At 41.3% G+C, this 68,431-nt stretch overlaps 2 protein-coding genes across 3 annotated transcripts; both read right to left on the reverse strand.

Annotated features, from left to right (window-relative positions):
* Positions 1 to 3,291: 3,291 nt before the first annotated feature.
* LOC309444508 (uncharacterized protein) lies at positions 3,292 to 8,331 on the reverse strand. Its single transcript, XM_082062378.1, has 2 exons — positions 7,981 to 8,331; positions 3,292 to 5,806 (listed from the first exon to the last, which is right to left on the reverse strand). Exons 1-2 carry the CDS (start codon positions 8,290 to 8,292, stop codon positions 4,307 to 4,309), a joined length of 1,812 nt encoding a protein of 603 aa, XP_081918504.1. The 5' UTR covers positions 8,293 to 8,331; the 3' UTR covers positions 3,292 to 4,306.
* Positions 8,332 to 10,403: 2,072 nt separating this feature from the next.
* BEAN1 (brain expressed associated with NEDD4 1) lies at positions 10,404 to 51,176 on the reverse strand. Of its 2 annotated transcripts, none has more exons than XM_082062531.1 (6): positions 50,722 to 51,176; positions 49,649 to 49,723; positions 44,353 to 44,487; positions 23,456 to 23,665; positions 20,722 to 20,863; positions 10,404 to 14,019 (listed from the first exon to the last, which is right to left on the reverse strand). In XM_082062531.1, exons 1-6 carry the CDS (start codon positions 50,750 to 50,752, stop codon positions 13,671 to 13,673), a joined length of 942 nt encoding a protein of 313 aa, XP_081918657.1. In that variant the 5' UTR covers positions 50,753 to 51,176; the 3' UTR covers positions 10,404 to 13,670. The 2 variants fall into 2 exon arrangements, with proteins under 2 accessions (XP_081918657.1, XP_081918658.1); XM_082062532.1 differs by lacking the exon at positions 50,722 to 51,176 and adding an exon at positions 48,619 to 48,744 and having other exon boundaries at positions 49,649 to 49,713.
* Between the last annotated feature and the right edge of the window lie 17,255 nt (positions 51,177 to 68,431).

The following is a 68,431-nucleotide window of genomic DNA, read 5'->3' on the forward strand; positions in this document are numbered from 1 at the left end:
GTAGCCTGTAGAGTGAACCATACATAACTGGTTTTGCATACATTTTGGCTGTTCTAGAATAAATTGCAGGAATACATGAGTAAAAATCACGTTTTTTAATTACTTGTGTCACAATGAGTTCCATATCTACACAGCAGTACATGTGAGAAGTGATTACTTCATTCTGTTTTGCCTTTACTGCACACTTAGTTTGAACATACGATGTCTTCTCCAGACTTTGTATTTGCTTTGTCCTGGTGAAGGTGTTTAGTAAATCAGGAACATCTGGGAGCAGCATATAAATTGAAGTAAGATGGATCTGCAAAAACTAAAATGTTAAACAGTTGCATTATCTTAGCCTGGCCTTTAATGTGTTTCTTGCGGCATGGGAAGTGTGTTTAGGAGATCTTCCTTGTTTGATTAAACATTTCAGAGGTGACTGTCCAAAACGGTAGATCTTAAGAAACATTTAAAATTGTTTTCACCACAGCAATGAGTACACAAAACCACTGCCAACACCAGGATGTCATCCAGCATCTCTCTTGAGTTCCTTTCCTCTGCAGACTGTGGGAAGTGCTGGGTATTGTGCCATCAGTTGCTATTAAGTTGTTCAGACCTGAAGGTCTGTCCTGGTCCTGAATAATGGCCCTGCTAGCAAGTGCCTGTCCTGTGTCAGGACTTGGAGAATCCAGCCCTTCCTGTAGCATGTGGAGAGGTTTAAGGAAACATGGTGCATTTCTAAAGCAGGATAAAGTCAGGTGAGAATTACAGGGGTGTTCCCCCCACCAGGCATTTGTAGGGGGCTGACAAAAAACTCGTCAGCTTTTTTTGAATGAAAAGTTTAGCTTCAGAACAAAAACTACAGGTTAATAGATTAATTTCCATGTAAGAGAAATTTAGTCTTCTGTCTAGTCCAGACTGATTTTTTACATTGATCATTTATCACTTTTTGAAGAGGCTGGAATGGGATATTTGTTTGTGCTGTATTGACACTGGGGCACCATTGTGCTAAGTGTTGTGTAAACACACACCTGCAAGAGGGATCTCTGAACACAGACTGAGGTGCAGTCAGGACGGTGACAGAGGAGCTGTGTTTGTTACCTGTGTATTGAATTCATAGCACTTGATTTTACTTATTTTTATGCCAGAAGCCTTTGAGTTGAATCCTCTGCTCTACCCTAGAGCCCTCCGCCTGGTAACAGTGACACATTCTTCCCATCTATCCCCCAGAAAAAGCTGTGAGGACGTTCCCTGTGAGTGTGCTGCTCTGCAGATGTCACTATATTCCATCCCATTCCTAATTCCAGTTTTTTACTATTTAATGCTGTGAAATGACCCCATGAGATTAATTAACCTTTAGCTGTGGTTTGGCTTACTGGTCATTGTTTTCCTAGTATTTAGGTACAAGTAAGGTAAAAAATGATAAAGCAGTGTTTCAGAAATGGTCTTTTTGTGGTGAGATGGCTCTGAACAGTAGACATGTCTATTCATCAGTGCTCTGCAAGCCCTTGCCAGTCCCTCTCAGGTATGCTTTGTTTGTCTCAGGGAATTTCTGTTATTTAATTCTGAAGAAAATTGTAGTTTTTAAAAATTTGGTGTATAATGCTTTTTTTTTTTTTTTTTTGTACTAACACTGAAATTTGATATTAATTCTTAGCTTTAAAAACAACAAAGTTTGTTGTAAAATCAAGCTATGCTTCATGAGCAGCTTAGCTCCAGACAGGGCAGGGGTGTACGCGTGACACGAATGTTAAGAGGCCCAGTGGGGAGAGGTTGTGCAAGTGAATGTCACCCAGCTACCAGGTGTGCTGCCTGAGCTTGGTGTCTGCACTGATCAAAAGAAAATTTCTCTAATCCAAGGCTTGGGAGAGCTGAGCCATTCAAAGTGGTTGTGTGTAGCATATAAATTTGGGAACAGAATTGGCCTTAGGTTTGTATGATGGAAAAACATCCAATCAGTCAGTAAATCCCCATTCAATTCCTAGGCAATCAGGACCAGCTGTAGCACAATTGAAGCTGACAGCCCACCGAAGGGTAGGCATATATTTTACAAACAGATCACCTTCCTTTAGAAAGGTGCCCAGGCAGCCCTCTAGCTGGCTAGCAGTGCTGCTTGACTGGCTGCTCTTATTTAAGTTGATTAGTCAAGGAGTGGTGCAGTGGCTACTACCAACAGTGGCAGGAAGGTACTGGCAGATGGGGTGAGAAATCTTATGGTCCCTTTTATCTGTCCCTCTTCTCAAGTCTTGACTGTATTTACAACTAAGATTTTAAATCCAGTTCTATCTTACTCATGTGGAAGCAGTTGCACAAAGGACTACAGCCTAAGGCCTCTTAAATACGACTTACATTTTATTTCAGCAGGTTTTCAAATCCCATCTTTTCACAAGCATCTAACTGTAAAGCACTTGTCTCTTGAGACGCTGGAAATTTGAAAATATAAGAGTAGTTTCTAGTACAACACCTCAAACCCCTGCCATTTTTACAGGAAGGGAAGTTAAAGGTGTTCCCACGGCAATAAGAAGCTCAGGTGAAAATATCTCTAAGACTTTAAGTGCACAGTAGCTCTCCCTACAAAGGCAGACAGAACACTTACCAGTCCTGGCCAGTCTGCCATAAAGAAGAGACTCTTCTTCAATCCAGGTACTCAAACATTAAAAAAAGTAGTCTCAAAACATGGCTATTTTATATTTAATAAATTTTGTGCAGTTTAACTGTTTGGTGGGCACTGTTCAAAACCAAAAAACATTCATTATAATATTGTTGCTATCTCCACCAGTGTTCCAGTGACTTGGCAGAGCTGCGGGCTATGGTGCACTGTTAGCAAGTTTGTGCTATGCTTCCTCACTTCTCAAAGAACCTCTGAGTTATTATGTGAGATTGTTCATAAGGTCCTGAGCATGCTGGTCCAAAACTCTGCTCAGACAGGGGAAAAGTTAAGAAATTTGTCTCCTCTATGCCAGGTAACTTGAAGACTGAAGCAATTGTGTACAGCCCCATCAGAGGAAGTTTAGAAATGACTTAAAAGTGTTTCTCACAGTAGATGTTAATGAGTTTAATGAAGGCCAGGAGTATGGCATTAATGGAGTTAGATGTCTGAGTTGGTGTCTTTCAAGTGGTAGTCTTAGTTTTCTTTCGTATTGGTTTTCATGTGTAAGTTGCTGTTAAGTACAGCTACAGTAAAGATAAAAATAGGATGTTACATTTATGAATCATGTAGTACTGGTGGTCATCTGAATGCTTTGGAGACATCTTGTGATGAAAATGGGTTTTGAAGTTTTAAATTAGAGTTCCTGAATAACAGACACAATATGAGTTTTAAAACACATAATTTTAATAACCCCCACAGGGGGAAAAATACAGCTTATAAAAACCAAAATGGTTAGGAAGAACAGATGGGTACTTGAAGAGCAAGGAGGCTGTGGTAGGTTGGCCCAGGCAGCAGCTACGCACCTACAGAGCTGCTTGCTGCCCCCTTCCCCACCAGGGCAGGGGAGAATGGGAAGAGCAAAATGCAGAGAGCTTTTGGGTCAATATAGGGGTTTAATAAGTGAAGAGCAAGGGGGAAAAAGTGATGCAATGACAGTAACTGGCCACCTCCCACAAGCAGATGGATGACCAGACAGTCTCTGAGCAATTGACAGCTTGGTAAATAAAACCCCACCTTCTGCTGCTGCTGGTAGCAGTAGCAAAAATAAAAATAAAAGTGTTCACAGGGCCATTTCCTTCTTTAAACCTAAAGGAATGTTATAAAACTTTCTAAACTTATTTTCAACTGAAATCAGGAGAGAGATTAGCTCAGAGCACAGCTTCATAGGAATGTGAGGAGTTAACAGAAGTACACTCCAGTATAGCACTTAAGCTATAAAATTGGGTCTTCCAGTTTAGAAATATTTACAGAATGACAGAAACGCCATTGTGTAGCATGCTATACTTGAAGAATACTCCAGGAATAGGTCCGTAAAGCAAAAAAAAAAAGGGGGGGAGGGAAGTAGAAGCATGCTTAACTGAAGAAACCTGGCTCACATTAAGTACTGCCAGAAGGACTCTTGCTAATGAATTAAATGGACTTAAATTTATGGAAGTTGCCTATGCTTTAGAAAGATGACCATTCAGTTTTCAGTGCCAAAGGTTCCAGGTGAGAAGGGGCCATTAAGAATTTGCTCAACTACTTCCCCTTTTTACTGTGCAAAACTGGTGGTGTTTTTTTGGTTTTGTTTTGTTTTTTTAAACTGCTTACAAAGCCAACCATCTGTTTGAAAAGATGATCAAGGCCACAAGCAAGAGGAAAAAACCCAGGCAAATTACAAATAAAACACTGGTGCAATCAAGTGTAATGGCATAACATTCCTTGGTCAGTTTTGTCAATAATAACATAAGGCTCCTGGATTTCATTTGCTTTTGAATCATAGTTCTCCAGCTTTACTTGGCTGGATTCAGGAGAGTCACGTTCAGGCTGCAAGAGGTTCCTTCTGCCCTGTGCACCGATCCTTCTGATGCATGAAGCCCGAACATCAATACTTTGTGGTGGAATGTAGGTGAGGTTAGGGGGCTCTCGAATGTGTCTGAAGCACTCAGCAGCTGTATGTGCATTAGCAGTATCCATCAGCAGCCTCTTGCTATCAGAACCTGTAGTGGGATCCTCTCTGTTCTCAGGTGTGCAGCATAGATGTGAAGATGGCTCAATATGTGCCGCTGCTCTGTTGTGCATCTGAGCGTTAGTCAGATGTGTACGTTTTGTTTTGAAATTATTAAATTCTGGTACATTCCTGTCACTTGCACATGATACTGACTCAGGCTGACCAGTTTCCTCTACTGGATACCTAAGGTCTTCTTCAGTGTCCTTGATTTGTAGTTTTGTGAAGGTTAAAGACAGCTCACAAACTTCATCTTCCCTGGGGACACTGCAGTTTTGGACAGGTGCAATGTCCTCGTATGGCAGAGACTTCAGCTCATTGGGTTCATCTGCAGGATCCAGGTCTATGCAATTTATGGCATCATTAATTTCTGCTTCAATTGATTCTTCAGGGACTTCTTGAGCTTTGTACTCCGAAGTGTTTTTGATGTCACAAGAGCTGTCAGCAAATATTGCAAATGCTGGCGGACCGCTTGCTCCTGGTGAGAGTGGCACAGGCCTCATCTCATTTGCAGTTGACTCTGCAGTGACTGCCAAAACACAGTCTTCACTCAGACTGGCTCTTGGCTTTTTTTCAAAAGCTTTTGGAGAAAGATTCTCATTGAAAATCGGGGTTTGTCTTATGACAATGTCACTATATTTGATCAAGAAGTCCTCACTGTCTGAGCATTTGCCTGGAAAATGTGCAGTGTTAATGACTTGCCTTTGGTGTTCCTGAAGCCTGTTAGCAGATTGAGCAACTGCTAACTGAGGCACGTCATCTTTGATCTTCAGATTCCCAGCAGCTTCAAAGGATATATTGCTCTTAGTTGAGGATTTCTGTTGAGTAGTAAGGCACAAAGATGTCTCACTGTTTTCTTTATTTTCTATATTTTCAGCATCTTCTCTCTGGGTTGTCTGATCCTCTTTGTCCTTATCTCCATGATGCTGGTGCGTTTGTGTTCTCTTCTGTAGAGTCTTCTCCAAATTGCCATGTTTTTCTTCATTTGTCATTTCAAGGATGGTTTCACACTCGTTTCTTGCCAGGAATATTTCAAATGCAGTCTGCTTTGTTTCCTCATTGTTTCTCTGTTTGACAAGTGAAAACTCTGTTGCTGTTGTTGCAATGTAACCTATTTTCTCCAGTACTGTTTTTACAATGTCATCTGGGAGCACAGATTGAATATAGTAGACAAAATTACCGGTGAATGTCTGAAACAGAATGCAACATTGAAAAACAGATGAACACTGAGGGGATGGGGTGGAGGGAAGTGTGAAAGACTTCCGAAAAAAATCAAAAGTACTTCAAAAATTATTTAAATCTTTTAAAAAACTATTTGCCTAAAAGTCTGAATTTTGAATCATAGTGAGGCTTTTCTAACAGCATTATTTTGTCAGCCCCTCAAGCATTATAACTTTGCTACAGCACATTCGTTTCAGTGAAGTTATGCCAATTTAAACCTGCTGAGATACTGGCGAAGACCATCAATATTGAAAAAGGAAGAGAGTAAAAAAATCATTTTAGTCAAACTAGAGAAACTCAGCAATAAAACTTATGTGCTTTCCTGAAGAACAGAAGTTATTTAAACAAAGATTCATAGAATAAATCACTGAGGTCTAATATTTTCCTAAAGAAACAGACATGATGCACTCACTGTTAATCATATTTCTTAATTGTTTACAAGACTGAAACATTTTATTTTTCCATGGTTCAGACTTCTGCTGTAACTTTACTACCCCCAAATTAAGTTGTTATTGCTCTGAAAGCACTTTTTTTGAAGGGAAACTATTCTAGCAGAAATATCGCCAGAACATACTCTTTGCACAAGCTGTCTGCAAAACATGACTTGAATAAAATGCTGCTGCTTGTAACAACTTAAATTGTTCAGCATTTGCTCAGTTTTGGAGTTACCCCCGGCATGAAGCCTAGTTTGTAAACTGGAAGTGGTTTTTGGTTTTGTCTGAAATGCTATGATAGGAGAGTCTATACTGACCTAAGCATGACCAACTCCACGCGGGTCAGAACAGAATGGAGGTAGGAATGCCAAGTCAGCACTTCCACAATCAGCATACCTTATTTTCAGGCTGCTTTGCTTGAGACTGACTTAACTGCTTCTCATTCTGAGTCCTAAGCACTGGTCTCACAAGCACAAGCTTGGAGGAGAACAAAACTGACTCCCAAAAAAGCCATTAACCTAAAAGGCTACACTATAATGTAGGGCTGAGCCTCAGTCCATTCTCAATAGTTGTCAACTGTGCCTTTTACTCCCCAGCTTCTCTTCTTTCTAGAGGGGAAGTGGGGAGCAGGCACTGCAGGGGGTGACATCAACGCGGGTGAGAGGCAGGAAATACATGAAGTAGTATTCTGCATACAGCCAGTAACTTCTTATCAAACCTGTACATACACAAGGTGGTTCTCCAGCTTCTGCCTTCCAGTATAATTATTTCAGGCCTTGAGCAGGCTGTTTTGCACTTTGGATTACCTGCAGTGGTCTTCAAAAATTCTTTATTAATGAAGCCTAAGATTCTTGTGTTACGAAAAGCTAAACTTGCTAATTGTAGACTTTATTATCTTATACTTTGCCCTGTTTTAAGTAGACAAATGGGCAGAATAAGAATCTACAGCTGTTTGAGAATACGCAGATGAGACTTAATGGCAGGAAGAAGGAAAGAAATGGCTTTACGTCAGCAGCACCTGTTTCTGTAGGAAGGGAAATAAGTTTGCATTTTGGGTGTTCAGGGATTTTGATTTAACACAAGAAGATTTTGCCTGTGTTGAAGATGGCTGTCTCTTCTGGGCAATGAGATGCATTCAGCATGCTAGGGAAAAGGGGTAACCTTGACCTCCTTGCTGTAAAAAGCAGCAGTATTTCCTCTTTTGAAGGGTTTTTTCCTACCCAGATCACCAGCTGCAGTCACCAGCACCAGGACATGTGGGTAATATCACTGGATGGGGGAGACACTGTCCCACCTGCCTTTGGCATCAAACCATTAGCGAAAGGGATAACTAATGCTAGAAAGCATCCTCTCCTTACAGGCAAATCAAGGTGAACACTCTGAATAATGACAGTCTAAGCATTTCATTGCACCTTTTAACTTCTTTGCCGTCTCACAATAACCGAAGGTCTCTGTGTCCAAACCCCTGAACTCGCACCCCTGGGAAGGCCCCTGGAGGCCTCAGCCTGCAAAGGCCAAGGGGCACCTCGCGGCTCCCCCTCACCGTGCACAACGGGCCCGCAGGGGCTGCTTCCCAGCTCCCCGGGCCAGCTGCCCGCCCTCCTGCGCCACAGCCCGGGGACGCGGCCTCCAAACCCCGCGGCCGCCGGGCCGGACGAGCCCTCCCGGGCTGGCTGAGCCCCCGCCCGAGCTCCGCGGCGCCTCCCTACCTTCAGCGACCTGATCTCTTTCCGCCACGGGGAGAGGAGCAGGTTGACGCAGAGCAGCTCCAGCACCTCCAGCGCCTTCAGCAGGGCCCGGAGGACGCTGCCGCCCCGCTCGCCGCGGTGCCGCCGGCACTGCTCCGCCAGGCCGCACACGTCCAGGGCGCCGCGCCGCCGCGGGCCCAGCAGCCGGCGCGCCCTCGCCTTCAGGGAGGCCTCATCGCACACCGCCAGCGTCCCCCCCGCCCCCTGGGCCGCATAGTAGGCCAGGTAGTCCCGCAGCAGCTCCTCCTCGGCCGCCGCCGCCGGCTCCTTCATGGCGGCGCCAGACCGGCCGGGCCGCCCGGCCCCGTAGCCGCTCGGCCCCCCATTGGTCACTCCGCCGGCGCGCCGGGCGGTCAGTGGTGGCCCGCGGTGTCAGTCAGGGCCGGGGGCGGGTGCTCCGGCGAACTGAAAGTGAAAGGCGGGAGGGCGAAGGGGGCGGTGCACGCGCGGGGTGGCGCGTGGCGTTGCTCTGCGCGTGGGCTGGCGTCGTTTGGGTACAGGCGCGTGGCGGTGCCGCGCGAGGCGTCGTGTGACGGCGGCAGCGCTGAGGTGAGAGCGGCCCGGCCCGGCCCGCCGCCCCGAGCCCGCCCCTGCGTGTTTCCTCCGCCGTGGCCCCGACTGCTCTCCCGGCCGAACACGAGTCCCGCAGAGGGGGTGCCCAGGCAGGTGAGACGCGGTGCTCAGGGGCTGGTGTGAGGGTGAAAGCTGCCCTGGTGGTAATTGTGCTGTGGAGTGAAATGAGAGCACCTGTAACAGTGCGTTCCTTCTGTCTGCTTTGTTATTGTTTTTATTGTATGTTGCCTCTGAATTCCTGGACTAGGTTTGGGCAACAATCAGCTGAAAGAGACTCGTGTCTTCTGCTGTGGGGTGTGAGGAGTCTCCCTGAGTGGGTTTGAAATGGAAATGGGGTCCAGCAGCTGGACAGCCAGCCTGACCTTGATCCAGGTGATTCTTCTGATCTTGATTTCTGGAATCTGAATTTTAGACTTGTTTCCTATGGCTGCCATGATGTTGTGGGCTTGTGTGATTTCTTAAATTAATGCTGGCATCGGCCTCCCATAACGTTAATTTTTGCTGCAGACCAGCTGGGCTGGTGTCTTCAGCGCTGTCTCCACTGACTCGACTTGCTGGGAGTGTGACTTTGACTTGATGTTTTTTTAATGGCTCATCTTATTAAAGGTTGTTTTCATTACATTATAGATTTTAAAATTAATATCTGTCTCACAGTTAACCACTGGGAATGTATGAGTTGTCCTGATTAAGGGAAATCTCAGGCTTACTTGACAGCAGTCCTGGATTGGTTTGTTTGTTTTTTTCCTTGTTTTGTTTGGGTTTTTTTGGTGGAAAGTGGCTGTGTGGTTTTGCAAACAAACTGGCTTTCTCTCTGACTTTGCAGGCAAGGGGGCTTTCCAAAAACATATGCTTTTATTTGTCATTCCAAGTAAAATGTCGTTAGGAAATACTTTTGTAGAATTCGTGTATGGATAATTGCTATATAAAAATGGCTGATCTAGCCAAGAGGGAAGGGGAGACAAATCCCCGTCCTAGCACCACATGTTAAAACGAGGCCATCTGGCCATCTGCTGCAATGTCTGAGTTTCCTCCCCTACCATATGTGCCCGCACACCCTGCGGGCTGGGCTGTGCTCTCGGTCGGGTGCCTGCAGGGGCTCAGCTCTCCTCTCACCATATGCAAAACTTTATTGACCCAAATGAAAGGGGTGGATTTCATGTTTCTGCACATCTGCTCCCACGGGGGCAAGACTGGATTCTTTAAACTTTTTAGTTCTTGTGAATATATTGAATAGCTGCCTTTTGTTAAAGCCTGATGTGTTTTAGTAGAGTGATACAGAGAATCTTGCTTTGTTGCTGGTTCTTTTCAGTGTTTCACTTTTCAATAAAGCATATTTGTGTAATACAGTAAACACCGAGTTGTCCCATCAGTCTAGCTATCATTGCGTTGTTATTCTCTGAATTAGTTTTCTAGTACAGCCTCCAAGGATGGGGCTTATGTTGTGTGTTTGGAAGGTCCTAATACTTTAAAACCCTGTTCTCTAAAAGAGAAGCTTAATTGTTTCTGTGGGGTGTGTGTGGTACCAATCCCATCACTGCCAACAGTGACCCAGACACTTCCCTTCCTGTTCTTGCTGAGCTGGGCTGATCCTGGCTGGGCACACGCTGACTTGTCCTGAGCAGGAGAGACCAGACTGCTCCAATGCCTGCTTATTCCTGTCATCTCTGACAAATGTAAAATCCAAATGCAAGTGGCGGAACCACAATGTTGCTCAGTCATCAGTTGCACAGTTCCCTGATTAACAGGCAGCTAAAGGCTGTGGATAGTCCCAAAGTGATACGGATGAAATAAAAAGCACAGAAGATTTATTGAATACATATATGTTCTTTACTAAAAGTTTTGTGTAAAGATCAGTATACTAAAAATTGAAGCAAAAGAGATGACTACAGAAATACAGTATTGTTACCACATAGCAAGAAACACCATGTCTAAACAACTTCCTTTCAGATATTGTGTAATAAACGGAAGGCCTGTGTTAAGCCTGTTCTAGGATTGGTGTTAAAATTATGTGAGAGTTTAGAATAAAATCTGATAGGAGGATGTGAATTTCTTAATAGGAGCATCAGGAGACACTGTCAGTTTTTCCGAGCTTTATCTGGGATCTTAAATATTCTCCAAGAAGTGGAAACATATTCTTATTGCATCATTACAAGGATTATCAACACTGTTCCAGTAGTAGCAGCAGAAGCTGTTAGAGCAGCTTTAGAGCTATAAATTTCTGTGTTTAGTATTGTCTGTTTGCAGCAGTATATGGTTGGATTTACATGCTTTTCTCCCACAACTTTGTTTGGTATCACCTAGCTAAAAAGATTAACAAGAGTAGAAAATATTAAGCCACTCTTGCAAGTGATTGTGGTATCACTGAAGGTAGCGTACTTTTAATTCACAGTTTGTTTTGTAAAGGTACTTATTCATGATGAATGACAGAACTATGCATTCAGTGGTAACTTAGAAAAATGCTGCAGTTTTGAAGTGTATGTTTTGGTGGGCTTCCATATCTGTGTGACAAAGCAGCTGGGATTATTTTGATGGACAATTCCCTCATTATGAACCCCGTGTAGTGTAACCATATGACTTGACTTTATAGAGTGGTATGCCACAAGAGGGAGTAGACAGCTATTTGGAAGCAATGCTGCTACATACAATCCAGATCATAATGCTAAGGATGTGTAACTGTTATCAACAAAGAAAGACTGTGATTAGTGTTTTATAATCTTAGTAATGCATTTCTATCATGAGGTAAAATACGAATTTCCCATTTTCATCAGAGGCCTACTAACAATTAGTTTGTTACTCATAGACAGAAAGTTAGTAGAAGGTCATGAAAACCCTGTCATGTTAAAAGCCAAGCAGATTGAAAGGATTTCCCCAAATGCTCAGAAACTGTAAGCATCTGTAACAGAGTAGAGGTTTGACTGCCAGATGTGAAAAGCTCTCTGTGCTTGTCTTCAGAACAACCTTCAGGTTTGCCATGTTACAAGTAAAAGAGGGACTCACTCTGGAGGGAGTGGAGGTGGGGAGGGGGGACGGGAAGCACATTTGTCTTCTAATACTTGTTTCTTAGATTTCCCCCTCCATCTCCTCCAGTAGCAGGCTGAAGTAAGAAGGGTCTGATCCCAGTGCCTTACCCTGTTCTAGGCAGGTCTCCAGGAGCTGCACGAAGCCATTGCTATGAAAGCATGTCCTACTCTGCATAAATAAACCTCTGTGCTTTCCTTCAGTTTTTATTTCCCTGCCAATAAAACTGACAGATATGTTTCTTTCTACCTTGGTTTTAATTTCTGGCCCCCAATACATGGTGTAGAGTTTTGTCTCTCTTATTGCAGGATACTTTGCATATGGTAAAACTGTTTACACTAGTACTTTATATAGAGGGATAGGTCCATCTGTTAAACACACAAATGTGAAATATAGCCTACATTCTGGCAATGCCTGCCAGCAGTTTTGCAATGCAAAATTGCAAAACTTTGTTGTTTTGGGTATCATATACTGAGAATATTGAAAATCTTGCTGAACTGCAAAATAATTCTGTTATTTTAGCAAAATACATATTTACTCTCATCTAATTAGCAAAAAATGCATATTTACCTTATCTCATCATGTGCATATGACTCAGTGATGATATAATTTATACAGCAGTAAGAACCATATCATTACTTCCCATCTAAGTATTAATTATAATTGTGTCAATCTTTGTAGTGTTGAATGATGATTACAGTTGAAAATCATTTAGTATTTACAGAAAATATAAGTGCAGTTTTAATAATTTGGATGATGCTTTCTTTTAAATACAATTATATATTTACTATACTCATTTTTACATATCCTTCAGTGAGGGTAGCAAACTGAAGTCCATTTTATCAGTCTAAAATTTTTTTTTCAGTGAAAGTACCTCTAAGAGACTTAGTGGAGATAAGCCTCTGATAACTCGGCTAACTAGTACTGGTTGAATGTGTAACTTAGTCCTTAAGTGGAGATAGGATGCGTGTGTACCATGCAAGATTAAACTCTCGCATCTGCAGTTTAGTGCCGCTATTCCTGTTAGTGCGCATCTCCAGCTTGTCTGCTGTTATCCAATGATTGTGTGAGAAGTCCAGCTCTATGAACAAACACTAGATTTGTGGGTAGCAAAATTTCAGTGAAAAGGATCGTGCCTAATAGAAGAGATTTCTGCACAAAGTGAGGTTCTCTGTTACTGTGCATACCAAGTCCAGCATCTATTATTCATATCACACTAGAGGTTAAGGTCCTTTCTAACACTACGGGCTCTTTACTGACAAAGGAGACCAGTTAGTGCCTGAAAATGCAGTCATACGTGGGAATCAGCGTGAAGCATCTTCTGGGATTCCGGAAATGGCCCTTCCCTTGGCTACATCAAGTCCCTGTGAAGGGCTCGTAGCTGCCAGGCCTGCACAGCTGCAGTACAGCTGCCATAGGTAAAGCCAATTGGGCTTTGAGGATCCATTGCCACCTCTCCATCCCTTGCTGTTGGTTTCTTTTGAGGAAGCCTTAGCAGCAGGCTTTGCAGTGGTCTGGAAAACCTGGTACTGGCCAGGCAAAATATTGTACTGATAGTCATGTTTTGCACACAGTGTTCTATCTCCATCTACTGAAATACGTATTTAGACAAAGAATTATTTTAAAATGCTTTGTTATCAAGATACTGAATGAAATGTACTACTGATACCTACAAAGACAACAAAATGCTCTTCTTTTTCCTTCTGCTCTAAAACATGCAAAGTTTCATAAATCAACATGTAGGCTTGGCTGGATAACATGTATCTACATTAAGAGTGGCTGATTTCAATGTGTTTTGAAATGCTTCAAAAAGGTCAGATGCACTTCCTGTCACTGCTGCTCTTTTATACTGTGTGATGTCATGGAACGCTTTGAAACACAAAGAGGGAAGTTTAGGTAAACTTTCAAAAATCAGTGTAAAAAAAAAAAATATCCCATTAATCCCATTGCATCCCTGCTTAAAGATATAAAATATGTAAAACATTCAGAGGTTTTATTCTTCCAAAAGTTTTTGTCAGTCTGAGTTCTTCAGAAGAATTGAAGGAAAGAGCCGCTTTTATTCACATGATTTGGTTCAAAAGGGTCTGGTAGTCAGTGGAAGAATTTTTCAGTACTTCCATTGGAACAAGTGGGATGGGGATATTCTGTTCACACACCACTGTCTCGTACAGGGGAGCAGCCTCCAGAGTGAGCGATGACAAAGAGATGGATGAAATGGGCTGCTGCAAGTCCTGCAGCGTGACTGCATAATTTGCACCCTGTCCTGTAGTCCCAGATGCTGCTGCTTCTTCCAGGCTAATGTTTATAGATATTTCATTTCTTTGACAAGGGTCCGTAAGAGAATATGGGGGGGGATCATCTGTGGGAATGTATATTTGTGTTGCTCCTGGCCCAACACATTCATCGTAGCTGAAAGAAAAAAAAAATCTCATTAGATTCCTGTGAAAAATGCCACAGTACATTATTTTCAGCATAACAAGAGCAGGTAAAGTGAGAAGAAAAGGATCTTGTGGTGTTTTGTCACTCAGCCCACATCTTTGCTTATCCTGCTATGTGAGACCTTGAGAGCATAGTACTTAAAAGCACATCTCCAAATACCTCAAGATAACCCCAGAGGTCTCGGTGAAAGTTCAGACTCCATCCTCCTGCATGAAAGTAATATCTGCGGCAGCACCGTTAAGCCAAGGTGCCTGGGGATAAGCCCAGCTCCCTACAGTGGGTCACACAGGAGCAGGAGCACTAATGCTGCTGGTTTACACAAAGCTGTGCACGCTGCACCAGTTGCTGTAGGTGTGACACAGCAGGGGCTCATTCCTGCTCTCAGTAGCTTGTGAGCAGCTACATTAAAAAATGGCTGGGGAATAAGGAAGTGATGTTGCCATTTGACAGTTATGAAATAAGGTAGAGAGCATTAGATGGAGGCTAGACTGATGCATCAGATGCTGTCCTCCTGGCTCAAAGGCCTCTGGTGGTCAGCCAGCAATTACACGCGGTGGGTCATCTGGGTTGCAGATCTGTGCTGGCAGAGGCAGCAGGATTTCTTGCTGAAGTGTAGAGCTGCAATGAATAATATTGACAGACTCATGCTGGTAATTCTGAGGCTTATCAGACTCCCTGTCAAGTTCCTCCTGAAAAGGAGGAATGCAAGATGGATTGATTTGTGGGATTTCCATGAGGAGCCAGCTCGGATCTATCCAGGCTTCATAGTTCTGCCTGTGCCACCAAGCTAGATCCAGGGGAAACCATTACCTCCACGCTGCATTGCTGTACTCAGTGTTTGCTGTCCTGGTGTAAGGGCAGACTGGCACTTTAGATTGCAGCTTGGACTGCACAGCCTAGAGAGGCCCCAGAGGAGTAAATAATGAGCCTGGATAGACCAGCATGTCTTTGTGTGTGTTTTCCCATGTTCTGTGTTGCACAAATGGGATGGAATGGACATGAGCAGGCTCCACGTTTTTGTACTGTACTGTGCTGGTGCTGTCCAGCGCATTGTACCTAAGGGCTTGCACAGATTGTGCTGTGGCCCCAAGGACCAGGAGGTGATCTGGCAGGCTTGGTGCTGAACCAGAAGTGGCGAATCTGGTCTGTTATCTGGGTGGCCCATTGTCTGGCCATCCCAGCGTCACCTGTTAGCCCATGAACTAAAGCTGACTCCACTTTTGCTATCAAACCAGGCCAGGTCTAGTGGTCTGAAGGAAAGTCCTGTTTTCCTGGCTTATTGGCTACAAGCAAAAGTGAGAAAGAGTCATAACATCATGATCTTAAATGTTGGACTTACTTTGTTTGTGGCTATGTTTTTTAACTGTATCAGGATCATTTTAAATCCAATTCTGAAGGAGGGAATGTCTCCTATAAAAATCTTTGCCTGAAAAACAATTCAGCTGGAGCCAGACAAATTAAGAACCCATTTTCGCAGCCACTGTAACTGCAGAGCTATTAAGATCTAGGATATTTCCTGAAACTTAGGATATTTAGCGTATGTCTTCCCGTAGATGGCAGGCAGTCTTTCTGACCCCTGTAATTGCATTACTGCCAGGCTAAACCCAAGCTAATAAACCCTACTTATAGATTGCAAGTGGCTTGCAGCAGAGCAGCTTCCACTGGCTAGAGTGAGCTCAAATCTACTGCAATCACCCATGGAGGCCCTGCCTTAGAAAAATACTTGATTCTGCTGCACTCGTTCATACCTTTCCCTGAGAGCTCCTGTTGATTTTGATGGTATTGTTCCTAGTCTGGATGATGGAAGTGGATTTTGGGGAAGGGATAAGAAAGTAAAATCTTAGTATTAGATTATTAAGTAACTCAAATATCCACGGGTGTTTTTATTTTTATCTCCTTTTTATCTTTTATGTTCGTGAGGACAATGGTTTTAAATTCAGAGTAGAAAATGTTGATTTCCCCATGAGGAAGAATGGTATTTAAAGACGTAACTGTTCTGAAGATCCTGAATATGGCTTCTAGATACTTCAGAAACAAGTCCCAGCACACAGAAGGTTGAATTGGTTTTGTATAGCATGTGGAAAAGATTTCAGTCCAGCCCCTACTAAACCCACTGAAGCTTTCAAGCATGCCTGATACTCTTTTAAAAGATCTCAGACCTCAGTCAGAGATCAATGACGTGATGTCCCCAACTCTGTGAACTCAGTGAGAGTAAAGGAAGAGCTGCTCTTTGCAGGAATACTTACGATGAGCTGCATCTTTACTTAATTTACGTTTTGCTAAACCAAAGCCTAATGAATTTATTTAAAATCTTTCCACAGATTTTGACTGACTTAATCAGGCTAATGAAGAGCACCTACTGGGTCCTGTTACCATAGTAAAAGAGTTTCAGTTTTGAAAAGCCCACAGTAATGTGAGTTTCGAGGTGGAAAATTTTAAATCCTTTTGAGGAGATACAAAAGGGAAAAAGCTTTTCAGTCTCCTGATGCTGAGTCTGGGCCCAGCACAAGGGAAGTCTGCCACTGATCTAAAGGAGAAATGGGCACAGCATGGACCTTCTACTTACTGTTATCTGATCATCTGCATTTCTTTCCCTTGGATTTAATTTAATATCTTTCATGGACTGTAGCTAAATGCTTGTTGGGCTAAATAGCAATATGATGTTTTGTGAAGGAGACTTTTAAGCACCAAGGCAAATGGGTAGCAACTATGGTATTTAAGACCTGGCATTTTAGTGTTTAGTTCCAAATATCAATATATTAGTGTTGGGGCACTCTTTTCATATGTATGACGGGTAAAAAATAATTATTTTTCTCCAAATTCCAATGTAAGTAATGTTCCCCCTCTCATTTTTGGCAGTTGAGTTCACATTTTAAAAATTGAATAGGGCAGTAAAGAACACATGCCAGATTTTCAATTAAGTAACTTTTTGGCACCTTCAAAGCTGTAGTAGTTTGCTATGGCCAAGGAAGCAACTACAAATTGTTCAAAGATTATAGCTTCTTTTTTTTTATGATCTTGATACTCAGTTTCCCATACTTTCTTCTAAGCATGGTATCTTTGTAATGCTGATATTGTAAAGAGCTATTGCTGTGATACTAATAGCAGAAGCTACAGATAAGGTTCCTGATGTTTTCTGTTGAGGATAGAAAGCAGATTAATTAAGGTCATACAAGCCACTTTGACTTTGTATTTTTCCCTAGCCTCTGATTGTTTTTTGTTATGGTTTTGTTTGTTTGTTTTTCCTCCTCTGTTTAACAGCCTCAGTAACTTGGTTGTGCTTTCAGCGTGCTGTTATAGAGGTGTTCCTGTAGTATAACTAATGAATTATCAACACTACAAGCATGAATTTTATTCTGCAGACAGGAAAGCAGTCTCTTCTTCAAAGAGACCTGAATACGTTACCTTATGCATCTAGTCTTTACCAGATCTTTTTTAATTAGAGGATTCTAAGGAAGTACAATAAGAAGTAATACACAGTTTGACAGGCACCCACTGTACCTGTATGTTGGTGGTTGGAAAATCGTTCCTCAAAAGTTTTAAAGGATTACTTATAAAATATTGTAATACCAATCGTTTCTTGCAGTTGATTACCGTTTGTATTGGACTTTATACTGGAGAGTCAAGAGTGGGCAGTCCTGAACAGTTAGCTCTCCCTCAGCCAAAGAAATGGGAGCTCTTTGACTCTTTGTTTCATCAGCCTTCCCCTAAAACTCTTTTTCCACTCATTTAATGGTTTAAAGTCCAGCTGTAAAATCTCATATAAGCATTCTAGACTGATTATAATCACTAGAGGTGTTGTTCTTTCTACAGATATCTTTCCAGAAAGTGTAATTTAGCAAAAATGGTATGTTTTCGAAGACTTGACTCCACAGCACCTGTCTGCAGTGGACTGCTGTTGCCTCTTGCGAGCTGTTTTGGAACAATGCGGTTACATGAAGCTGATGCCTCGCTGTCTGCCTGTAGCAGCAAGACACGAATTTTCGCTCTCTGAACTCTTTCACTTCAAATATGTGTTGAGAGTTATTTGCCAATGCAGCTGCCTTCCTTGCTGCTCTTCATTTCTGTTCTGTTTATGCTACAGTTGCGTTATTAGCTTTTGGGCATGCTAGTTTAGCTTTAAATTACATCTTGCATTGCATTAATTAGAGGGAGGAATTGCATTAATTTAGCCAGTGCTACATTTCAGTAAACCTACTCCTCAAAACCTTATCATATGTAACAAGATTGATCCTAGTGAGTTAATATTTTAAATGCACAAGGTCAAGCATGTCTTGTTTATGCTTCAAGGCCACGTCTGACAGTCAGTTTTCCTGCTGTTAGCACCCATCAGTCCAAATAAACTCCACGCTCAACTAATTAGATAAAAATGCACTTTAGTGTTATGCCGGAGAGGAAAGTGTAAAGGTAGCTATACAGAAATTTTTTTGACTTTTACATAACGCAATGTATGCATACAATACTTCCCATCCAATGCTGTCCTGAACAGACAGTTACAATGGACTATATAATGTATTAATAGTAAGTTTAATGTCTCTGTATGTAGCATTGCTTTCAGCCATCTGCTAAGCTCTACTTTCCCTGAAGTTTTCTCCAAGTTGTGTTGCTAAGATGTAAAATTTAAGGTTTTGATGATTTGCCAAAGCTACCTTTTCTAAAATATTTAACTATGGTAGCAGTGAGAAAACAGCAAAACCATTAACAATAATCTTTACTTTTGACCTGTGATGGAGAACCTTGTGCATATTGAGTTGGGTCTTGGGCCCCTCAGGGATCAGTCCACTCAGCCCAGAAGGGAATCTTGAGGAGGCAGTGGTTGGACACCTTTGTCTCTCTGATCCTCCTACTGATGGCCCAGAATAGTTTCTTAGGGCAAGGTAAGACACAAGACAGTTAACTTGTGCCGGGCTTATTACAGAAGTAGCTGGAGAATTTACAGGAAAGCACAGATCATCTAGTGCTCGTGTACCTCCTTCCAGAGAACTCCATAGAGGTGGAAAATCTTTCTTTGGAGCTGTTTCAGACTCAAAATGGAAGCAACCTTTGGGTAGAATCTTAGGAGATCTGTCTACTAAAGAAATATATTCTCAGAGCTTGATCACAGGAGTCTGAGCTTGTTCTTGGAAATGTGGCCAACTGTCCACTCAAGCTATTGCTTGGGTGTCATCTGGATGGCTTCTGTTAGTAAAGACTTGTGGGTGTGGGTCCAAAAACCAGTCTAAATTTTCAAGTGGATTTACATTAAGTTCTTCAAATTTAGATGCTAGGCTCAGAATAATTTTTCACATGTGAGCTTTCTGCTAAAATATTTACACCATCTCTAAAAGCCCATTTATCATGTAGTAGTATGCCTTCGTAATATGTAAAGGATTGCTTGTAGAACATGCATAGAACAGAAAAAGCAAAGATCTATATATTTTATGTTCTTACTGCTGACTTGCTGTATATTGCATATGTATATAAGCAGTCAGAAAAGGGCTGGTTGGTTTAACTCAAACCAGAGTCTGCTTAAAAGGAAGAAAAAAAAAAAAAACACAACAGGAGAAGGGGGCACGTCTGTTCAGCTGTTACTTGCTGTTTATAAGATACAGCGCTACAGAAAGCCTGAAGTGATGTTCTGTTTAAAATGATTTCTGTTGGTTCATTGGAGGGAGTAACTGAATTCCTTCTTTTATTAACCTCAAGGTGCAGGAGGCACACAGAGGAGAAACAGATGGTCTAAAATATGACTCCTACCACTCATGTTCTTGCATTCTGTGAATGCAGGCACATGAATGTGGAAGGAGCTGCTGTATTATTTCTGGAATAACTGTCTTTGGAAAGAGACTCTTCTGGCAATGTGACCTGCCCAGGTGGTAAGAACTGCCTGACGTTTGAAGGACATTCTTCTCCAAAGATACTACTACAATCCAGGCAGCTATGGCTCTCCAGAGTAGATTTGGGTTAAACAGCTAAAATGGTAGTTGTTCTCCTCCTCCACAGACTACTGATATAAGCTGAACAATCCCAAACAGTTTTCTCCCTATCCTAAATTAGGAGGTTAAATACAATTACTAGGTATGTCAGAATGGTATGTTTTCTTCAGTTCTGCTTTCTGATAGAATACCAGGGTTAAAAAAGCTGAGAAGTGAGATTAGCTGAAAAATATGGAAATAGTTAAAGGTTGCTTGGACTTCTTTCCCCCAGGCTCCCTTTTTTCTTTTTTATTTCTTCTGATCTAGAAAGTCTCAAGGTCGGTAATAAATGTAATCTGAAAGTTCTTGAAAAAAAGTATGTATTTTTCATCTGGAAGTGAAACTTTGACTTGTGAAATTATTACTTTCAAAGAAAGATGTTGATGACTAATTTTGCTTCTGTGTTTCATTAGTATGCCATGAATATGATAAATCTTAATATGAATGCTAATAAATAAGAATGACTGTACACATGCCCTTATTTAGTAAAGATATATCTGCTACGGAAAACTGTAACTAAACAGTCTGTCTGTCTTGAGTTTGAAACAGCTCCAAAGAAAGATTTTTCCACCTCTATGGAGTTCTCTGGAAGGAGGTACACGAGTTTGTGTGACGTGCACTTTTGTAGTGAGTATAGGTCTAGCAGTTTTATTTTCTTTTTTTAACAGGCTTTGCAAGTGCAGGACTGTAACAGCCAGAATCTTAGAACAGGGCTTACCGTGGAGGTGAATCAGGATACATGAAGTTGACCTGAGAAAGTGTATCCGGATAGGACCCAAAATCAAAAGCTGGGGGAAACTCTTCCATGCAGGTAGATCTCAGCTCTCCAAAAGAGTCACCATAAGAGAAGCCATCTGGAGCTGGAAAACAAGCAATTAATACTTGCTGCTCTTTTCCTCCATGGTGGATTCTCTGAGACAATATCACTGTTTATATACACTGCCATAAATCAGAAAACCAAACCTATCCGAGGCAGAGGGATTACTGTTATTCTGCAACAGTCGGGTTTCACAGGACATTTCTATTCCTTTAAAAGCACGTTAGCATCATCTGTAGATGAACTGTGGTGTTTCAGGCTATGGCACAGGGACTGTATATTTAGTGCTGCCCTGCAAGATACGAGTGTCTAAAACTTTTCTTGTGCCTCAAAGGTTGAAAAGGAGCGTCAGTTCTGCATGCAGCTTCAAACATCAGCAGGATTGCTGAAGTTCCCTGGAGCCGCATACACTGAAACCTTGTCAGTTCTGTGAAGGGTTTTAAAAGGAGGCTTAGGTGTTTGATTGTAGGTATGTGTCTTGAGAAAATGCTATTCTCAATAAAAACACTCAGGAAACCAGAAAAACTGAAAAATAGTAGAGAAAAATCATCCTGCTGCCTGCTTCATGGCTTTCTTAATGCTTTCATAGCTCCAGAAACACCAAGAAGTTAGTGCTGTTTTCTGTCTTTGAGCTTAGTTAGATAAAGTTCAGTATTCCAGGGTAAATTTCCGTAAGAATGTCCCAAGTTGTGGAAATTGCAGCAATCTCTGCTCCCCCTCTCCCCCGGTTGTCTTCCAAATAAAGTGATCCCTCCTTTTCACTCCATGCATTCAAATTGTACCTGGAGAGAAGGGCCACCTTTTAAAGGGACATCAAAGTAGTGGCTCTCTCAAGTGAGGATTGAGGGCAGGACTCACTTGAGCTGCCTGTTCTTCCTTCTGGCAGTTTTCATCTCTGCCAGTTTATTCTCGAGGAATTCACCAGGACTAATCCAGTCTATCATGCACTGAGCTCTCCTTTGGCTTGGCCAGGGACAGCAGCCAACTTCCCAGTGACTCCTGCTGCTCCCATGCTGGCCAGTGGAAGCATGCTGAGCTATTCTATTAGGATGGCATGTGCTAAAGTAAAATTTCCACTTATGTAGATTCGCACAATTTAGTTTAAGATTATTCTTTTTAATTTCTCTGACAATATCACCGTGCTTTTTCCATTTCTCTGGCATTGTTAGTTCTAACGAGCAGTTTGAAATTTGTCATTTATGTTTTTGCCTGGCTTTAGGATTTGGAAAGGAGCTGAAATTAACATGGAATTAGATTTGAACACAGTGATTGAAGCTTAATGGTCAGTATTTTATCATGCCAAAATATTGCTGTTCATGGGTAAAACAGTAGCTCCAATTTGGGTTTAACTATTTAATCCAAATTTTAGCTTCTGGAAAGTAGGAAAAATAGATGTTAGAATAATAATATAAATTAGTTGTTTGCATTTTTTTTTCCTTTTTCCCCTCTGTATGTTACCATGGGAGTTTGCATTTCACCTATTCTGAAGTCTAAAATTTATTCCCCAAACATAGATGTTATTCACTTATCTGGATAAATGCTTCTAGAAAAGCCAAAACTAACTATTCCTGGATCCAGGTGGACAAAATGATCCTAGGAAATGTGCTTCTTTTAGACATGAACATTTCTGGTCCAAATAATTAAATGAAGGAAAATTGACTTCAGTGGATACTTGTTTTACCTCAGTTAAATCAATATTTGAGACAATGCACTGTTATGTGGCTCGCTATTAATATCTTTTCTATATAAAGAAAAAAACCTCAACAATATGCAAAGAACTGTACTGTCATAACAAACTGCAGATACAGAAGCCTAACCACAGATGGCAGAAATTGTTGATGTTCCACTCAATTCATTAATCCATTTATAATTTGCAGTTTTACTAGCCAAAGACTTAAAAAGTAACTTTTGGTAACTGTTTTTTCTATAAATATAGAAATAGTCGGATACTGTAGTTTCCTTTACCAAGTGGCTTTTAACTCCTGGTCAGCAAGCCCCAAATTGCCTGAAAATATAATTCTACAATTCACTTCTTCATATTCCCAAATATTTTTAAAGCATGAGGGATTTTTTGTTAGGTAGAATAGGAATTGGTATTTTTTTGATAGCAAACAAGTCTCTTCAGTGATGTCAGGTGTAATTACATTGTCATTAATGACAATGACAGTTGTAATGACATTTTGCTGCCCTGTTCTGTTTATATCCAGTTATTAACTTTTGTGGTCAGAAAAGAAGTAATTGCCTAGTCATTGTTGGAGGTTGGTGCACACTGCAGAAGTTCCTGGCTTTCCAACAGATCACAATTCCGTTTTATGTTATACCAAGGCTATAATGGGATAGGAAAATAAACTATCAGGAGTCTAGTGATGGAGAAGAAATCTTATACCATATGAAGGGAAAATAAGCTGTTCAAGAAATGCTGTCGTCATTAACCTTGTTTATGTTAAGCATTAACTATAGAGCTTGCCCCATGTGAATTCAGTGCCAGCACAAAGATGCTATTAAACTACAAAGCTGCTGTAAACTGGTCACCCAATTTTTAAAATTATTTTAACCTTGAACTCTTGCACAGCAGTCAGATAGCACCACATATTAATAAAGTTAAGCATTGTCTTGGTATAACTAGCTATCTTACCATAAACAGCATCTCTCCTCAGATGTGGGTGTCTTAACCGTCCATCCTTTCGCAGACTGCCAATGATGATTGTAACGCAGGATAGAAATAGTACAAGTCCGATCACTACGCCAGCCACCAGAAGTGGTGAAACGAGTAGACTGGTGTCATTTCCGTTTTCACCATAGCTGGGGAATTCACTGGTTGGGCTGCTCTGGTTCAAGTGAACTTCTGTATGGCAGAGAGAGAAAGATCATGTCAGTTGTGAAGAGACATTTACACTCACACAAATTAAAAAGAAATCACGATTAGCTGCTAAGGATCAGACTATGTACAGAGTAAACAAGAATTTTATTGATGCAAGAGATTACTGGAGATGTGTATATATATTTATGTATATATATGCACACCAAGACTAACTTTCAAATATGGCATGGAAGATATATTTTTGTATCTGGCTTCATGCCAGTTGAACAGATAAATAATTTGTTTCCTACAGAAACTAAGGCTAACAAAATTTTGCTCTTTTGAATGTTCTGTGAAGTGAGTATGAGCTTTTGGAAGTGCAAGGGCTTTTTACATGCATAGTTGCTAGCAGATATTTTTCAGCAATGTTTTCCTCACTCTCTTCCCTTGGGATATACCACTTAGTGTCTTGCAGTCACAATAAGCTTAAAAAGAAGATGATGGCTTCAAGCCAATGTACATTATCATTGGCTAACACTTGACATTGAGAGAAACTACTAGAAATATTAAAAAACGGGGAATTAGCAAGTAGTCGATTTTTATTATTATTATTATTATTATTATTATTATTATTATTATTATTATTATTATTATTTTAGAAGCACTTGACTGTTGGCTGAGAATCTGTATGAGCAATTGACAGCCAAGAAATGTGCTGAGTTTTTACGAAGCATTTTATGCCAAAAGAGAACTGAATTTTCTGAAAATTAAACTGATTCTGTAGTGTTAAATCAGAGGGGTATGGAAAACTGTCCTATTTAATACTCAGCGCAAAGAGTTTTTGGGTATGGGATATGCTTGAGGGGTAGATCTTGCTGATCTTATGGCCCTTGCACTTGTATAGTTTTCTTTACTATCTCTGTTGGTAATGTGTCCAACACGTGTGTACTCCTGCTGGCTTTTCATAGCTTTGTTTATTCAGGTTTTTGCAAATTCTGTGTTTGAAAGATACAAATATCCCAGCAGTGCCAATTGGTTTAAATCACAATCGCAAGGAATTGACACCAGAACTGAAAGTACTAGTGGAGAAATTATTGGTAATTTTGGCTGACATACAATGATAAAAGGGAAGAATTATCTTTGCGATCACGATGAGAACATGAGCCTGGGGTGTGAGGCTGCTCCACGCACTATCAGACTTGTGCTCTTCAAACTGCAGTCAAATAGTTCTGAAACTGGACTTGGGGATTAGTTTCCTGGTGAGTTCAGTGGGAAAGAAACGAGGCAGCAGTGAGTGCTTTTGGGTCTTTCAAAACTTGGATAACTCCTAAACTCTTAACAGGAAAGGACTGTCTGAAGAAGAGAAGAGTAGGCCTGACTTATTTATTTACTTATCGGTTGGGTACGGAAGCTAACTGGTATCTTAACAGATTGAGTATTTTGGAGATTCCTGTGGTGCTTCCCAGTGTGAGCACTAATATTTGGTCCTATTTTGCTTTATAGAAATCTAAGAGATTAGCAGCGACTTCAAACAGAAATTACTGTCTCATACTCTGCACTTGTACTTGAGGTGTTATTTTTTTTTTATTTCAAGACAGCCCATTTATCTTGCATGTTCTCAGGGCCTCCTCAGCTGTGCCAAATCTTGTCTATTTTCTCTCTTGTTTCTCACTATCATGATTTTTATTTTTTAATCTAATCTACCCAGTCTCTGGTAAAGACAAGATATATTGCAGTATTGCTCTTATTAGAAGGAATGAGTAACTCCCCTTAGCCTAGCTCCTAAAACAATATGCCGTTGATAAACTTCTCGTATTTTCAATTTGATGCTGTGAGTCTAGTACTCCAGATTTTACAGACCGAGTTACTACTGTGGGAATTGCTCAGGTGACTAACAACTACAGAATGAGACACTATGTTGATATAAAGTCCTTGGCTTTAAATTTTTTGGAGGCAAAAGATGTTTACATTACTTTTGGCAAAGGAACATCTTATAAATTTTTCTCCTCTTATCCAAATACATCTTCTGTTGATAAACTATACATTTCTGCAAATAAAAGTGCTGTGTCTTTTTATTCAGAGTAGAAGTATCTGGAAATGTATGTAAAGCCCATAAATACAAAAGCAACAGCAGAGTGCTAACATTTTTTTGAGGTAAGTTGTATTTTTTTCTATGTGACTGCAAATTGTAAGCAATACATGCATAAATATTTTATATCTAATTCTCTAAATATCACTTATTGGATGCACAAACCATTGCTTTTAGCCAGTGATGGGAGTTGAGTAACTAACCAGACATGCAGAAATGGAACATGCTGGCTGTTGCAGCTGTGAATACAATGCAAGGGGCACATATGACTGAGCGAACCCTTAATTTAGAATGAGAGTACTAGTGGAAAATTACCTACGCTATTCATTCAGTGTTAGACAATAATTTATCAGTCTGCAAAGTCCCTTAAATATCCCATTAAATATCGCATTATTATTTTACCCAGTGCTGCTGCATCTCAACAGACCAACTGGTAAAGTAACTCTACATAACTGAAGGAGGTGTAGTACAACTCAACTCTTCTGGCTTAGGTTGCGCTTTCTCCTTCTCATTAACCAGTCTTTGAAGGAAGGGACTCCTTGTATCCCTTTCTAACTTGACAGTAAGTAACGCTGAGGCTTCAGTTGGGTCAGATCCTGTCAGAGTGAAATGTCTTGGTGTACACGTGTCACGGGAGCTTGGTTCATCCGAGATACAGCCCTTTATTAGGAATGGCTTCTCCCTTCACTGGCTTTTACCTGCTTGTAGCCCAGATGAGACAGAAGGGAAGCACTGCATATAAATGAAAATCAGCTCTCTCTATACTGTAATAGTTTGCCTTTCTTGCCACCCCACAAAGGTCCATCAGCTCCAGTGAAGCTGCTGTGGTCTTTGTAATCGATAGGCTTTTCTTTGTTCCCTTTAACAATCAGAGCTGATTTTAAGGCTGGATCTTACTAAGATAACCAAATCTCTACTCCAGTTTAACATCTCTCTATCATCTCAATGAAGAGGATCATTCCTGTTATCACTGGTGGAAAGGATAAGACACGGAGTGGTTTTGTTTCACAGACACTTATTAGTTATTTGACAGTCGATGAATAAATAAATGTTTTCTGTCAGTTGCTCCAACTGTGACATTTAAACAATTACCCAAACCAGATGTAATTAATTATTTTTAAATGTGAGGTAAAAATCTTTCTCTACAAATGGTTAACTAGTCTTGCCTGGTTATTACTGCTGTGGGAGATACTTCAGCATAATCCAAACCCACGTGAATGCCATTAACCAGGCTGGACCCATACGTTTAGTCTAAGTTTCTCTGCAGCTCATGTTGCCCCTTTGATCTTTCTCACTGCATATATATGTTCTAATAATAATTAAAACTTTTCACTGATTAACAGTAAAAAATCAAAACCTTATTCAGACATGAGACTGTGATAGAGACATTTCAGTTTTATCTGAGGCACTCGACTTAAAGTGAATTTGGAGCATACTTACAGGTACAAAAGCTGCTCATGACCTTGAGAAGCTCATCCAAGGTAGAAAGGGTGGCCTTTCCCCTGAGATATCTAACTCTGCCTTTTTATCATGTCTCCTGGCTATCAGATAATGACTTTTCTCTTCTTGCATTGACATCCTTATTATAGAGCCAGAATGAATAAGATTGGATCACCAGCAGCCTGCAAATTGAGAATGTCAGGAGCAAAGAGAATGTGGCTGCATAAGGGCTCAGGAAATAAATCTTCTCAGATGCTGTGGCTGTAGGACATTATGTTGATGTCACAGCAGTATGTATAGGTGCTGTTTCAAATTAACAGGAAAAATCTTCCAATTTTCAGATCCATGGTCTGTTTTATCAACATGATAAACACCACTGCAGTGAAACAAATCACTCTGAAAGTGTAACAGCCCACTTTGTGATGGACAATATATTTCTTCCTCTATTTTCTCATATACAAACAACTTTGAACTAATAAAATTTTATAAGCAGGACCTGAACCTATTACTTTATTTCAGAAACTCTGTATTAGGCCTTGGGAATAAGTATGATGAGAATCCTGTTTTACCCATTAGAGTTACGTTACATTCATAAGCTCGTATCCAACTTAGATTCCTAGTGACTTGACCAGGGCAAAAGCAATTTTTTTTTATTGTGAGAAACTCTGCTATTTTGGCACATAAGCTTCTTATATAGAATTTGGGAAAAAAAAGGTAGCAATATATATATATTTTTTTTTTTCCTGAGAAGGAAAGGTTTGAAAAAAGGTAATTGGCAAATAATTCTATATTTCACCGTAGCAGTCTGTCTGGTTGAACTGTGATAGAGATGTCTTGTATCTCCTCTTCAGGGGGTTGAGCTCTGTCTGAACTACATCTAATGTGACCTAAAGAGGTAGCTACAGGGCAGGTGACAGTTCGTGGAAGATGTGGCTTGTCTATGTAGTGTTAGCTGAATGAGTGAACCACAGGAAGGCTAAAACAATAAGGAAGCCTTGAACTTCAGTTGCTTAGAGCAAGAGTCATGCAATGAATGATTAATTTGCCGAAATTGAACAAAAGTGAGCTTGGAAAGGGTGGCTGTTTTCTCTTTAAAGCTTCTGCTGGTGATTGTAACTGGGAAGTCAAATATGTAAAAAGCCGAGATGAGCCTCGTATTAATTATTAAAAAGACTAACAGTAAGTTTTTGATCTGCTGTAGAGACAAGATGTTAACTCAGAACTTCCCTACTGCCTCAAAGCAATTTTGAAATACTACATTACCTTGGAATAGCAGGCGAACAGCTATTTCTCAGAATTATAAAAGCATGAACTTCACAGCATATCCTAAATACAACTGTGCTGGTGAAATGCCCAGTTACAATGCCAAAGGAAAGTGGATACGTTTTTTTTTTTTTAAATCCAAAGTACTCACTGTCCTGAAACTTCAGGAGAAAACATTAAATGGGAAAGGTTTGACATCTCTGCATGTACCAAATAGTTCCTTTAACTCCTCATTCTTGTCTTGCACATCACAAGGTATCTTTTGAGAGGCCCTAACCAGGAGTGGTGGGGGTGTCTTGAAACTGTACTACAGTGGGATGTTGTTCACGACTCCAAGATGGGAGAGCTCCTCCCTTCCCTTGTAAATTGGTACGGGAATGTGGTTTGAAGTTAGGTGTGGCTTTCTGGTTTAGTGGTTTGTGTGGGGATTTTTGGTTGTAAGTTGGTTTTTGTTTGTGTGCATGGTTTAGGGTTTTTTTGTGTGTGGTGGTCAGTGTTGTGCTTTTCTTTTTTTACTGGAGATAAAGGGAGAGATTTACTGGAGATAAAGGGACAGATTGCAATTCTTTAACAGGAACGCTACGCAAAAATAAAATCCTGTTTGAACCCCTGCCGCCTTCTAGGTAGCTTATGCATTGGTATTAATTGGGAGAAATGTGCTAGAAATGTTAAGAAGGATAACCACTATGTGTTATGGAGCTACACCTACACATTTATAATGTTCAGTCTGTTCATGTTGTCCTACTACAATTTGTTCTAAAGGCCATACTGAATATCATATAGTACAGGGACTTTAAATGTAAATCCTGTCTCTGATCTCCCTTGTGCTGACAGCATATGATAGAAGAAATATCATGCTGTTTGGATTATTAAAATAATTAATGTATTCATATTTACTGTGTCACTTGTTAATACTATCTTGTTAAGTCCTTCTGGCAATGAGATCACAGATTTTTTTTTCTAACTAGCAGCTGCTGCATAGTTTCCTAAAATACCAGATTTTAGGGCTGGGCTAAGGAAGACAGGGCTGATGATAAAAACAGATGGCCTCATTGCTAACAATATACCTGAGCCTGCAAGCACTGAATACTTGTGAAGGTGTGGGCAACTCTGTTGATTCAAGAAGTGCTATGACTGTTCTGTGAGCTTTTTGGTTCTGAAAGGAAAGTCACTGCTCCAGTTCATCTCCTGTGATACTTGGAGATAAACCGTGTCTGTGACGAAAGATTAGAGATAGCCAAATAATGCATAAATTTATTTCTCGTGTTGCCTTTTATCAGTGTTAGATTACCCAAAAACTCTGCAAAGAGAAACATATGCATATCAACCTTAGAAAATGACGATGACTGAGATAAAAAGTAATGAATAATGTATAATTAATTAATTTACAATATTGGTCAAGATGATTACTGACTATGAATTATGGTCCTCTGATTAATTTAGCACAAGATTTCTTTTTTTACTCTCTCTCTGACTATGTGGTAGATATCACTGATGAATCACGCCTAACCTGTAATTTCTTTTGCACTACTACTACTCCTCCATCTGAACAAGTCTTCATCACCACCAGTTCCTGAATCAGTATAGGAGGAATCAATAGTGTCCAGTCAAATTATCTTGTGCACTGGCTCACTTATCTGCTCATCTCTTAATTATTCCCAAACATGAAATTACAAAGAAGCAGACACTTTTCCAAGGTAGGATTTCAAATGAGCAGCATGTCAATAAGACGTGCTGGGGGAATGCTTTATTTTTCAGAACTGCATTCATACCAGTTTTACATGTGCAGGTTTAATGTACATGCATAGTGATCACAGGATGAGATTATTCATCCATGAAAGCATCTATAAGTTAGGAGCATAACTATAATCATTATTTGCAAGCAAATTGAATTAGATTTGAAATATACTTTATGGTTGTATTTTTTCAATTAAGATTTTATTTTTTTCTCCTGGAACTTTGGCAAACTGGTTTTGAATTTAGTAATTCTTTTGTAAACTCTACAAGCAATCCTAAGCAGAGAAATCTAACTTCAAGGTTTTGCCTTGTCTTGAATTAACAAATCTTTATTCTAATTAATATGTTCCTTTAAAGACAATATACTTAATTATTGGTATTTAATTACAAGAATAAATGTGGGAGAAGGTTGCTCGAACCTTGAAATAACCTTTAGCTGATCCTGTCACATTTGCTTTAGATGCGGCTTCTTTAGGGTGACAATACCTTCCCAGGTGGAAGGAGGAGACTGTAAGGAAACCTCTGTCTGCCAGAACAGAATTTTTCTTTTCAAAGACGACTTGCATGTGTTGTTCCGTTGCCAAAATACATTTAATTTATTTGTCCTAGTAGTTAACACCAAAGAGCCAATGAAAACAAGAACACCGCTTTGTTCCGTTCCAGCGCCTTGTCTCTGCCCCTTGCACAAAACAGCTTGGTCAGCGTGACGGGAGAAAGATGCAGCGAGTTCAGGCACGAGCCTGCTCAGTTAGAGCAAGCCCGGGTTCCAAGGATCAGGTGCCGAATCACTAAAAGCGGCAGTGGGGGCTCGGAGGCCTGGGACAGAAATGGGCTGCATGATGGGCCCCATCAGCCTGGACATACCCTTTGTGTGAACTGCTCTCTATGGTGGGGATGTGGTGACATTTGTGATGGATGTCTCTCAATCAGTGGAATATTTCGCTAGCCTCATTTACTCTATAAACATTGTCCTTTGGATTCTTACTCAAGATAATGTAATACAAATACATCAAACCCATAAAACCTGTGTCTGCCTCCTATGAATGTGTATATACATATATTATCACAAATAGTTGCTGTGTTATGATCCCAAAACAAGATTAATATGAAATCAGTTTGCCTAATGTCAGCCTTAATCTCAGCTTTCACTTATCATCCTTTAATAAAGAACTCTTCTCTGTCTTGTTGGCAATTTCTACTGATAAAATTAGTCTATTTTCACTGCAAGTTAGCAGGCTGAAGCAAGGTTTTCATGTTTCCATGGAAAGTGGCAAGGAGTGGAGAGTGGTAGGAGAGATGCTGACTTTCAGACATGTTTTGTTTCCATTTGGTGAATGCCAGTTTGCTTGTCCTTCCTGACTGCGGAGGAGACAGAGGCAGCAGCTTTCTCACCCGTCTCCTCCCTTCTGACTTGGCTGACACCTGCTGAAGAGAGCGGACTGGGAGCAGAACTATCCCCAGGTGACTCTGAGCCCGCAGGTGCTCCATTTGTCTAAGCAACATGTGGCAGGGCGTTGTGGTTACCTATACAACAGGTCACGTGGCGTTTGGTGGACTACAGAAGGAAAATCTGGGGGCCTATTTTGCATTGTGTTAACTCCCTCTTAGGTAAAATGGTGTCCTACACAGTGGAGAGGATGTGGTGCCTGCTGGACTTCGCAGTGCAACAGACAGCTACCTGACTGAAACCTACCATCTATATATCCAACAATTTTTTTTCTATCCCAGTAGAAAAGGTGATGTATCAGGAACTCAGCATCTGAAGTCGAAGTGTTTGCTCCTTTTCAAAGGGAGGGCATGGCGTTAGTGGTAAAGAGCAGCATGTTACCCAACACCAGATCATTGGGATGGTAGCGTCTCCCATGAGACGAGTCAATTTCTCAAGCCCCAAACGATAAACTAAATGTGCACAATTTTAACATATCCAGACTGTGACTTCTTTTTTTGGCTTGTTCAGTCATGAAATCCCATGCTGACCTCTATTAGTGCAAGTATGATACCATTTTGTCAGAATACTTTGTTGTGTGCCTACTGAAAGGGCCGGCAGTGTTCAAATTGCATCGCGGTCTTCTGAGGACAGATGGTTGCACTGAGGCTCTGAAGTAACACACCAATGCATTTCAGTAGAGAGCCACTTTAACTAAACGTGTTCCCTAAGTCAAAAACCAAAAGAGCAATACCTTAACTCTGCTTCTCTTTAAATTGACTTGTGATTTAAATGAAAGCAAATTGACACTTTCTACAGCACATGATCTACGTCTTATGCTCTGTGCTAAGTCACGTTCTAATTCTGCATGTTTTTCCTGCACTTTCTGTGACCCGTGGAAGAGGGATGAATTACCAGCACGCTATTTCCTTAAGCTGAGCAATTACTTCTAATGAATGTTACGTGGGTTATGTGGCAATAGAAAATAGGAAAAAAAGAGACTTGCCATGGAAACGTGGGGTGTGTTTTTTTTTTTTTTTCTTGATGCTTTAATCTCTTCTGCAGTGGGGATTACTGTGCTATTTATTCTTTATGGTGAAAGTATGGCGCTTATGCCTGTTAGATTTGTAATATTTTGCTTTATATTACTTTAAAAGTGGGAAGTGTACTGTACTATCTTGGCGTATTTAGTTTTTATCCTGATGATGCTTCCTTTCTCCAGACAACAAAATGAACATGTTGCATTATACCTGTCTTGCTCATGCATTTTTATCATCAGGTAAATTTATGTCCTTCTTGTTAACTCATGTTCCATGGAGTATTTCCAGAATGAGGTTTCTGTAGTGTTTTGCAAAGCCTGTGCTGACTACTATTTCCAGCCTAATACTCAGGGCAAGAAAACATTCGAAGCCCAACAAAAGCCTGTGGACTGACCTCACTGTATCTTACTGAAGTGATGAATCTGTCTTGCATTTTCATTGACCAACCTCCTTTTTTCTGTTCTAATTATGTACTTCTACATGTTTCTGGTGTGCTCTATCATATACTATATTCCTAGTATTGAGAATCAAGATTCCTGCAGCAAATTATGTGTGAAAAATAGCTAGCTGACTAGCACAGGGATACACACTTTATTCTCTTGTTATTAAACTGGCTTCAAGAAAGAGAATTGCATCTCTGCACTGCTGACACTGAGCCAACAGTTTGTCTGAGAGGAGGAGAGAGAACAATGACATTTGTAATCCCCTGCTAAATGCAAATAAGTTCGTGTCTCTTTCTTCTGGAGATTGCTTCGCTGAGTCAGTGGAGTTCATTTACATTTTGGTGACTTCTACAAGAATTTTGCCAACACAGCTTATTTCTGCAAACACTGTCAGTTCTGACATTTCTCTTTCCTGGGAGAATCCCCAGAATGGCTGTTTCTCTTCCCAGTAGCAGACTTGCAGCTTTGCCAGCAGAGGCACTCAAAGCAACGCCAGCCTCGACCATCCCTGTCCCTCACCTGGTAGAGCACCATTCCCTGAGTTAAGCCACCACAACTTTTTATGGCCATGGTGCAAATCACACCACGTGAATAAAAACTTCCCCCGCAACAAGTGCATCCTGGATGCAGAATCGGCACCCTGAGCTCACTCCTTGGGCAGGCACAGGGTTGTTGGGCAGGCACAGGGTTGTTGGGCAGGCACAGGGCTGGTCCCCAGGCACAGATGCACGGCAGTTGTGGAGACACAGCTCAGGAGAACCACACTACACCCCCAAGCAGATCCAGCTCCCACGCAGGCATGTAATTCAACTCCCAATTAATCCAGCACTCCTGGGGCCAGACTACTGAATCTACAGAAGACAAAGGCTATCTCTGTAACTCCACTAAAGGTTGTTATAAAAGGATGCTTAATTATTTTTTTTTCCTGTGTAAATCTTTTCCCATGTAATTGTTACAGCAAGTGCAGTGTTACAAAGATGGGGAGGTATTTATCAGCGCTTTAGGCTAGAAGCATCATCTAAGTTAGGCTGAACTCTTCAGTCTGCCTTTCACGTATCACTGGTTTGTACCTTTCTCTGGCTCAGAGGAGGATGTCATCAGGGTTTCATTCATTTATGAACACCATTTACTAGTTTTGTGAATTACTGTTGTTTTTGAGAGTCTCAATGATGCTCAGTAAGATAGAGCAGGAGAATATTTTTTTGTCTACCATTATTATTTTTTTTTAACCCTGCTTATGGATTTATATCTAGAATATGCATTTATGTGCCACTTTTGTCTCTCGATCAAAGCCTGGCAGCTATAAACACATCTCTTGCAATGTAATGATATGAACAAGCCTCTTCTGTTAGCCGCTCAGATGAAACCAACCCAATTATTTGTCATGACTTAAGGCATATTTGAATTTAGGATTTCAAGGAGGCTTTATGCCCCCTGGCCCTGCTGACTCTTTTCTATTTGCTCTTTATTTTTCATCTTATTCTCAATTGTACTGCGTATAGTGTTTCCCACTAACACGTTTTGTAAAGCTAATGTGTCAAAAAGCTGGATTTTGCTATTTGTTTATAGAGACTGTGGACAAAGAAATTAGGCCTCAATTCAGGAAAGTGCTGATGTGCATACTTTGCACACTGCAAATGCATTCTTGATTTTATTCATGCAAAATTTTCCAATTTAGGGAGCACTGAGATGCATGTTCAAAAACTGTCACTGTTTAACTATTTAGATTGTGGGAACAGCTGATCGGCCCTTTTTCTTGTCTTGTCGCTTTGAAAGTTTGTATTATAGAAGTGTTGTAGTAAAAATTACTGAAATGTTTTAAAATATCTTTTTCTGAATTCACAGACTTCATATTACAGATGAAGGAAAATGCATATCAAGATCCCTCAGTTTCTTGTCTATCTGTGCGAGTTTACAGAGCAGGTTTGTCAGGCTGCCTTGAGAGAAACTCCCCTTTTAAACCTTAGCTTATCTTCCTGAAAAAATACAAGCATACAAAGAAATACTTTAATATATTTCAAAATATAACAATAATATGGATAATTTCCCACTATGAAACTGAACTAATAGTTCTTTATATCCTGTCACATAATTTAATATTCTTATCTCTACCTCGACAATGGCTATACTGATCAGAATTGAGCACTTTCTAAGTTCGCAGGGCAGGGGGGGTCATCATCATCAGGACTGTCCCATTTCAGGAAGACCTGGTGCTGGCATCTTTGCTTGATGGTGTCTGATCACAGTTGTCTTTTAAGGCTACTGAGCCATTGCTGATTTTTCTAGCTAGGAGACAAACGGTGCCAGGGCCATGCAGGCTTGCCTTTCATGTTTACTGTATGCTAGAATGCTATGCTTAGTTGTTATTTTCTAAACCCTCTATTCTTTTTAGCAATGTGCTTATGAATAGATAAGTTGTCCAGTTAAAGATGCATAATACAGATGAAGGTTCTGCTCTAATTAAGTTACTGGAGGGCTATTTCAGTTCTGTCCATTGTTCATTTCTGCTTAGCAAAGTTGGGAGTATGTGAGTAGGATTTTATTTCAAGCAAGATTAACAAATACTGACCCTCAGCAGGCGGTACAAATGCATTAAATAAAACTTAATGTCAGCAAATAAAAGAGAAAAATATGCTGAATAACCATAACAGCACTGGAAGAAGCAGTCTTTCAAATTAATCCTTAGAAAGGATAAATGAAAGGTGTAAGAGCAGAGGATATCTCTGTAATTATTTTGATAATCCAGACTAAGGTAGTACATGAAATTTATAAACAAGTCCAGCAACAGCATTTTTTGTATGCAATAGGCTGCACATTGCTGTAACATGGAAAGAGTAGATAAAAATTTCCACAACAATCTAAATTCTTCTAATAAAACAGAAATAAATTTCATAAATGCTCCAAAGAACTGAAATCTAACTGGAGGCCAAAACTTTAAAAGGACATCTAATGGATTTAGCTGGGAATGAATGGAAACAAATGCATTCATTAGGTTAAAATCTAATATTTTCAATGGTTGTTGTCACTGTATCTCAAGTGTTATGTTCATATAATAGTTAGTTAAATAACAGTACTGTACCTTGCTTGAAATCTGCTTTTCTGACAGGAACTGTCCAAAACCAAAGTCTGGATAGTATTCTAACATACTTCCCTCAACAGTCTCAAGACAAGATCATGTTAACCATCCTGGTTGACTCTAGGCAGGATTATCTAAAGAGAATTTTCCATGGGCAGGATTACCTATGTGATTTCACATTAAGCTGCACAGAGAGTGATGGAGATTATTAATCCAAATGGCCTGTGGTACTTAACAGAAAAGCAATCTGTGGGATTATCTGTGTAGATGCAGTTTTTGAATGAAATAAACCTGGCTCCTTAGGTAAAGTCTTCACAACAGAGTTATTTTAAGTTTTTGAGCAGTGTTTACTCATTTTAATAATAAAAAGAGAAGTCTGAAGTGGCCTAAAAGACAATTTTTTTGGTACGAAAGACTCCAGTCATGTAACCCTTGGAAGTGGGAGCAATGATTGCACAGATATGACTATCTTGGGCTTCAGTGGAGCAAATTCTTTGGCTCCCATGAAAATGTATGTTTCAATCTGAAGCAGAATTTTAGTGTTTAATATTACTTTCTTATGGCTTCAGGAAAGATAATATAGGCTTGGAAAAAAGCACATAGGTAATTTGAGACACTAAAAGATGGCTGAAATCTTTGTATGCATGTAAGCCTCTATGCTAAATTATTGGCTAGAGGACTAAAAAAAGAGTAGGTGAAGGCAAGTAGGTCTTAAGTGCTGCAGGTCAACGCTATTTTGCTGAGCATATTTTCTGAGAAATGTATGGTTAACCCTTGAGCAAAGATTATACTACATTTGATTTGCTCTTAAGGCAAGGGAAATATTAGCTTGTTTTCTCAACTGGAACAAATCCATGCATTGCTTCTCAGGGCAGCCTCCCTTGAGTACATGCAGTACAATGCTTTTGTTAAGACTTAGCAGTGGTTCTACTTCTGATTCCAGAGGTTTTAACAGCAAATAATCATCAGTCAAGTTAAGAAAAGGGAGCACAAGAAAGAGAAAGGGTGAGACAGAGAGGAAGAAAGAAGAATGCATTTTTTCATGTGGTGATTCTGGTTGACTGATACAGGAAAGAATAGGCAAATATTTTTGTACTTGAAATACACTTTAAATAGTTCATGTTCTTTCCCATTAGGCTGAATTTCATGGTAGCTGCACATGAAATGAAATACTTTAATGTCAGTGTTTTGCTTCTTAAATGCTAAAATCAAGCTCCCATGGTACGCTAAGGAAGTAACTATTTTGCTTCTGAAAGCCAAGATAAAGATGAGAGGTAAAAATTAACTGAATTGTGCAGACTTAGAATCCTGCAATATGAAATTATTTCCTGTTTTATTTTTTCTTTCTGCATTAAGGCACCTCTCTACAGAGCTGCATTTACAGATGTGTATTCACACATCACCTGTTGGTAAGCCTATACTGTTGGCTGTGTGAGAATCACGTCTATGGATGCACACACGTGGCTCATCAAGCTGTGGTTGATTACTGTGATGACACAAACAGCCTTTTAGGAATGTCAGAGCTATGGCTCAACATGCTGATTGGTACTGTTAATCTTTACTTACATTATCACAATGCCCAGAAGTCATGGTTAGGAAACTGGATGTGTGAGGTGTTATAAAAAGAACAAAGATTCCCTCCTCTCAAAAGAACTTATCCTGCATTGTTCGTGTTTGATCCACCACTTATTCTGCCAGAACTAGAGTAGGGTTTGTGGCCGTAGCATGGATGTTTTCCATCTTGTAGCAATATGCCAAGTATGTGATGGAAATCTCTCCTGGAATATAGCCTCAGTGGAAAGTCTGCTCTTACTCTCAGTAGATACACTGGATGTTGGTTTTGACCACCCAAGGTTTTCCTGATTCCCTTCCCTTCCTTTTCCCTGAAAATTCACTTTACCATGGTTAGCTGCAAAGCTTTTCCTGTACATGCCTAGGTCTGAAAGAGTATGTAGAATACTACAGCCTGTCTTTCCTCTGTAACCACCTTTCTGTGTTTGAGCCCTCTGGGATCTTTGTCAGTGTCTCAAATACGAAACATTGAATGCCTCTGCCATTTGCTCATAACTGTACAAGTAATAATGTCATGAGTTCCAGTGTGACTGGACTGCCCACAATAGTGGTGGATATCCTCAAAGTACCATGGCCTCATTCTCGTCTTACAGCAGTGGACCACAAAATATTTCAGTGAGGTACATGATAGTAAAACTGGTTGGGAAAGAACTATCAGTTTTGTTTTTCCATTTTCCTAGGTATTTATTTCTGACCCTCTTTCTTAGCATCTCTTTTTCCTCTGCCCTTCTAATTTCCAAGGTCCAGCGTACCTGCACAGCTGATACAAAGCAATCTCTTCTAAATGAGTATTGAGACCACATGGTAGTGGTTACTGGTACAGGGAGCCCCCATTACTGACACTATCATATCTGATTTTATAAGTGCTAGAACAAAAGGTTCTCATTTTATTCCCTCCCACTGCCTAAGTATGTGAATCCACAATATCAGGTTAGGCATTAACGACACAGTGGGCAGGAGGTGATTTGAAAGTAATTTCCTTTTCACTCTATCATTAGTCTGCGTCCATGGTTGATGTACTGCCAGTGTTTTAAGAAGTAGTTCTCATGCGTTCCCCTTAGTTACTGACAAATCCAGAATCCCCTGGGGTGAATGCACAAATGTAGTGAGCATGTGTAACAGACTGAGGAACTTGGCCATTTCTTTCTCTGCTTAAAGAAAGAAGTCTTCCTCAGACCAAAAATAAAACTGTTGTATAATAAACTTCTAACGGGTGTACTAGAGAAAAGCTTTTAGTTTATAAACCTGCACAAACTTCCATGCTTTTGGATTCTATAATCTTGGGTGTTTGCTTAAAGGCCTGACTGCTCCCACCAGAGCTGCTAGTTTACACCTAAGTACTGTCACAGAGGATCTAGTCCAGGACAAAGCAAAAAACCCACTGTGCTTCTCTGATGCATTTTTATAGTAAAAATTCTGTAGTGTTGGTAGGAATAACTGACCAGCTTTCAGACTGGGATAATTATTCGGGGGACAATAGCAAAGATATCCCTTTTACTTGGGTGGGTATATTTTATCCCAGTTCTGGGTGACTGTTCTATTAGTTGATATTGGAGACTGAATTTCTGTTTTATTCCAGCCTCACCAAATGAAGTTCCATGTGATCAGCTTCCCTCAGGGTCCCTGTATAGCCATAGTCCACCAAAAATTCAGCAGTCTCAATAGCTGATGACAGAAACACCTAAGTACCTAAGGTATTTACTGGGGAGTGAACTGTACTGCTTTTCAGAAGCACCTGAAAAGGGTCGCGTTTTCCAGTTTGATACACATTGATGTATGTTTGAAGTTAAAACTATTGTACAGATTTTTTCAAGACAGTTCCAAAAGTTATGTGTGTTCTTTATCTGCGTTGCATAACCAGTAGTTGTTGTATAAAACCAGTATTATTACTGCTGTTTCAGCTTTACTTAAAGGTATCTTGGGTTTCTAGAAAGCCAGAGGTGGAACAAAATTAAAATAGAAAGAACAAAACAAAATAATACAGTATAGCATGTTATCAGCATTAAAGTCTTTTTGGACTTTGATAAACATTCCATGTAACAAATTTAAGAAACAGACCTCTGCACACTACGGAACAGCATCACCTGCTGCTTAGCAATGTAATTAATCGATCCTATCACAAAAGTGCTTTGGTAATTACACAGAAGACAGTCTTGTGAATAGTACTGACAGAGTTCATTTGCTGTCCTGTTGAGTGCTGTGCAATATGTTTGGATGTTCAGTCCTTCCATTACAAGTGGAGATTGTGATCTGAACAGCATTTCTGGATACTTCCCTCTATATACAGTACAAGATGTGGACCTCTGCTTAGGAATTTTTAGGCTCAGGGAGTAATCTTGAACCGGCTTTCTCAGGGCCAAGCTTCCAACAACTGCAACAACAACTTACTTTAAGCAATAGAAAGGGATTTAAACTCCAGTGTACCATGATTTTCAGTTTCCATAACTAAGAATAACTTTGTCAAGGGCTGTTTTCACAGACAACTCAAAAGGTGGAATATGGCTTTATTCTGTTATTTTTTTTAATGCTGAGGTTATTAATTTGTAACATGATAAAAATGGAAATTTTAACCTGTCCAATACACTAGATTTACAATTCTCACCATAAATCATAATGTAAACTTCCAGCTGAATGGAAACTCATTTTGAAACATCTGCTTAGCGTCCATTCAGGCATTTTTAGTCAAGGAATACCATATTGCATGGCAGAAGTTTGGACTATAGCTTTTGTCTGGGTTTCAGAAAAGGCCAGACAACAGCTGTCTCTTCCCTCCTCCATTTAATTCATCAGAACTACAGGTAGTAACAGTCTCTGTTGCACACTAGTAATGTGCATTCATATAAATACACAGACTAGTGATGACACTGCTGACTACCAGCAGTTTGATTCAGAAGATATTAGGTCAGCTTTTGTCCATGAAGAAACAGAAATCTAGAAGAAGGTCAAAATTTTCACTGGGAATTTGTGTGCATGATTGGAGGGGAATACAGATGTGGCCTCTAAACACGTGGGGAGATGATGGCCATACATTTTTACTAGTGATAGTTCGATAGCTGTAGCTCTATAGTATGCTACATGTGCCTGTTGTTAATAAACAAGTGACCTAATGTGACTTATCAAAAGGTTTTTAGGTTGTTGAAATAATTACATGGAAGTAGATTTTTACTATTTTAATTGAAAAATATTTTATATGTTTATGTAAAAAACTGATAATCCCCCTGTATATGAAAACATCAAAATAAGAAACCAACATTTTTATGTGATAGATCTATTTGCATTTTTAATCTGTTGCCTTAAACTGCATGATAGACTGTCTAAGGACACGCGAAGTAATGGACAGGTTATATGATTGAGACAAGCTTTGAAGATGTTTACCACAAGTGCTTTAACAGAGAAACATGCAATAAGGGAACTACGCTTCCTTCTTGCTACCTTTTTATTGTATTACGTATGGGTTTTGTATGAAGGAGATGAAGTTTTTCTTGGCCAAAATTAAAAAAAAAAGAAGAATGGAGATGCCATTAACTGTAAAGTAAATGTAACAAATCTAAGATGAAAAAGAATAATGGCAACTAATATGTAAAAGCTTGATGTTTTTATTCATGCTTTATGGCTCAAGGGTATAGTGCATTAAATGAGTGTTGCCTTCAGCAGGCATCACAGGATCTTGGACCTTGCCAGGAAATTCTAAAATATATTAGGATGAAATAGACAACTGCATGAAAGTGTTTGCTAACCCGTGGGCTAAACGTTTGATTGTTAGTATTACAAAAGCAGAAAGTTAGAAATAAGAACAATAAATAATTCAAGTGGAGTGCCTCTATCTTGCACACAGAAAAAATAACGAAGATGTCAGTATATCTGTTTATATATACTCACCCCCTTATATACATGTTATATAATATTACCTATAGATTAGTCACAAAGGGATTTTTTTAATACACAAGTGCTCATTTAGCCACATGTTCAGACTTGACTTGTTGGTGTGAATGCTAACTGCATATGGAAATCTCTGTCAGCTTTGGAATTCCACCTGGCTCTGTCCCCACCTTGTCTGTCCACTATTCCTGGGTAGCAGTGCTGTTCTGGGCAGTATGAGACCGAAGGAAACGGTGAACCAGATCTAATTGCATAGTCGTTCTGTGTAGATTTTCTGTTGGTGCTGATCTTCTAATAGGTCTTGCTGTTATTCAGCAAAACCAACACATGGCAGAGGTGCTTTGGCACTTGTCTTGTCTGAAACATTTCTGTGTCTGTGAAGTATATATAAAGTGACAGATGTTAGTGCCTCGCTGGATGACACTCTGCTCGCTCTCAGGTTCGTCTGTGAACAGCAAATCAGTTTTTACATTGAAAAATAATGGATTTTTCCTCTAGGCGATTTCTGATTTGCGTGTGCTTCTGTAACCATTGCAAATGATCTGCTGGGTTAGTGTTTTTGAGCTCTTAATGTGTTCAGAGCAAACCTGTGACTATTTGACTCTATTTTGTTAGCTGTCGTTGTTTTTTCTTATTAGCACTGAAGGGATAGCTTTGTATTTAGCAACAGTTACATACATTAAATTTACATACATTAAAAAGAGTTTGTTGCCACACTGCTTGCTTTATGCATACCTTTATGGAAGGGCAGAAAACAATGCATGCTTAGGTGTGATGTAAGTCACTGAAAGGTTTTTATGTGATCCAGGCAAGATGCAACATCATAAAAACTGATGGGTACCCATTAAATCTTCCACAATCACACCCAATTTTTTTTTCAGAGAAGAAAACCAAATCACATGTCTAACTCTTATCTCTGCTGATTAGATTAGGCATTAAGAGCATAAGAGCCTGAGGTCTTGCCTAGATTCAGGTCTTGTGTGTCCTCCCATGCATTTTAACTGTAGCCCTTCTGAGTTCTAAGTTATAAACTTATAATCTTCTGTGCTCTGTGGAGCTGACCTGGATCCTGCTCTTCTTACTGGGCTCTGTTCACTTCTGCAGAGCAGCCACGTTGCACGAGTGCTTGAACCCCCCTGTAGAGCCAGGCAGCGGGTCTGGAGATGACCCAGCTGGTGTTGCGGACCTGCTGTCTACACCATGCATGTTTCAGAGGGTTTGACTCTGCGTTAGCTCTGTCTTGCCTCTGAATGCCCAAGAGAGGATGGACAGTGTCAGGCTCACTCTTAAAACTCATTTTTTGTTTACTTTCATCTGAAGTGCATTGCCAGTATCACAGAATCACAGAATGTCAGGGAGTGGAAGGGACCTGGAAAGCTCATCCAGTGCAATCCCCCCATGGAGCAGGAACACCCAGATGAGGTTACACAGGAAGGTGTCCAGGCGGGTTGGAATGTCTGCACAGAAGGAGACTCCACAACCCCCCTGGGCAGCCTGTTCCGGCCTCTGTCATCCTCACCGTGAAGAAGTTTCTTCTCAAATTTAAATGAAACCCCTGTGTTCCAGTTTGAACCCATTATCCCTTGTCCTATCATTGGTTGTCACCGAGAAGAGCCTGGCTCCATCCTCCTGACACTCACCTGTAGATATCTGTAAACATTAATGAGGTCACCCCTCAGTCTCCTCTTGTCCAGCTCCAGAGCCCCAGCTCCCTCAGCCTTTCCTCATAAGGGAGATGCTCCACTCCCTTCAGCATCTTTGTTGCCCTAACAAAGTAGCTGTTGTTCTGCTCTCCCTGTTGTAATTTCTAGTCTTTCTGCAAAATTGAGGCTGTGTTCTTCTGTGTGCGATGTTGTGTTAACTAAAAACCCAAGTCTGCGAATATTTCTGTCAAGTAATTAGTGACAGCAGTATGTGATCTATCTTATTTGTACTGTGTAGAATAGAAGTCTAAAAGTAATTTGCCCTCTTAGATGTTGCTAGATAGAAGACGGGTATGTTAAAAGGATGGTTTCAGAGGTGAAACTGTAGCTTGAAATTAACAAGTAAACATAAAGAGCAAAAAGTAGGAACAGGAAAAGCTGAGATAGTTACATCACCAAGTTTGCTAGTAAACAGCATTTGTTACAAAACACTTTTGTTCATCAGAAACCCTCCAACCCATCTTTCAACGTATTTGCAACAAATCTGGTTCTAATGTGAGCTATCTGCACTGTTCACAAAAGTTACCCTATGATTCCTTGAAACACGCTCTTAAGTATCTCTGACTTGACAGTAATTCTTACCTCTCTCTTGCTGAAGTATTATTTTAACCAGCTGGCAGCTATTTTATTCACATTAACATTTCCAAATGCAGAGTGCCCGGCCAGCAGTCACTGCTCTGTAGACATGACAGTGTCTGATTGTTTCCTGCAATGGCAACTGCCTTTTTTAGCCTTATTTTATTTTATTTTATTCTCCCCCCTCCACTGGCATTTCAGAGTAGCAGCTCCCACAGTACATTACCTTAATGCATTTGAGCTTGACCAAATCTTCCATTCCCACTACTACTGATATTTGTCTGCTATTCTACTTGAAATCAGCATGCAGTATAAATGATTTGGACGTATGAATAAATCAATCTCTAAATATCCATATCCTTCCAACAGCAAAACCAGACAAAATCTAATATTTAGAACAGTATATTGCTCCCAACACGGATTCGCTGAGCAAATGGATTCACATTTGTAGGAGATGTCATGATTTAGGAAAGTGATGGGTAACTCACTTGAGCATGTTAGTTTGATGGACATGTAGTCTCTGCCACAGTCTCTCTTATAGTGACAGCGCAGCCAGTTTAAGAGGCAGAGTCCGTCACCACACTGTAGTTCTTCTTTTTTACATGGCAGAATACTCTGTTCATCTAAAAGGAGGAGAAACAATAGATGACTTTATGTAACAAGCAACTCCTTCCTGAGCAACAAAGCCACAGGTCAGCTGAAAGTCGATCTTTAGCTTTTGAAAGCCCTGGGCAGATGAAAACACTCTCTCCTCTTTGTCAGATCTGAAAAGGGTTTCAGACTTAAATATTTCCTGTGTTGTTGTTGCTGATCATTTAAATAGTGTTTGAGACAGATGAGATCTAGGTGAAGCATACCAAAGAAATCACAAGGGTACCGTGTCTCTGAGGTAACCAGCCTTCTGACTGATTTACATGCTTTAACAGCCAAAATAAACAATCCATTTTTGCCCCAACTTAACACACAAAATGGATAAATCAGGGGAAAAAAGATCTGCTGTCCTGCACAAACCTGAAGGACTGGATGAAGGGCTTCTTAGCTGTAACTCTCACAATCCTTTTCCAGTTTGAAAATTAGGGGTAGAAACTCAGTCTGACAGAGTGGGGATTTTTTTTTAATAACCTTAATAAAGCCTTGGGTAAATTTATGGATACAAACTCAGGTTTGGCTTGCAGTGACATTATATCCTATACAGTAGGGTCTGCAGCTCTGCCTGAAGCCAAATCTTTGGCTCCTCGGTTGAAAGAATGTTGGACTGCAAGGGTTAATAGTGCTCCGCACCTCCAAAACATTTATTCCTGCCCTGCTCTTCTCTGAGAGGTGTCTCAGTGTGGCTGCTTGTACCGGTTGGATGGGATCCCCTTCAAAAACTCAAGTATCGTTTCTGTTTATTTGATAGGCAGCAGTGCTGGACTCTAATCTGTATTTTGGCATAGTAGTTGCATAGGAATGAATTCTAATCTATTCTCTCCACTAAAAAAATTAAAAAGTCAGGAATGGGAGGTAGGAGTTGAGAGAAGCTGCTGAAACTAAAGCATTAAGTCAGTAGTTACAGTGGAAATGAACAATTTGGAGTTGTCAGCCTACATCCTTGTAAAGGAGGGTGAGAAGTTATCAGGCTTGGAGAGAAACTGATACCTTCCCAGTGTAGATTCCAGCCTAATACATGAAAAGGTGAAAAAGTAATTTTTGATGTAAACAGATGATTTCAAGCCATCATGAAATAAATTTATGGTAGAAAGGTATTGAGCAAGAGATGCGACCTATTAGAAGCGAAGAGCAAAGGATTCTGAGGTGTGTTTCTGGAGCTATTTGAACATCCTTTCTGCACAGCTGGAGTCATTAAAGCCTGGAGTGCAATGTGGAAAACAGTAGGGAGATACAGGATATGCCTTTAAGGAAAGGGAGATGAGACCCTCTTTGGTGCCTTCAGAAAACATTGACACTACAAAGAAAAAAATCAGTGAGGAGCAGATTATTCTGGAAATTAAACTTTGCAGTACACTTAGAGAAGAGGGAGCAACTACAGTGTGTGTTTCCCTGACTGCTGGCGTCACAGACCTACAGGGTTTCCAGCATTCTCTGTTAGAGGAGACTGGTAACGGGTGGTAGATGTTGGTGCCTTGATCACTGACTCTTCTCAAGGCACCCTCAAGTGCAAGGGAATACGCTGCTGTGGGGTGCAGAAGTCTTGGTGCAGATCTGTCAGTCTCTCACTTGAACTTCCTGGCATAATGTGCTCTCTCCAGGACACCAGCGCACAGAAAAGCTGTCACACGCAGGCTTGAAGCAATCTCTTGCCTTTCTGTATGTCTCAATCTGTTGCAGCCAGTGGAACCACTGTAAGATACCTGGCACAGGCCCAAAATCACCCAGTTTCTTCACCTGCTTGAACTGAGGCACTGGGCTCCACCTGCGCTTACAAGTGTGAATTTATGTTCACTGAGTACCGGCCTCCAGACAACTGTGTCTGTTTTCTGGGAAAAATGCAGGATTTGCCATCAAGAACTGCAGACTCCCTAGTCTGTAGCGGTGGAGAAAGTGTTTTATTCTTGCTGCATACACAAAGATTTCCTTGTTTGTGAGTAGGAGTTTATTCAACCTTCCACCATCGTCCTGGGGCCTCAGAACACAGGTAGCAGTGCTGTAGTCACTGACCGCACAGCTGGCAGCCAGCTGTGCCACTGCTGTGTGTGAGCCCAATGCCGAGGGGCAGCATCCAAAGTGCCTGCTCAACAGCCTCCTGGTTTTAGTACCAGGATTTTCTGTGCTTTTCCTTTGCAGCAAGTATGACGCCGTGCCTGGCTTAGGTGGGTTTTCATGTGGAAAGAGGAGAGCCACATACGAACGCTTTTGTTCCTTCCTGATTTTGTAAGATAATCCTGTTTAGCAAGTGTACGTTTGTAAGATCTGGAAAGGTTATAACACAGAAATCTTAACGTGGGATTTTAAAACACTCTCTGCATATCTTATAGTTTTGTTTTTCCTGATTCGTGCATCCAAATGAACATTTTACATATCTGTGGACGTTCCTTGTGCTCTTAGGTGTAACAGCAGAGACATAGTTCAATATGGTTATTAGCAAGGTTTACTAATATTTAAATAAATAATTATATAGTCAATAGTTGTAAAATATTTTTTAATAATAGCAATATGTATTGGCAGTCTGGTTAACTGACTGACAAACTGGTTGATTTGTTTGCTTTTACCTATGCCTACAATCCATTTCTTCAGAGATGAATCTCAGAACTGCTGGGGAGGAGGTGGAGGAGGCAGCGTGATGCAGGAAGGGGAGGCAGTTTGGGTAGAACCATTTGTCTGCCTTTTTACTTCTCTGACAGTTTTGGGCCCCCTTCATTTAAGTATTAGAAACAGTGACCGAGGTTCGTAACTGCTGATTAATAATGACATATTCATTATAATCAATATTTTCTAGAGATAATTGTGACTTCTTACTGTAAAAAACAAACATACCTGACGAAAAGCTAAAAGCACTTTGCAAAGAAAATCCAATGTTTCTCTCAGAAGGAAACATCTAAAGCAACAAAGCTAATAGCAAATTTTATGTCTGATCAGAAAGTTCCATTACGTGCCAAAACTGTCAACCTGCCTCGGTATCGTGTGGTTTAAGTCACGTAGCTCTATTGCTGAGTGTTTGCTTGCCTAGACTTTGCTTGTGTGACTTTACCCCTTTGTCCTGTACAAGCGCAGTATTCTTGAGGCACAGCTGCAGTCCTGCTCCTGGGCCTTTGCACTTGCTGAGGAGAGTAAACGGGTCTAGTACCTGGCATATGTGAGTTCTGTATAGCTGAGGAACCCCCTATTTGGTCGCCTTCCTGTGGTACACAGCCTGGGACAACACCAGCCTCTTCCCAGGCTGGGCATTACAGTAATTAAACACAATAGCCCTTGCATAGAAAGCCAGCATGTTGGGCCTGGCTGAACTGTACTCAGTTAAGGCCAAAGTAAAACAAAAATATTGTCTTAGGAATGTGTAATTTTCAAGAGACGTAGGCACCCATTTGGAAATTAGGGCAATACTCAGACTACTCTGAACTGTTTGCTGCAACAGTTCTGTTACAAAACTCCACTTATCTAAAGTTAATGCAATAGCAAGTTGTCTTGCCATGAAGAAGTGGCCTCTCTGGGAGGTGCAATGGCAGGGAACAATCTGAGCTTAAGGGTCAAGGGAAGCAAAAAATTGATAAGAAATTGTAGTATTCTGATATGAATCCCCAAACTAAACATATTCTGGCTACATATGTAATGAAGTGCTATTAAGTATTTCATGTATAATGTAAACCAAACAGTTCCATAATTAAAAGAAAAAAAAACCAACTAAACAAACAAACAAAAACCCCCAAACACCTAAACAGTATTTTTGCAATATTAACCTGTAGCAACATAAGCACATTACAAGTATTTTTTTGCCAAGCCTACAGGCAATTCACTAATAAATGGGTAGACAGCCACAAGTAGCTACATTAATGTAAGCATCTAAAATTGCCTCTAATTTTTGTATTATTAGGTGTTTTCTATGACTTATGTGATGCCAATTTGTCATATATTAGCTAGCCAGAAGGCAATCAGTTTTAATCAGCAGCTACTAATTTTGCACTTGCTCTTGAGCCCAACTTTAGCGTGTTTTTTGTAGGAGTTTAAGGGAGTACCAGGCAATCTGAAGGATACCACTTTGCATTTACTTGGTTTAGCACTGTCTTCAGCTTTACGAACGAAACTCTGCTCCTACTTACCAAAGTTATCTTAGGTTAGATCCTACAAATACCTAATGTTGGTGGAGGCTGGTCTTGATACTATGAGGAATTTCTCCAGGTTGGTAGGTTGTGGCAGCAAACATCAAGCCTGATGGTAATTCTAGTCTGTGAATGATAGTAGCTGCTTTGTTGTTCCTTTCAGTATGTTACCAAGTAAATAAGATAACGGTTCGCCTGTTCTTTCGTTAAATTTCAGGTTTAATCAGGTGATTTCTCACCCATGATGGGCATCTTAGCTTGAAAGTTCTTACCAAAGTCATAGTCTAGTTGCAACATTTCAGCATGGCTTGTTCTGAGCTGCAGCACTTGCTCTGAGAGATATCTTGGTTGTTTTAATGGTTGTGCATATATTTTTATCATTATGCGTTCTCTTCTCTAAGAGATTGGACATGCTGCTCTGCTTCCCTGCATACATGTGCTTTTCTGATAAAATAGGACCAGTGACATGGGCAGAATTGGCTCCTATAATGTTTCATTTCCTTTTCAAAAATCTTTTAAGGTAATAACTACAAAAGTCAGTCATAAAAGTAGAGTAGAAGGAAGTCCAGTGTCAGGAATTGTTTTATTTCAATGACTGGAAGTAGTTTTAGCCACATTTGTTTCATTAGTGAGTGCCAAAATGATACAAATTTTGATTGATGTCAGTGTGCTCAATTTGGAAACCAGTTTTAGCAGCTATGTGCTAATTTGTTGTTGTGGGAGAAAATGATGAAAAGAAGGATTTTGTTTTAAAAATGAAATATTGAAGTACTTGTACCTGACAGTAAATTTTATGGTTCTGTATTTCATACAATTCTCTCGCTCATTTCTGTGAGTTTTGTCTGTATAAAGATCACAAGGTTAAGGCCATTTCTGTTAACTCAGTTGTTTTCTTAGTCAGGAAGCTATTTGTTTTTTAATGGATTGATGTTTATCTGTTAGAGGACTTTAAATATAATTTTCCTACAGCTGTACATGGCTGCAAGGCATGCCATTAATGCAGTTAAAAAAAAAAAGAGAGACTACTTACAGAGATTGGAATAATTGCTGCCTATTCCAATACGGATGGAGCTTCCAGAGATGAGAGGAAGATGGAAGAAAAGAACTAAGGAGGAAAAAGTGGAAAAAAAAAAAGGTCCTTAATAGCAGTTTGTTTTTGTTTTGCAGTCAGATGTCAGTTGAAGACACATTGTGTTGTTAACATGCACCCACTCTTTCTGGGGCCGGATTACATGTTTCAGACTCTGAATACACACACAGATGTAGCTTGAATGGGGGTGAAAAAACCAAACAAGTCATTGCTTTGTACTTCCAGGAATCAGTCCAGTCAGGAAATGATATTATATGTGACTTTAATGCCTCGTAGATTGAAACAACCCATGTATAAACAACAATGTGTTATATAAATATGCTAATTATTGTATCAAGTCATTCACCAGTCACTGAAACGGGCACCTACCATTGTGAAACAAGATAACTGTTTCCTAATTTGCCTAAGTGCATCTTGAATACATTAGGGGTGTGTGTGTGTCAAACTGGGTTGGAATAAATTTATTCTAAAATTTGACACACATACTCCCCCTATGTATTTAAGCTTTAATATTTATAACTTGCATTTCAAAGATTTATACTTGCAGACAACAAAATGCACGAGTAAACTGTGTCCTAAATAACAAAATGTTTAGATTTCCTATAAGGTGGGCTTGATGCTCCTGCGGTTGCATATAGAACAGCTCCCGGTAGTCGGTGGGCTGTCACGCAGCCCTGGCACAGTGTTTTGCCGAGGCTGCGTTCCCATCCAGCCGAGCCGCGCTGTCCCCTGTGCCACGGGGACGGTCCCGGTTCGTGCCCCCACAGACGGCACCTGGCCCCTGATGTTCCCTCCCCATGCCGCCCTTCCCCCGGGAGCCGCACCCCGGCGCAGCCCGGTGCGGGGGTGCTTTTTCTGCTTCGGGAGGGGGTTCCCGAGTAACAAAGTTTCCGCGGAAGCCCATCCCGCCGCCCGCCCGGGCCGCCCCGGGGCACAGCGCTGCCCGGCTGCGGGCTGCCCCCCGCCCGGCGGCTCCTCCGCCGCCGCAGGGTCAGGCTCCCGGCGCGCCTTACCCCAGCACACAGCGCCGGCCGTTCTCTCCATGCGCCTCCGCCGCGGCTCCCCGGCGGCTTGCGGGCGGCGGCGGGCGGCGAGGCGGGCGCAGCCGCCGCCGGGAGACGCGCCCCGCCGCCTCCTCCTCCGCGCGGGGCCGGAGCGGCGGCGGCTGGACGGAGCCGGCGCCCGCGGGGGAGGGCGGGGGCAGGCGGGTGACCTCCGCCCCGCGGGGGCCGGCTGGAGCTCCCCCTCCCCTACCCGGCCTCCCGCGGCGGCGGGGCGGGACGGAGCGGGGGCAGGCCCGGCCTGCGGGGAGCGGGTCCCCGGGATGCGGGGCGGCGGTCCGGCCTGTGCGGAGCGGGGCCCGGAGGCGGTGCGGCCGGCGCAGGCCGCTCGGCGGGCCGGGGTGCTCGGGGCTGCACATCTGTGGGGTCTGACCGGCCTGCGGGGGCTCCGGGGCCTGCGGGAACCCCGGCTCCGCGCCTTCCCCTCCCTGCTGCGGTGCCTGGGGAGAGGGAAGGAAAGTGTTAGGGACGCTGCGGGGCTTTGCTGCCTGCATAAGGAGCTGTAGGCGGATAACGGCTCTTGAAAGCCGAGTCCAGCCTAGCACTTGGGCTGAAAGGGAGGAGACTGCCTGGGAATAAACCCGCGGGGATGGACGGGATTATCTGAGCAGTGCAGAGGGAGTAATGCGCTGAGGCTGGATGGGGGCCAGGAGAAGAATGTAGTCCAAGTAGGAGCTAAAACCACTTTACAGTGGTAAGATCTGCTTGTTACCAGGGCTCTTCGAAGCGTTTCTCATTGCGAATGATAAATGCCCTAGTGCTAAAGACAGAGAAAATGGGGTTGCAGCTGGTACTAAAGCATATGAGCTTTTATAATCAGCTGTTTACCTCCAAGAAAAGGATGCCACCAGCAGCTTAGGTAAAGAACGCAAGAATAAGGCCGTTTTGGCACATCAGGACACACCTTTTTTTTTTTTTTTTTTTTTTTTTTAATGTTGCAAGTTCTGTTGGCATTTTCTTTCTCCTGTGCATGCATTAACCCTGCAGTTACTTGCTGAGTGGTCCCACTGATCAGGTTTGTGAGGGATGCTCCACGAGTATGTACACAGCCTCCTTTGCTTCCCTGCCCCGGGTGGCTTTGTAGTCTGGTGGGAAAGTTCTTTCACGTTGCAACAACTTTACCAGCAGTATCTAGGCTGTTTAATTTCTCTTTGGTTCCGTAGTAATGGATTCAGAGTTGTAATGAAATTTGGGGTGGATATAAAGCTTTTGAACTCTCTGGTCTTTCTGTAAAGGTTTTCCTTTACAGATCACTTGCCCCCCCGCCCCCTTTCTTTTTAAATCCACGCAAGTATGGAGTCTAAGGCAGTTGAAATGAAGGTTTACTGGAAATTTACAAGTATGTTTCCCTGTGAGTCAGTGGTATCTGTACCTTTTGCCAAAACTATAGTACCTTGGTTCTTAATTAACACATCTCTACCCTAAAATCCCTTAAAATGCTGCTGCAAAAGTTACCGTGTGATTAATTTCTTCAACTCCTCCAAATATCTGACTCCTTGAAAGACTCCTCTGTCATTTCAATACATGGAAACTGTATTGCTTCATTTTAAAGCTCTTTGTTGTTTAGTTATGGCATGAAGGTGTGAATCTGTATATGCATCAGAAAAGCTGTTTTTTTGGATATGTGCCCCCTTGGCCTCATTCTGTGTGTGGAGTCATGTGTGAGTGTAATGCTGTACTTAAGGATATTATATTTTCTCCACTTTAAATTTCAGGAATTTCTAATGTTTAGTGCTTCTGCAAAGTCTGGTGATGGCAGCTTTCCCAAATGGCTCCTTATATTTAGCTGTACTATCAGTATTAACTTTAATCCTAACAGACTAGAAGTCTTGTGTATGACTGAATAATCTATGCTTAGACAAGTATATAAGCTGACGAACTGTGGGAAATGCAGAGGTCTCAGTAATTGACTTTGAATACAGGGGAATTGCTTAGTGTTTGGCAATTCTAAAAAAAACCCATCCCTGTCTAAGCCTGGCTTTAGAACCCTTTCTGTGACAGTCTTGTCCTTTATCTCCAGTAGGAATTGCAACTACTTCTGAGACATAAGATTGTTTGTTTCTGGGCCAGATAACACAATGTACAACATATGATCTATCAAAGCCTGCAGAAACATCGTCATAGTTAACAATAACTTCCTTGGTACTTACACGTACTTGGCATGACCGCCTTGAATCTACTGAAGTGTAGGTTTGGCTCACCCCACTGATTTCCAAATCTGCATCACGTGCATATGGAGATGGGGCTGGTTTTTACTTTTTTATCCTTTGTGTTTTCCAGCTTTCAAGGGTTCCTGTTTTCCTCGTTCAGTTGTGCACTGGAATGAAACCTGGATGTGTTGTGGAATTCAGGCCAGACTCTGATTTGCATGCTTAGTGCAGTATCTCAGCAGTGATGTGTTGTGTCAGGGCGATATTATGGGTAGTTTACATTTTTATTTGCTTCTTTTTGTTGCATCTGCTTTTCTGTTCTGGTGACATAGGTTTGTATTAAAGATAATTTTCTATAAATAAATTATATATCCTATAGAAGATTGCTTATGGACTGTATTTGGGAGAGCTGGAACCAAGATAAAAAATATTCAGAATTTCTGCTGCTCATATCTGTTTACATTGGATTAGCTCATCTTTCTCATAACATCACAAGACAAGGGGGACCAAAGCAGCATCTGCTCTGGTGGTTTATGACCTGTGTGTCCCATCTGATTTATCTCACTTTCTCAAGACAGTTGTTTCCCAGCCTTTAGAAACAGGGAGCATGGCAGAGTAGGAGCTTCAGTGTATTTAGGTAAGGTTTGGAATGGTGTTCCTTATGGATGGAACTGTATAAAGTTGCTGTCCTCAGTGGGCGTTTCCTAATTTACTGCGAAGGGGAAATCAGTGAGGGACCCTTGCTGAAGACAGATAATTTTATTCTTGGATGATTTTACATTTTCTTCAATCTAGGGACTTCATTATAAAACTGTGCCGTCAGTACAGTCTGCTGAAGTGACAGATCTCCACAGCTCAGTTTACCATCTCCTGTGGTTTCGTTTGACATTCGTGACGCTCAGTGCTGAACTGATGCTGAAGTGTGGTAGCTACTGTGCTACCCACATGGACTTTTTGTGACAGCCAATTTTTGTAAGGCAAAATAAGTTTTATTGCTCTAATGAGATCTCTTTTTGACTGAGAATTTTTATGTATTAGTAGCGAGACATTTGGGGGATACTATTCATCACTGTTTTTTTTTTTTAATGAAGAGGTGGTAATGAAATAAATGTCAGTTGGATTATACAATTAGTCTTTTCTGAAATGTAGTAAAAAGAATCCTTTGAAGGAAACTTTTTCAAATTACCGTCTTTTGAAAAAAACCCAGATGTTCATTCTGCTTTCTCAGACATTTACTTAAGATATGGAAAAATATGATCATTTTTGCATGGAAAGTCTTAATGCCTAACTTTTATTTTCAAGTTAATTTTTGTGAAAAGCCTCAGAATTTTAAGTGTTTTTCAGATATTTTTAACATCGTTTTCCATTAGAGAATGGAGCAGCGGTACAAACTTGATATTGGTAGGCATAAATTTGTGCAGTAAATGTTATTTTTTTGCTGTCCTTGCTCCCATCAGTCAAATGAAGACCTTTGCCATTGATCTCACAGAGCTGTGAAACAATGTAGGTTGCAAGGGGCTTGTGGCAGGATGCAAACCCCCCTCTCTCCCCCTCCCTCCTTCAGTATGGAAGGAGTAGGCACATCTCCCTCTCTCTCTGCTACTTGAGGCCAACAGCTGCTTTTGTTTGGCCCCAGAGCACCCTGGCCTGGGCCATCGGGAGAAGGGAGCGCCGAGGCGCCACTGAGCTGCTGGGCACCTGCGGCCAGTGTGGGGGATGTTTGGAGGCTTCAGGGGCACCCACAGCCAGTGTGGGGGTGCAGAGAAGCTTCTAGAATGCCTACAGTCAGATCTGATCAGCCAATATAAAAACGGGACTCTCATCGAGACTCAGCCCATTGTTGTGGGTCTCTCGGAGCACGAGCAAGATGCTGCCGCCGAGAGCCCCCCCGGGATGGAGACTGCGCTTGCCTCGCCGCCACGGGTGTGAGTAAAACTTCTCGCAGGACTGCGAGTATATTTATACTTTCCGTGCACATATGCACGTGTAACTTTCTGTGCTCAATATGAGCACGTGTAAAATTAATCCTCGCATAATCATGGGTGTATTTTCCTCCCGTGCTTCCACATAAGCACGTGTAACCTTCTGTGCACATTTGCACGCATACTTTCCGTGCTTAATACAAGCACGTGTAACCTTCTGTGCACATTTGCACGCATACTTTCCGTGCTTAATACAAGCACATGTACTTTCTGTGCACATTTGCACGTGTAACTTTCCGTGCTCAATACGAGCACATGTATAAATTATTTCCTCGCACAATTGCGAGTGTATTTTACTTCCCGTGCTTCCTCATAAGCATGTGTAAGTCAATCTACCTTTGCAGGATTGTGAGTGTATTATAAATTTACCCTCACAGAATCGCGAATGTACACTTTCCGTACTCACTACGAGTACGTGTATCTCTTTAAAATATAACCCCACACCGTGTTCAGGCAAGTGTGTGCTTCTCCGGGACCCAGGGACGGCTCCGGCATTGTTTTGGTGAAGCCATGGGCGTGCACTCTGTGGACCGCCTGTTGTATTAGTTGCTGCCCCTTAATAATTTTCCTCAACTGATATCCGAACCTGTATTTAAGTCACTTTTGGAGTGCTAAAACCCTGTTTCTCACCGGTTTAATAAAAGTTGTTTTGGACGCTGTTGTCCCTTAAACTAACCTCGGGGTGCCTCCGTGACAGGGCTTCTGGAGGTCACCTTGTTCTAAAAGCAGATCCAGTCAGAGGAGATTGTCCAGAGCCTTGTCCACTTGAGTCATGGATATCTCCAGGGGGGAAGACTCAAATCCTTCTGGCCCCTATTCCCTTGATAATTATCCCCAGGGGAAATTTTTTTCTTTACATCTAATCTGTATTGTCTGTGTTGTAATGTGTATCTATTGCTGCTTCTCATTGTATCGCCAGAAAGAATCTGTCTCCATCTTCTCCATATCCTCCTGACATGTAGCTGAAGGCAGCAATGAGATCCCTCCAAGGTTGAAAGATTGAATATGCTCAGTGTGTCCTTGTACAGCAACACTTCAGTCCCCTCATCACCCCGGTTACCTCCGCCGGGCTCACTCCAGTGTATCCATGTCTGTCTTGTACTGGGGAGCCCACAGGTACCTGTGGTGTCTCCCAAGTGCTGTATTGAGAGGAATAATCACTTCAGTCGAAAGAAGGCAGGAATCCAGACAGGTACTTTTCGCAAATCGCTTAAGTGATTTTCTTTATTCAGCTTCAGTATCTTATTCACACAGGAGAGATATGTTATGTTTGTATTGGAACCTACTTGGGTGACCTGAGCCCCTTTCTGAAGAATGTTTTGGAAAGTCTGTCTTTTCTGTTAAATAAGCAGTTGCACACTGAGCTCATTTCCAGAGGAAAAGACCCTTTTCTATTTCAGTACAATGACTATAAGCAATATATATTGTTTGATTTTGTTGTTGCAATATATATTGTTTGATGTTAAGTACCGTGTTTACATTTGATAAGCCCACTTGCTGCTGAATTCAAACGGAAGAGGAGCAATTCTGGCTGATTTCAGGTTCAAGAGAACTCCCATTTGCCTTACGCAAGCAGTGGTTTTGCTGCCTGTGGAGCTGCTTGCATGAGTGTAGTGAGTAGGGCAAGGGTTTTATTTGACATGAGAGTGTCTGAGATATACCATGTGTATTGTAGATTGGATTTTAGCATAAATTTTGGATAATTCCCTTTGTTCAGACCAGTCTGCATGTGATACTTTCCCATTTCTTGTACCAGTGCCTACATTTTAGCTTCCTCATTTTCTTCTTTCACCCCCCCTCCCATTTCTATGCTGTCTTTCAAGCAGGGGTGATGGGAAGCAATGAAATTGGTTATGGTTTTGGGATCTGTTGTGAATGGAATTCCTGAAGGGTTAGGATGGGTGACTGGATTTTTAAATTCATTTGTTTGATTAATATTAACTAAATCACATTTCTAAGAAATCTTAGGGTGAAGATAATGTTCTGTTTTCAGCAATGGATTTGAATATGATCAAAGTGAAATGAATTCTTAGCAAGATCCTAAAGAATTTTGGAGTTTGGACATACTGTAGAATTACTCACAAGAGGAAATTCCCTTGTTCTAAAAGCTATTTTAATGAAAAGAATGGAATTTTATATATAAAGTTACCGTATAACATTTTTCAGCTAGTATTTCTAGGACAGGTAAATTTATTTTGCAGAATATTTTCTTGAGGCTTAAATCAAGTGATTTAGTTCTTTAGGTATAAAATCTGTCAAGAGGAAAAATAATTTTAAATTATTAATAGAGATGAAACATATAAATAAAATATATTTTATGGCAGCACCAAGACCCGGAGGCAGAAGTCGTGTTCTTTTACATGACATGTAAAGAAATGAGATCTAGAATGAAGAGGCTCTTCATTCAGTTTCTATAGTTGCTATGTCAAGCAAGTGTTCTGTAGGAATTTTATGTCAAGCCCAAATTCTCAGAGGCTGTTTTCCTGATTTTTAAAGCTGCCAACTGTCTTTTTCTGTGGAGCAAAAGGTGCTCTTAGGCTTTGCAATGGGACCAGCTTCAGTTTCTTATTTATTCACTTGCTTGCAGGCTTTTGAGGAAGATGGTGAATTATGCTGCCATTGCCTTCTGTACATATATATTTTTTTGAATATATGTGTACGCGCCAGGAAATAAGTGGGTCCAAGATTGTTATTGAAAAACCTATAATATTTCCCCTATCTGTCTGTGTTTTCAATCTTCCTGATGCCAAGTGAGTTAATGTTTAAGGATGTAGAATAGAAAATTTGATTTCTGTGTTCTTTTCCGTCTCGATCTGTGACTCCTTAATGACATTTACAGTAATTATGCAATTTATTTTGTGTTGACCTTTCAAGGACCTTAAAACATCTGACAGTGAATGTAGTCTCAGTGTTTATTTCTCTGAGTCCTTGGATGAATTTATCATGATTCCTAATGGTACTTTTGGAATCAAAGACAGGCAGTGGATTAGTAACAAATAATAACATATGTGTCCCTGGAGATACATAACTGTAAATATACACAAATATATATAAATAAATGCCGAATTGTGTCATATACGGCGTTTAAAATTAGGTAACACCACTACCAGTAGTAGTAATTCTGCTTATCAGAATGTGACAAAACGTTTTATATGTTTGAAAGGCCACTCCTAGATACAGGTGTCCGTCTTGGTGCTAAAAATCCTGCGTTTCGATGTTCAGATGCACTCGTGGTCCCACAGAACACTGGGCCGAGGGGCATCTGTGGTCTCGGGGGCCTGTACTTGAAAGCTGGTTCCTCGGGGTGGGGGTCACGTCCTGGACAGGCCCATCTGTGTACGTGCGGTGTCATGGGGAGGAGAAAAGGGAAATGAAAGCTTCTTCCTGCAAACTAGTTTCTTCAGTTTGAAAGATTGTTGTTTAGTGTAACCCTTGTGGAGGTTAGGAGTTTTATGGTTTATTTCTTATTTTTTACACATGGACATGGAAGTATTTGTCATTTGCTATCAGTAATCTTTTTAAAAGAGGCTTTCGATGGAGAGCTCTAGGGGAAAAAAGGCATAGCCTACAGTATTATTAGTGTAGGCAAGCGTATGAATCTAGCAATGCATTTGTTATCTAAAACAAAAGTACAAATGAGAACAAGCCAGTATGGCAACAAATGAAAATATATATGTGAGCCAAGATTGATTTTATCTTTCTGAAACTGTTGTGTACTAGGAAGAAACACTTAGTATGCCTTGGCAAAGTACAAACCCTGTAATTCATTGTCTCTTGTGTTTTACCGATGAATACACAAACCAGTATCTCTCCATTTTATTACTATTTTATTTATGAAGTGTTTGTGAATCTGTAGGACGTGTGGAAGATGGTAAAAAATGTATAAATACGCGAAGGTGCAAAGTTCCTCACTGTAACTGTGAGCGTTCTTCATAATAGCAAGGAAGGGATGGAGACTGGAGATGGAGATGCCTGGGATGTACCCTCAGGCTCATGAACCCCCGTGCAACTCAAACCTGGCTTCCCCGGCGCTGTGCGTGGAAGCAGCGCTCAGGCTCAGGCAAGAAGTGAGATGTATTTTTGAAACAGCTATTAATGGTTAAAGTAAGGATGTAACATATTCTCCTGTTTAATAGATCTAACCTGTGGAAATAAATGTGCACTAGGATAAGCAAACTTGCAATTAATTTAAAACCTCAAGAGCAGAGGAGTTCACTTGCTAGGAAAGAGAAGCACAGCGATAAACGTTTTGGAGAGGTGGGGAACCAGGGCAGCTAAGTGGCTTATGCAATTCATTTGCAGAGAAATGTAAGACGGGCTTGGGGACAAAAAGAACAGAGGAAAGCAAAGAAAAACGGATAGAGCCTGAAGGTTATACAATACACAAAGATCGTACTGGGGTTTAGGATAAAACTTTGTCTCTCACAGCTTAGGCATGGTGTTTAATGCAGCGGAAAGAGCAAACAATAATGCGGCACAAACTAGTAAAAAAGATATCAAAAAGAAATCGGATGAACTGGGTTGCTGCAGCACTTGAAAGGCTGGTGAGAGAGACCACGTTTAAGAGATCAGCTACATCCATTTCTAGTCAACCTTTGTGTATCCTTCTGACAAAACAAGGTATTCTCAGAATTGAGGATAAAATTATAAAGGAGCAGTTGTGAATGACCGCTCTAGGGCATAGGTGGGCAGAAGCCAGTTCAACTCACTTGTGTCTGAAGAGGAAAATTATGATTAAATCGAGAAAACAGAAAGGAATTGAAGGGGAAGGAAACCACGGGCTGCTTGAGTTAGTGACTTGTAATCACAAAGGACACTTTTGTGTTTCTTAGGACTTAAAAGGACAATTGACTTTTATCAAAAGCCCAATAAAAGAAAAATGAAAAGGTATGAACACATGCACCTGAGTTATGTCTCTGCCACTCTTGCTCTCATTACAGTACAAGCTGGACAGATGACCATGGCTTTGTTATTAGTCCAAATTTGCTCCAGCTTGAAAATTAGGGGGGGGGGTGTGTGTGTGTGTTTTAATTAATTAATTAATTAATTCCAGTATGTACTTTGTAATTTATTATTTGAAGTGAGTTAATGTTTTAGGGACTGCTTTATTCAGGCCGTTGAAAATTTTTAGCAGTAACAATTGAAAAATGTATTTATTTATATACTTATAAAACAACGATTCTATATGTTCTCTACTGCCAGATTTTGAGATACTGCCATGGAGCTATTGTACTAGATTGTACCACCAGAGAGATTGGTGTAAACTCCCAAAGTTTAAGAAGGAGGGAGAACATGTGGGTTTTGATGTTCCAGATGCATTTGCTGTCCTGACAAGGAAAAGGCATTTCTTGTCTTGTAAATACAACAAACATTAATAACAGAGAAAGAGTAAATACAGAAAGTGCAACGTCAATTTATCTAGCCAGTTTCCAGTGACCACACTTTAACATGGAACAACACTTCTCCACTCTGCTCCTAGATGTCGTATTAAATGGACAGAGATAGTCCCATGATAACTGTCCAAAAAATAGCTGGTATTACCACTTTAACTGCTGCCTTTTGATTTACTGTTATTTTGGCAACATGGAAGTCAGTGGCAGCTGACACACATGTGCATCTGGCATGGAAAATACTGATAAAAAATTCAGTGATGGGCCTTGGTATTCAAGTCAAAATGAAAAACACACCTGTGAATATCTAGAGAGACTGTCTCTGAGAAGGAAGAAAGATACGAAGAGAGTTGTTGCATGCTGTGAAAGGATAGGAGCCCTTGCTTGTGGTTTACATATGTTGAGATAACATACCTTGCAGTTGCAACGATAACAACGTGACTTCTCCTGTGTCCATCTGGTGCTGGACCACAACATGGTTGTTGCCCAGAGGCCAGTGGTGAAAGCTTCCCAAACTGAGGAGGGGTGAGGTTGCAGCCGTGTTGGAGCACTGGGGCCCTTGCTGCCCGAGTGCTGCTTCGCTGAAGTCTTCAGAAAGTGAGTGCGCATTGTGTGTGGAGCTACTGGAAAGTAGTATCAAAACAATCAATTTAATATATGAAATGATCACACATACAGTAAAAAGCACTAGGGAAATGCATTATTTAACACGCTGCCTCATGATGGTGTTTAGTCTGGAGCTAAATACAGCTTCAGTTGTAATTATATATGTGCTTTACCGGTGGGGCTCCCATAAATGGATTTCAAAGCCATCCTGAGGACACTATTATTACACTGATTTTCTATTACTTTCAAAATCATTTTGTTTCTGACAATCTGAACTGACAACAAAATGAAAATGTGTCCCACCCACTTAGGGTTTTTTGTAGATGCTCTTACTTTTCCCTTTAGTTGCCCCATGTGAGCGACTTAATGTAGATCTTACACTTACCAGAAACCAATATCCAGCTACATTTAAATGACTGCAGAGGTAAGCTCCAAGGAGGGGGAGCTCCAAGATGAGGGGGAGGCAAGAAGAGCACTCCTTTTGTTGGTGGAAAGGGATTAGTGTTGCTCTGAAGAGATTATTGACAGAGTCCGTCTATCCTGAAGCGGCTGTCAGGCTGTACATGAACTGGGATTTGGGAGCTGGATGGCACTTCCCTTGAAGGTCTTGTAGTCTGCATGGATAAAATGGGCATGAGAGACAAAGAAACCCAGGGAAACTGGGCATGTCACTGCCATTATTTATGTGGGCTTGCATGTGACTTTAGAAGCTTACACAAGGTACAGTAAAAGTATAACTTTATATCTGACATTTGGTATTTCAAGTTTTATTATCTAGAGACAGCCAAGCCTGGTTAATTCACTCAAAAATTCTTATCAAAGTGATCAGTCTATGAGAATTATCTTTCTGCCATTTAATGGAATTAATTGCTAATGCAATATATAAAGCTGTCATGTGAATCATGTATTTTTATTGTATTTTGATAAGCTAAGAAAAATTAAAGTGATCTGACTATGTTTATTCCATAGAGAAATATAGGCCTACAGTCACTACCTATGTTTTAGTATTCCTTATTAAAAAATAAGCAATTGGTTGAGCAAATAATCTGCCATTATTTGACAGATCATTAGGCTGTTACATGAAAACCCGAATTACTCATAAGAAAAATCAGAATCCTAGGGAAGCTGTAGCTAGAGATGGGATTAAGCAAAATGTCTTAATATTTAAACAAGGTATTAGAGGCTGAGGATAAACGGCAGAAAATTGATCATAATGTTTGTATACAAATTGGCTTAGCTCATGTCTTGCCATTGAAGAGTCAATCTGAACCTCAAAGCTGGTTGATGCTGAATAGATTTGTGCTTTGCAGGTCAAATTTGTGCCGTGATGCTCTGCTCTTGTACAGCAGGTGCTGCTGTCATTGGCATTTGGGAATGTTATATAGACAAAGTGGGCTCGATTTCCCTGTAGGCTCTATTGCCCTGCCTTCAGTTGCAGAAAGTGTCTCTTGAGTTAGGTGACATGAAATAGAATTGTAGAAGAACAAGGCAGATGGTAGGATGTTCTGAATTGAGGTAGGAACCTCATGGTAATACTTGTAAAGACATGGGGAAGTATGGGTGAGAGAATTGTGTGGGCAGGTAAAGGTGTGACAAGAAGATGGGTTTGGGATCTTGGAAAGGTTGGGCATTTAAGGGAGGATTAATATGTACGGGAGGGTTGATGGAGGGATCAGTTCCTAGTTTGGGAAGGTAGGATGAAGGGAAAATAAACTTGAAGCTGAGCAAGTCCAAGCTGTGTTGTAAGAGGAGATGCCTCTCATTCCTTTTCTGGCTTCCCAGTATCTGATGTCAGGGCTGGGAAAAACGTTTCTCTAGGTGACCCCAACTCATACTGTCTTAATCCTTCATTCTGGAGAGATATCCAGTGAGCGTTTAATTTTCTCAGGCGTTTTGGTAGGGAAAGTGTTGCAGCTCTTTCTTACCTAGCAAAAAAGAGTTACTTGGGTGCAGCGCAATCACCTGCTCAGCATTCAATAAGAGCCCTTCAGTTCCCTCAAATAAATGAGGTATGTGAAAAAGATATGCTGATTTTAGATTGAGTGAAGCTCCTCTAAGATGAATCTGAAAATCATAACGAACTGGAAATGGCAGAAAAAGGCAATTGTGCTCCCTGGAGATGAGGGCAACTGATAGGTAGAGCAGCAAAAAACCCCTATTAAAATGACTGCATTGGAAGGAATAAGATCAACTGCTATAATGTTTTCTATGTCGCAGACCTGCTATTGCAGCTTGAACTGTTCCCATTACAGTAAAACATTACTGAAAGGACTTAAATAGCTTGCCTAGCAGAGCAGCCTATAGTAGTATCACTGTAATTAAGCTTCCACCAGCACTTCTATGATAAACATATCTTCAGGGTCCTTTAACCCAGCTTTCAGATCTTTATTTGGCACTTGCCGTGTCCCGTGCTGTGATTTAACATTTGTCCAAAGATTATAATGTGAAACTGTTCTCTCAGATCAGAGATGCTTAGGGAAATGTGTGTGTTCCAGAGTCCTGTGGACAATGTCGACTCTGCAGAGTGTCCTGCCTGTGGGGGAATGGGCAGCTGAACACGTGGGTGCAGTGAAATCACAGCGCTCATGTTCAATAAGAGCCTTATCCCTGTGTGGTTAAGTAGTTGTGCAGTGCTTGGAAGAGGGCAGGAAAACCACAGTGGACTGACAGTCACAGGCTGATTGCTGTTCCATGTGCTCTGCTGGAGGAGGAATGTCGGCAGTGCCAGTCCCCTCCTCTCCATGTACACTATTGGGAAGCCTCTCAGGGATAAGAGAACCCAACAGCCACTGAATGTGCATTAGCACATGTGGGCGGGCAGAAGTTTGGATCTGCACTCAAAATACTTCCTCTCATAAGGGATCTAGAGAAGATTGCTGGTTGGTTGCAGTAAGCAGAAGAAAGAGACTCAATAAACTTCAATTTCTGCACACTTCGGGTGCTTAACAATGACTCAGGCAGGCATCCACTTTGTGAATGCCCTGTCTTTTCCCAGAGAGCAAGGAACCCTCAGGAAGACTTTAGCTTCTAAAGGCAGCACATTAGCTATACTCTTACACCCAGCCTGTGGATGCAAGGATGCTTTCCAAGGCCATTGAAGGTGCTTTGTGTTTTGTGGTTGTTTCTGAGAATCCATGGGTGCACAGCTCCATTTTCCTTCAGGAACTTGGTGCTATTGGTTTACTCTGGGGTTCAGTCTCTCCAGTCTCCTTTGGGATTAATATAGATATTTCAGAGTCCCAATAATAAATAAATAAGATATATAATGTTCCTTCAGAGTTTTTGCTAGCCTTAAGTCCAGAGACTTAAACTAAGCTCTGTAGCAATTGTGGACTAAAATTTGCTCATTATTGGGCTTCATAGAATGCTGATGTGTGAAGGTCTCTCCTTTCTTAGCCAAGAAGGAAAGTTTTGAGATGTTACCTCTTTAATACTTCCTGCTGTGAGCACATCTGTGAGGTGAGTCCCCTGTAAACAGTGCCTGTGTTACTGCACGTTAGGAGCATGTCGTAGTGATTCCTTTTTAGTAGCTTATGCAGCCACAGCTTCTATCGCTTCAGTAGTGACTAGAAGTAGGTCCTGTTTATAGTGATGCAATTCTGGGCGTCTTAGAGAAGCATCAAAATAAAATGCACTGCATAAACACATGCAGCGTACAACTTTGGTTGTGCTTATTATTTTTCATTCTCTACCTAACTGAAGTCTCATTTAGCCCCATTTGAAGTATCAGCTCTTAAGTTTAAATTCTACATGCGAATGCTTCCAAGGCTGATCCCTTGGATGTTAGAGCAAACAGCTGCTGTCATGGGAAAGAAAGCTTGTCCAACTGTTTGGCTGTTCTTTGGGGTCTTCATAACTGTCCTGGGATGAGCTTTCTGTGGCCAAAGGAAATATTAATGAGAGGTGAGTGTGTTTCATGAGCCCTTTCCTGTGCTGTGAAGGATTTGAACCAAAGGGCCTCTGAACCTGGGGACTGAAAACATCAGAGGTGGGTAGAAACTCAAAAAGCTCATTGTTGAGCTATGCAAGAAAAACAGCTGAGTGTTGATTATTTGCTGTGGTCTAAAATGGGATAATTCACGCAGCTGCAATAAAGGTCTGATATAAGTAGTATGAATGGCTAAAATAGATACGTTTCTTAAAGGCAGAACTGGAGTAATGAAAAGGCACTGAAACGTGAGTCCCTTGACTAAATGTAAGTCTTTTTCCATGCCATACATGAAGTATGTAGGTCATACGTTTAGAATCTCATAAAAATAAAACCTGTTCTTTATTTCTCACCAGTGTTTTCTGCATGCAATAAATACTCTTTGTGGCTATGACTGGATTTTACATGTCTAACATGGTAATTTTAACCTCCAGATGTGCACACAACTACCTTGCTCTAACTCTGCCTCATATTAAGTGTTACTCATCACTCTTGCTCACAGTGACCTATGAAATGCAGGTTCTCATGCCTTATGCTACAGATTCGCTGTTAATTGCAGTGGGAATAATACTATGTGCAAGGGAAGGTGTTTTAATTACACGTCTTTGTAGATCTTTTGCAAAAATCTCTTGTGCCTGGAAGTGTGCTGTAAAATAATGAATAGTTGTAAAACTTTAAAATTAATCCTTAAAATGCATTAGCATTAGGAAATGTTACTTATCAGAATGCTTTTATGCATGTTAACCAACCCTTGTGATGGTGTGGGCAAGTGTGTATGCGTGGCTGTTATGGCATGTGAAGGGGAAGACAATGGCCAGATAATCTTTCAGAAGGGAGTTCCACTTGGAGCTCTTGATGTGTAAAAGCAAAAATCTCAGCTGACATGATGTACCTGCGATGTCACAGCTGGGATACGAGCCCAGAGTTCTGCTCTTGCAAATAGGCTTTATTAGTGCATATTGTTTATAAGTCACAAATTTCCTCCTGAAATGTCTGCATCGAATGCAGTCTGCTTTGCATAGATCTGGTGACCATGTAATGCTCTGCCAGATACCCTTCTCTTGGAAGCCCATGTGGTGCTTCCAGTTCTCTCAGAAGTGATGTATGTGACCACAGAGGGATTAAACACAGCTGTGCCCATAGAATGCCTTCTCTGCTTGCCACGTACTTGCCTCAACATCTCAAAAACTCCAGATGTTACGACAAAATCCAAGAAACCCAGTTCTGATTAGGGTTGATGCTTTGTCATCTATTTATAGGAAGGAATTGTGAAGATTTTTTAACTAGGATTTAAGAGAATCGTTTAAATTTTGTAGCTAACTCAAAGCTCATTTAATAAAGGAGGAGGAGGATGGCTATGTTCTGACACTATTTTACAGCTCTCTGGTAAGGGTATAATGCTTTTCACTGACTCAAAGCGATCACTCTGCCAGATCCATGCAGGTACTGAGAGACAGATCTGAGTCTGTTCAAGATGTGATTACTCAGTGAGGTGACAAGTGGTCACTGCCAAGTCAACAGAATGAGAAAATGATTTTGTGTCAGCATGAGACGTAGCTCTGCTGTCTGGTATTTCTCACTGCCCTGTGTCTAGCCCTCTGTTAGCTTTCTAGGAGTATTCCTTGCTGCCAGCTCTTTCACACGGTTGGCTTTCTCAGTGGGTCCCTGCTAGCCTTGCCTTCTGCTTCTGCTGGTCGCTGTTGAGTATGAGAAAGCAGCACAACCGGGCACAGCCATTGTGAGTTTCTGACCCCTGTCTGGGCTGCATGGTCACAAAGGTGGTGGTTTTCGCAGCTCAGGATCCTTACCTGGCTGCAATTGCAGACCTCGTGTCATTCTCAAGCATGGTACTGTTGGGAGGGCAGTGCAGTGCTTGCATCTGCTTGCTCCCCATATTTGCAATGGCAAAGTACTCCAGGTTTGGGAAATCATCAGGCACCCAAAGCTGGAGTAGGTAGCAATGGCATTTAGGAAGTTTCGATATCCATGTGGTTGGCTCTTCCCCAACTGAGTGATACAGAGGAGAGCTTTGTAGTCTCCCCAGCTGTGTTACATACTCTGTTCTCTATCCATCCTCCCTCCTGTTCCAACAGCAGTTCCTCAACCAAGAAGCCACCTACTCTGCTGTGCACCACGGCACAGGAAATCACAGCGGCAGCTTCACTGACGTTGGTGCTGTCCTGTCTGGGAAGGTACACAGAACGTCCCCTTGCAGCCCCTCACACAGGCCAGGGCTGTGCAAGCCAGGCTGCCTGCAAACGCTGCAGGACCTGCTGACCTGGGAGGAGGCTTCAGGTCGTCACTTCTTGGTAATCTGCCAGGACCACAGTTTTAGGAAGGAAACCTCAGCTATGGCGAGCTGCACATATTGGTGAAGTGCACTCTGGTTCTCTGAAGGAGAAGGAGGCCTGGCAGGGCGCTGCGGTGGGTGCGTGGTTTCTCGCGTTGCCCTGGTTGCTGGCTGTGTTGTACACGGCATCTGTTGGAGGAAGGAGGAGCAGATGGCAGCAGGATGGGACCCATGTGCATCAGGGGAACAGATGTGTGAGCTGAGCAGGCTGAGATGGCTCAGCTGCTGCTGAGGAATGAAGAAGCCATGTCCCTCAGGCTAGTCTGCTCACAGAGAATTTGCTAATTCCTACTTGTATATAACGTAACCTTTTGGATCAGAGGGAGAAATAGCTATTTTTTTGTCTCTCCTGTTTTTGACCTACAAATTCATGTGCCGCTAAGTTTCTCTTTCCTGCTCTCTCCTCATCCCAGCAAGATTTGCTCGCTATCAAGGAGCTGTTGTGGAGCATGTTCTTATGCATAGTTTTGCAGAGTCACCAGGCGTTCCAGGGGAGGGGTGGTTGTGGGTCGGCAGTGCTGGGACTCGCAACCCCACTGCAGTGGGTGCATTGCAGACTGGTGCTGGCAATGGCAGAGGATCAGGCAGAGTGTTGTGTTTGGGGAATCGAACATGACATAGATGAGAGAGCTCAGGCTGTAGCATGGGACAAAAGTAATTAAGGTGATTGAGGTGGTATTGAAGAGGTGGTAGCTGTTGCCAAGTCCTTTGCCATAGTGCTGCCAGTCTCAGTTGCAGGGGTGCTCAGGGGGTCTGCGCGTTTCGTCTGGGTCATTCTGCCCGTTCCTAGGGCAGCCTGGCTCTGCAGAGCCTCGCCGTCAGTGTGCTGTCAGCGCAGGCCAGCACAGCCTGGACGTGGTTATGTGGCATTGGGGTGACATGAAATAAGGAGCACCAGACTTTGCAGAACGGGGGGACATCACAACTGCCACTGTGCAGAGAGAGGAAGAGAGGAGAGGCACTGGACTGAGAAGCAACTGCTGACCGCAGCTGTGGGAGGCGCAGCAGATTGCCAGTGTGCAGAATCACTTCCTCTGCCGTAAACCTTTATCCTAACCTTAGCCCAGTAAAATATTATAATCAGATTTTAAATTAGCATAGCGCTTTGCCCCTGTTCTTTGTGACTGACCAGCTTGAGTTCATCCTGATGATCTGCAGACAGGATTGTTTTGGGTCCCGAAGGCAGCGCCTGTCTCTGCTGCCACGCTGAGATCTGCAGAGCTGGTGGATCAGCAGAGATTTACAGTAATCTGTCT

This window comes from Streptopelia decaocto (genome assembly GCF_964273445.1).
Source record: "Streptopelia decaocto genome assembly, chromosome: 11".
Lineage (NCBI taxonomy): Eukaryota > Metazoa > Chordata > Aves > Columbiformes > Columbidae > Streptopelia > Streptopelia decaocto.

What these genes read in the sequence shown, in the direction of transcription:
- LOC309444508 (XM_082062378.1), bottom strand. Translation starts at nt 8,292, where the DNA reads ATGAAGGAGCCGGCGGCGGCGGCCGAGGAGGAGCTGCTGCGGGACTAC. An exon ending in AAGAGATCAGGTCGCTGAAG is followed by an intron (nt 5,807 to 7,980) that starts GTAGGGAGGCGC and finishes ATTCTGTTTCAG; the next exon opens with ACATTCACCGGTAATTTTGT.
- BEAN1 (XM_082062531.1), bottom strand. Translation starts at nt 50,752, where the DNA reads ATGGAGAGAACGGCCGGCGCTGTGTGCTGGG. An exon ending in CATCAAACTAACATGCTCAA is followed by an intron (nt 23,666 to 44,352) that starts GTGAGTTACCCA and finishes TCTGCCATACAG; the next exon opens with AAGTTCACTTGAACCAGAGC. An exon ending in GAGGAGAGATGCTGTTTATG is followed by an intron (nt 20,864 to 23,455) that starts GTAAGATAGCTA and finishes CTTGTTTTCCAG; the next exon opens with CTCCAGATGGCTTCTCTTAT.